General features: G+C 39.0%; 4 protein-coding genes across 5 annotated transcripts; all 4 read left to right on the top strand.

Moving 5' to 3' along the window:
• Window positions 1-25,281: 25,281 nt before the first annotated feature.
• Window positions 25,282-29,299, top strand: LOC142182071 (tryptophan synthase beta chain 1-like). Its single transcript, XM_075255983.1, has 5 exons — window positions 25,282-25,903; window positions 26,803-27,162; window positions 27,556-27,989; window positions 28,731-28,825; window positions 28,920-29,299. Exons 1-5 carry the CDS (start codon window positions 25,607-25,609, stop codon window positions 29,099-29,101), a joined length of 1,368 nt encoding a protein of 455 aa, XP_075112084.1. The 5' UTR covers window positions 25,282-25,606; the 3' UTR covers window positions 29,102-29,299.
• Window positions 29,300-33,233: 3,934 nt separating this feature from the next.
• LOC107824046 (tryptophan synthase beta chain 2, chloroplastic-like) lies at window positions 33,234-35,794 on the top strand. Its single transcript, XM_075222861.1, has 5 exons — window positions 33,234-33,593; window positions 34,178-34,323; window positions 34,560-34,691; window positions 35,417-35,511; window positions 35,600-35,794. Exons 1-5 carry the CDS (start codon window positions 33,234-33,236, stop codon window positions 35,779-35,781), a joined length of 915 nt encoding a protein of 304 aa, XP_075078962.1. The 3' UTR covers window positions 35,782-35,794.
• Window positions 35,795-39,178: 3,384 nt separating this feature from the next.
• LOC107824047 (tryptophan synthase beta chain 1) lies at window positions 39,179-43,339 on the top strand. The gene is made up of 5 exons (XM_075255985.1): window positions 39,179-39,925; window positions 40,825-41,184; window positions 41,578-42,011; window positions 42,753-42,847; window positions 42,942-43,339. Exons 1-5 carry the CDS (start codon window positions 39,629-39,631, stop codon window positions 43,121-43,123), a joined length of 1,368 nt encoding a protein of 455 aa, XP_075112086.1. The 5' UTR covers window positions 39,179-39,628; the 3' UTR covers window positions 43,124-43,339.
• Window positions 43,340-51,105: 7,766 nt separating this feature from the next.
• Window positions 51,106-55,171, top strand: LOC107817992 (tryptophan synthase beta chain 2, chloroplastic-like). Of its 2 annotated transcripts, XR_012710980.1 has the most exons (4): window positions 51,107-51,831; window positions 52,401-52,760; window positions 54,586-54,680; window positions 54,769-55,171. XR_012710980.1 is itself a non-coding variant. In XM_075255987.1 (3 exons), the coding sequence occupies exons 1-3, from the start codon at window positions 51,535-51,537 to the stop codon at window positions 53,498-53,500; spliced, it is 813 nt and encodes a 270-aa protein (XP_075112088.1). In that variant the 5' UTR covers window positions 51,106-51,534; the 3' UTR covers window positions 53,501-54,579. The 2 variants fall into 2 exon arrangements, 1 of the variants encoding a protein (XP_075112088.1); XM_075255987.1 differs by lacking the exons at window positions 54,586-54,680; window positions 54,769-55,171 and adding an exon at window positions 53,345-54,579 and having other exon boundaries at window positions 51,106-51,831.
• Window positions 55,172-71,932: the final 16,761 nt, after the last annotated feature.

Below are 71,932 nucleotides of genomic sequence, written 5' to 3' on the forward strand. Positions count from 1 at the left end.
TGGATAAGCTCAGTTTAGGGTTCAAAACCCTAATGCTGGCTGAATGGGAAAAGTTCAGTTTAGGGTTTAAAACCCTAATGCTAACTAACGGAAAAATTCAGTTTAGGGTTTAAAACCCTAATGCTGATTGCATGGAAAAGCTCAGTTTAGGTTTTAAAACCCTAATGCTGGCTGAATGGAAAAAAGTTCAGTTTAGGGTTTAAAACCCTAATGCTGACTAAAGGAAAAATTCAGTTTAGGGTTTAAAACCCTAATGCTGATTGCATGGAAAAGCTCAGTTTAGGGTTTAAAACCCTAATGCTGGCTGAATGGAAAAAAGTTCAGTTTAGGGTTTAAAACCCTAATACTGACTAAAGGAAAAATTCAGTTTAGGGTTTAAAACCCTAATGCTGATTGCATGGAAAAGCTCAGTTTAGGGTTTAAAACCCTAATGCTGGCTGAATGGAAAAAAGATCAGTTTAGGGTTTAAAACCCTAACGCTGATTAAAGGAAAATGGTCAGTTTAGGGTTTAAAACCCTAATGCTGATTGCATGAAAAAGCTCAATTTATGGTTTAAAACCCTAATGCTGACTGCATGGAAAAGCTCAGTTTAGGGTTTAAAACCTTAATGCTGGCTGAATGGAAAAAAGTTCAGTTTAGGATTTAAAACCCTAATGCTGATTGCATGGAAAAGCTCAGTTTATGGTTTAAAACCCTAATGCTGACTAAAGGAAAAATTCAGTTTAGGGTTTAAAACCCTAATGCTGATTGCATGGAAAAGCTCAGTTTAGGGTTTAAAACCCTAATGCTGGCTGAATGGAAAAAAGTTCAGTTTAAGGTTTAAAACCCTAATGCTGACTAAAGGAAAAATTCAGTTTAGGGTTAAAAACCCTAATGCTGATTGCATGGAAAAGCTCAGTTTAGGGTTTAAAACCCTAATGCTGGCTGAATGGAAAAAAGTTCAGTTTAGGGTTTAAAACCCAAATGCTGACTAAAGGAAAAATTCAGTTTAGGGTTTGAAACCCTAATGCTGATTGCATGGAAAAGCTCAGTTTAGGGTTTAAAACCCTAATGCTGGCTGAATGGAAAAAAGTTCAGTTTAGGGTTTAAAACCCTAATGCTGACTAAAGGAAAAATTCAGTTTAGGGTTTAAAACCCTAATGCTGATTGCATGGAAAAGCTCAGTTTAGGGTTTAAAACCATAATGCTGGCTGAATGGAAAAAATGTTCAGTTTAGGGTTTAAAACCCTAATGCTGACTAAAGGAAAAATTCAGTTTAGGGTTTAAAACCCTAATGTTGATTGCATGGAAAAGCTCAGTTTAGGGTTTAAAACCCTAATGCTGGCTGAATGGAAAAAAGTTCAGTTTAGGGTTTAAAACCCTAATGCTGATTAAAGGAAAAATTCAGTTTAAGGTTTAAAACCCTAATGTTGATTGCATGGAAAAGCTCAGTTTAGGGTTTAAAACCCTAATGCTGGCTGAAAGGAAAAAAGATCAGTTTAGGGTTTAAAACCCTAACGCTGATTAAAGGAAAAGGGTCAGTTTAGGGTTTAAAACCCTAATGCTGATTGCATGGAAAAGCTCAGTTTAGGGTTTAAAACTCTAATGCTGGCTGAAAGGAAAAAAGTTCAGTTTAGTGTTTAAAACCCTAATGCTGGCTGAATGAAAAAGTTCAGTTTAGGGTTTAAAACCCTAATGCTGACTAAATGGAAAAGTTCAGTTTAGGGTTTAAAACCCTAATACTGATTGCATGGAAAAGCTCAGTTTAGGGTTCAAAACCCTAATGCTGGCTGAATGGGAAAAGTTCAGTTTAGGGTTTAAAACCCTAATGCTGACTAAAGGAAAAATTCAGTTTAGGGTTTAAAACCCTAATACTGATTAAAAGGAAAATTCAGTTTAGGGTTTAAAACCCTAATGCTGATTGGCTGGGGACAAAGTTCGAGAATACTAAGCGACCTCTTTTTTTAAAATTTTCTTGTTTTAGTAGAAGATAAAAAGGGAGTTACGTGGAAACTTACCTTTCGAGTGAATTCCTTATTGCCAAAATATTTCTTGTACCCATGTACCTTCTTCTTTGGGCGACACCTGCTTCTTGCACGGTTGTCTTGGGTTACACCTGTTTCAACTTTTCAGACAAAGTACAATTGTTAGTTCGGAGATGACGGTCGGTTTGGTGACCTTGATCGTTCCGGTTGCTTTGTTGCGTCTTCATTTCTGTTGCGAAGTCCAGCCATTGATTTGATTCATATGCCGAAACCCTTTAGACCGCTCAGGCTTGTATTTCCAGATTTTGTGATGATTTGCCTCGTAAGGCTCTTTTTTTCTTTTCTCTTTTTTTTGTAGTGTCCCGTTTTTCTTAGAGGTTCTCAACGGGGATTTTATTGGAGGTATTCTATGGGGATTTGTACAAAGGAAACCCTAATGCTGGCTGAATGGGAAAAGTTCAGTTTAGGGTTTAAAACCCTAATGCTAACTAACGGAAAAATTCAGTTTAGGGTTTAAAACCCTAATGCTGATTGCATGGAAAAGCTCAGTTTAGGGTTTAAAACCCTAATGCTGGCTGAATGGAAAAAAGTTCAGTTTAGGGTTTAAAACCCTAATGCTGACTAAAGGAAAAATTCAGTTTAGGGTTTAAAACCCTAATGCTGATTGCATGGAAAAGCTCAGTTTAGGGTTTAAAACCCTAATGCTGGCTGAATGGAAAAAAGTTCAGTTTAGGGTTTAAAACCCTAATGCTGACTAAAGGAAAAATTCAGTTTAGATTTTAAAACCCTAATGCTGATTGCATGAAAAAGCTCAGTTTAGGGTTTAAAACCCTAATGCTGGCTGAAAGGAAAAAAGATCAGTTTAGGGTTTAAAACCCTAACGCTGATTAAAGGAAAAGGGTCAGTTTAGGGTTTAAAACCCTAATGCTGATTGCATGAAAAAGCTCAATTTAGGGTTTAAAACCCTAATGCTGACTGCATGGAAAAGCTCAGTTTAGGGTTTAAAACCTTAATGCTGGCTGAATGGAAAAAAGTTCAGTTTAGGATTTAAAACCCTAATGTTGATTGCATGGAAAAGCTCAGTTTATGGTTTAAAACCCTAATGCTGACTAAAGGAAAAATTCAGTTTAGGGTTTAAAACCCTAATGCTGATTACATGGAAAAGCTCAGTTTAGGGTTTAAAACCCTAATGCTGGCTGAATGGAAAAAAGTTCAGTTTAGGGTTTAAAACCCTAATGCTGACTAAAGGAAAAATTCAGTTTAGGGTTAAAAACCCTAATGCTGATTGCATGGAAAAGCTCAGTTTAGGGTTTAAAACCCTAATGCTGGCTGAATGGAAAAAAGTTCAGTTTAGGGTTTAAAACCCAAATGCTGACTAAAGGAAAAATTCAGTTTAGGGTTTGAAACCCTAATGCTGATTGCATGGAAAAGCTCAGTTTAGGGTTTAAAACCCTAATGCTGGCTGAATGGAAAAAAGTTCAGTTTAGGGTTTAAAACCCTAATGCTGACTAAAGGAAAAATTCAGTTTAGGGTTTAAAACCCTAATGCTGATTGCATGGAAAAGCTCAGTTTAGGGTTTAAAACCATAATGCTGGCTGAATGGAAAAAATGTTCAGTTTAGGGTTTAAAACCCTAATGCTGACTAAAGGAAAAATTCAGTTTAGGGTTTAAAACCCTAATGTTGATTGCATGGAAAAGCTCAGTTTAGGGTTTAAAACCCTAATGCTGGCTGAATGGAAAAAAAGTTCAGTTTAGGGTTTAAAACCCTAATGCTGATTAAAGGAAAAATTCAGTTTAAGGTTTAAAACCCTAATGTTGATTGCATGGAAAAGCTCAGTTTAGGGTTTAAAACCCTAATGCTGGCTGAAAGGAAAAAAGATCAGTTTAGGGTTTAAAACCCTAACGCTGATTAAAGGAAAAGGGTCAGTTTAGGGTTTAAAACCCTAATGCTGATTGCATGGAAAAGCTCAGTTTAGGGTTTAAAACTCTAATGCTGGCTGAAAGGAAAAAAGTTCAGTTTAGTGTTTAAAACCCTAATGCTGGCTGAATGAAAAAGTTCAGTTTAGGGTTTAAAACCCTAATGCTGACTAAATGGAAAAGTTCAGTTTAGGGTTTAAAACCCTAATACTGATTGCATGGAAAAGCTCAGTTTAGGGTTCAAAACCCTAATGCTGGCTGAATGGGAAAAGTTCAGTTTAGGGTTTAAAACCCTAATGCTGACTAAAGGAAAAATTCAGTTTAGGGTTTAAAACCCTAATACTGATTAAAAGGAAAATTCAGTTTAGGGTTTAAAACCCTAATGTTGATTGGCTGGGGACAAAGTTCGAGAATACTAAGCGACCTCTTTTTTTAAAATTTTCTTGTTTTAGTAGAAGATAAAAAGGGAGTTACGTGGAAACTTACCTTTCGAGTGAATTCCTTATTGCCAAAATATTTCTTGTACCCATGTACCTTCTTCTTTGGGCGACACCTGCTTCTTGCACGGTTGTCTTGGGTTACACCTGTTTCAACTTTTCAGACAAAGTACAATTGTTAGTTCGGAGATGACGGTCGGTTTGGTGACCTTGATCGTTCCGGTTGCTTTGTTGCGTCTTCATTTCTGTTGCGAAGTCCAGCCATTGATTTGATTCATATGCCGAAACCCTTTAGACCGCTCAGGCTTGTATTTCCAGATTTTGTGATGATTTGCCTCGTAAGGCTCTTTTTTTCTTTTCTCTTTTTTTTTGTAGTGTCCCGTTTTTCTTGGAGGTTCTCAACGGGGATTTTATTGGAGGTATTCTATGGGGATTTGTACAAAGGAAACCCTATGGGGGAATATTTACAAAGTGGATTCTTTGTGTGGATTTTTGTACAATGGGGCATGCTGGGGATTTGTTTCGAAGCGGGCTTTCTAGGCTTGGTTGGGGTAAGCTTGTTGGGGAATTTTTACAAAGGGACTCGCTGGGGATGTGCTGGGGAAATTCCAACGGGGATTTTTTTTTTTTTATATATATTGGGGAGACTTTGTGGGGGATTGTACAAAGGGAGACTCTGTGGGGATTCGTCCGAAGGCGGACTTGCTGAGGGAAATTTCTCTTTTTCCTCTTTACTTTGAACGCCATCAAACATCATGATTCATCAGGCTTGGACAAACGTACCAACGAAATGAGGCGTTTTCCTTCATGAAACGGAATTCCGTGCAACCAAACCCGCCACCTGTCCTTTCCGGTACATCTAGAACTTGGGCTTAAACATAAAAGAGATTCGAAGAAAAACAAAGAAAAGATAAAACGAATTTCAGAAAAGGAGTGCCCCCTTCGGGACGAGAAAGACTTATCTGAGGAAGATAATGCTGGCTTTAAATGACATGACATGCTCTTTGGACTGGACGCCTGACTTTCCATGAGCTTGCGTTTCCCTCAACCAGAACGGATCTGTGATTCCAAACCTGGTGGAACTTTGCCGAAACCTCCTTGGGTGGGGTCACTCTTTCGGCCAACAGTGCCCTTTGCGGGTTTTCGCCGGCTGACCTCTCTCATTTCTCTTCTTGTCATCGCTTGATAGCACTCTTTGTGAGATTTTACTAAACAAGCTCTCTCATTTTGGTTTCTCTACTCCCGTCGCCTCGTGGTGCCCGAAGGTTTTCACCGACGAGACTCTCTCATTTTATCTCTCTCAATTCAGAGTGTGTCGGTCTCCATTTGTGACGCTTATTAGTTTCCCACTATATTTGGTAATTGATCTGAGGGCTTGTGCTTGGTAAAAAGAGGTTGATGATACTAACTTCTAAACTGCTCGACGTGCCCCGGTTTCAATTTCAGGGCGAATGAGATTTTATTGTTGGTGTGACTGAACCTCAGGGAGAGGCTGCCTACGTATCCTTTCGGAATCAAGTCAAACGTAGTTCAAGCCTCAATCAATGTTTTGTTTTATTTTCTTTTTTTTTAGGCGGCCCAAAGGCTTGTAGAGAGAATTGGGTAGTGTTTGGGAGTAGTGGGGAATAAGACCTTCGTCATTTTCAAATGTGTCAGGACCACTGGAGTATAATTTAGACGTAGTATCTCTTGACTGCATCTGCATTTACTGCTGTTTCGGGGTCATTTCCTTCGATATCACCTAAATACAATGCTCCTCTTGGCAATATCTTCCTTATGATGTATGGGCCTTTCCAATTTGGAGCAAACATCCCTTTGGCTTCCTCATGATGCGGCAGAATACGCCTCAGTACCAGCTGACTTACTTCGAAATTCCTGGGCCGGACTTTCTTGTTGTAAGCACGGGCCATCCTTCGTTGGTACAACTGTCCGTGACAAACCACGGTCATTCGCTTTTCATCAATCAAAGTCAATTGCTCTAACCGAGTCTTGACCCACTCGCTGTCTTCAATTTTTGCTTCGACAATGGTTCGAAGCGAAGGAATTTCTACCTCTGCTGGTACTACCGCCTCGGTCCCATAAACCAAAAGATAAGGAGTCGCTCCTACTGACGTGCGTACCGTAGTACGATATCCCAACAACGCAAATGGTAACTGCTCATGCCACTGTCGGGAACCTTGGATTGTTTTTCTCAAAATCTTTTTGATGTTCTTGTTTGCCGCTTCTACAGCACCATTGGCCTTTGGCCGATAAGGAGTAGAGTTCCTATGCGTTATTTTGAATTGCTCGCATACATCTCCCATCAAGTGACTGTTCAAGTTTGTTGCGTTATCTGTAATGATAGTCGCAGGAATACCGAAACGACAGATAAGATTTGAGTGTACAAAATCCACTACAGCTTTTTTAGTGACCGACTTGAGGGTGACAGCCTCTACCCATTTTGTGAAGTAGTCTATGGCAACCAGTATAAACCTGTGTCCATTCGAAGCCTTTGGTTGGATTGGTCCAATGACGTCCATGCCCCAAGCGACAAATGGCCAAGGCGCAGACATGGGATGCAGTTCTGTGGGAGGTGCATGAATCAGATCACCGTGCACCTGACACTGATGACACTTCCGAACGAAGCTAAAGCAATCCTTTTCCATGTTTATCCAGTAATAACCTGCTCGAAGGATTTTCTTCGCTAAGACATAACCGTTCATGTGAGGTTCGCACACACCCGCGTGTATTTCGTGCATGATCGTCCTCGCTTCCTCGATATCGACACATTTTAGGAGATTGAGGTCCGGGGTCCTCTTATATAACAATTCACCGCTCAGAAAGAAACCACTTGCATGTCGCCTAATGGTCCTCTTTTGATCTCCAGTAGCGTGCTCGGGGTATTCTTGTGTCTTCAGGAACCTCTTGATGTCATGGTACCAAGGCTGCGTATTTGATCCCGCTTCGATTACATTGCAGTAACCGTGTCTTTCCTTGATTTGGATTTCCAAAGGATCGACGTGGGCGTTTCCCGGGTAGGGTAGCATTGAAGCCAAAGTAGCAAGTGCATCTGCCAGTTCATTGTGACACCTCGGGATATACCTGAACTCTATTGATGTAAAGCGCTTGCTGAGGTCCTCCACATGCTGTCGGTATGGGATAAGTTTGACATCCCGAGTTTCCCATTCACCTTGGACTTGTAGGATAATCAGGTCAGAATCTCCCATAATCAGTAAGTCTTCGACATCCTGATCGATTGCCATATACATGCCCATGATGCAGGCTTCGTACTCAGCTGTATTATTTGTGCAAAAGAAACACAGTCTAGCTGTGGCGGGATAATGCTGACCGGAAGGCGAGATCAAAATTGCCCCAATTCCTACACCTTTGGCATTCACGGCTCCATCAAAGAACATCTTCCAAACATGAGCGTCCTCTGATACCACCTCTACGGCGTTTACTTCTTCATCTGGAAAGTAGGTACTCAATGGCTGGTATTCCTCATCTACCGGATTTTCGGCCAAATGATCTGCTAGCGCCTGGGCTTTCATTGTCGTGCGAGTGACATAGACTATGTCGAATTCCGTAAGCAAGATTTGCCATTTAGCCAGTCTCCCAGTAGGCATTGGTTTCTGAAATATATACTTCAAAGGATCCAACCTGCTTATGAGGAACGTAGTGTGGGCTTGGAGATAATGTCTCAGCTTTTGAGCAACCCATGTGAGAGCGCAGCATGTCCTTTCCAGCAGAGTGTATTTGGCCTCGTAGCCGGTGAATTTCTTGCTCAAGTAGTAGATTGCTTGCTCCTTCTTTCTGGTTACGTCGTGTTGCCCGAGGACGCAACCGAAAGAGTTCTCCAAGACTGTCAGATACAAGAAAAGTGGCCTCCCCGGTTCTGGAGGGACCAAGACTGGGGGATTCGAAAGGTATTCTTTGACTTTATCAAAGGCTTCTTGACACTCAGTTGTCCATTTAATCGCCGCATCTTTCCTTAATAGCTTGAATATGGGCTCACGCGTGCTTGTCAGCTGGGCAATAAACCGACTGATGTAGTTCAACCTGCCCAACAGACTCATTACGTCTTTCTTTGTTCTCGGGGGAGGCAGATCTCTGATGGATTTTATCTTAGTTGGATCTAGCTCGATACCTCTCCTGCTTACGACGAAGCCTAAAAGTTTGCCTGACGGAACTCCGAAAGCACATTTGGCTGGGTTCAGCTTCAAGTCATACTTCCTTAATCTCTCGAAGAATTTCCTCAGGTCTTGGATGTGATTATCCTACGTCCTGGACTTGACTATCATGTCGTCCACGTACACCTCTATTTCCTGATGCATCATGTCATGAAAAATGGCAGTCATGGCCCTCATGTAAGTAGCCCCAGCATTCTTCAAACCAAATGGCATGACCCGATAACAGTAGGTGCCCCAAGGCGTGGTGAAGGCAGTTTTCTCGGCGTCCTCTTCATCCATCAATACCTGATGATACCCAGCGTAACAATCTACAAAAGACTGTATCTCGTGTTTGGCACAATTATCAACGAGGATGTGGATGTTGGGCAGCGGGAAATTATCTTTAGGACTTGCTCTGTTCAGATCTCGGTAATCTACACATACCCGAGTTTTCCCGTCCTTTTTTGGTACTGGAACCACATTTGCCAACCATGTTGTATATTGGACTACCCGAATCACTCCCGTTTTCAGTTGTTTGGTGATCTCCTCTTTAATCTTGTCACTGACCTCAGTTTTGAACTTTCGTTGCTTTTGTTGAACTGGAGGACAATCAGGATGAATCGGCAATTTATGAACCACTAGATCAACACCTAGTCCCGGCATGTCATCATATGACCAAGCAAACACGTCTTTAAATTCAAAAAGAAGTTGAATTATCGCCTCTCGCGTTTTCTTGTCCGTGTGAATGCTTATCTTGGTCTCCCGGATTTCTTCAGGAGTTCCTAAATTTACCGGTTCGGTGTCATTCAGATTTGGCTTAGGTTTATTCTCAAAATATTCCAACTCTCGGTTTATCTCCCTAAAAGCTTCTTCCGCATCATATTCTGGTTCTGGGTTCATTAATTCGCAGTTAAATAGCTCATTGTGATCTGGCGTGAAATCCGCAAGCATGTCATATTTAAAGCCGCATTATTATAACTGAAAAGAAAGATAAAAGGAAAAATAACAAAAATCAGAACAAAAGAAAGAATGGGAAAGCAACGATGATGATTTTTTTATTTTTCTTTGGGAAGTTGGAAGACAACACTGTTTACAACTTAGGAATTCGAAACAACAATTGAAAGGAAAAAAAACGTTCAAGTTATGTCCTGGAGATAACTTGCGACACAGGAAAGGTGGCAGGACAGGTCTACCCGGACTTCCGTCTAGTCGGGAATGGCATGGCCTCCCAGTTTCGAAGTTTGGCGTTCGGCCCCATGTACAGCATCTCAGCAGTGCTTGTGCCTTCACCTGGTTGAACTATGTGAGTCTCGTAGAGCATTTCTCTCATTGCTCCACATATCTCCTCAATTTCCTCAGCCATGAAGACCTCATCGTCCTCTTCTTCGGTGTATCTTGGCCTGATGAAAGTTTCATACAAATCCGGCAATGGTTGAGGTAACTTCCAACCCTCATTTCTCCTCTTCTTTGCCCACTCTTCATCTGCTGGAGTAGGTTTGAAGCCTAGTCCAAAAGGTTTCTTGGTGACTGGCAAGGTAATAGGTTCTGTTATTCCCTGAAGGGTTCGTCCAAACCCTTTCCCTGGCCTAAATCCGTGCCGGATCATCTCTTTGGCCACCATAACCGAGGCGTTAGACAAGAAAGGCTGGGGGCAGGGTATTCCCTCTTCGTGCTGCTCTGCCAGTACAATCTCAAAAGCTTGATAGACCGTATGTTCGCTCCCTTCTCTCGGTTCCAGATATGGGATGGATGGGTCCCGATAAATGGCATGCTCATCTTCCCCATGGACCACGATCTCTCGGTCTTCGTACTCGAACTTTACCATCTGGTGAAGAGTGGAAGGCACGGCTCCTGCCGCATGGATCCAAGGTCTGCCAAGGAGAAAATTGTAGGATGTATCCATGTCGAGCACCTGGAAGGTTACTTGAAATTCGACTGGTCCTATGACCAACAACAGGTCTATTTCTCCCATGGTATCTCTCTTGATGCCGTCGAAAGCCCTTACGCAGACATTGTTGGGTCGGATTCTTCCGGTCCCAATTTTCATTCTTTGTAGCATGGAGAGCGGGCAAATGTCAACTCCTGAGCCCCCATCCAACATTACCCGCTTGACATAATAGTCTTCGCATTTAACTGTTAGATGCAAAGCCTTGTTGTGTGCCGCTCCTTCCGGGGGTAGATCGTTCTTGCTGAAAGAGATTTGGTTGACGGCGAAGAATCTTTCTGTCATCCGCTCTAATTGCTCTACCGAGGTTTCAACTGGCACATATGCTTCATTCAGGGTCTTTAGTAAGATCTTTTGATGCTCGGTCGACCTCATTAACAATGACAGCATGGACACTTGCTATGGGTACTTGCGCAGTTGATCTATCACTTCGTAATCTGGCATTTTCATTTGTTGGAAGAACACTTCCGCTTCTTCAACACTTACGGGCTTCTTTGGCGGGAAACGCCTTTGTGTGGCGTCGTTCAGTTCTTGGGTATTTGAATACCTTCCAATGAAAGTATTTTCTGGAAGTTCTCCCATGACCTCTTTGCCTTTGTACATTACCAAAGTCTTTTGATAATTCCACGGCACTGTGGAGGGGTTGGTCATTGGCTTTTGTGGCACGCGTCCGATAACCACTGGCTCATTCAGCCGAGGTGGTTGAATCGTTCCCCGGACCACATAGGCCCCTTTCGGCACGTACATAGGTTTTGTCTTTTTGATTGCGAAGTTCTGCGTCTTCTCAGCTCGACCTCGTGGTATGTAAAGAACTCCATCCTCTACCGGTACCACTTTCTTCTCCACCTTCTTTTCAGGCTTTTACTTTATAGCCTTGGCCTCCTCCCCCTTTTCTGGTTTCTGGTCTGTTTCAGGCCTCTTCCCCGTGTCAACAATGGCAATTATGGCTTTCAGAGCAGGGTCGAACTCTTTGTCTTCACAAATCATTCTGATCAGCGGCCCATTATTGTGAGCAGGTAATGGATTGTTAGTTACATTCGGGATCTCCTCGTCCCTTAGCACTATTTTCCCTTGCTCTATCAAATTTTCGACCACTCTTTTCAACAACCAGCAGTCATTTGTATCATGTCCCTCGGCCCCTGAATGATAGGCGCATCTGACTCCAGCTTTGTAAGAAGGTGACGTCGGGTTTTGCCTTGTTTGAGGGATTGGTTGCAAGAAACCCAACTGGACTAGCTTCGGGAACAAAGTTGAGTATGGTTCACCGATGGGCGTGAAAGTCCGCTTTCGGGGTGTCTCTTGAGGGCGGAAGTTATTCTGCGGGGGTTGTGGGTTATAGTGGTTGCGGTAAGGAGGCTGATTTCTGGGAGGTGGAGCTGGGCCTCGGTTGGCTTGTTGTGGTGGATGGGCATAAGGCTGGGCATTCAAGACCATATAAGGTTGATGAGCATATGCCAAATTGGAGTGGGGGTAATAGTGTTGTGGGGTTCTTTCCGGGAAACGGGGCATGGGATGACGATACTCCCTTGCTTCCGAGGCTGCCATAGTCGTTTCTTCTTTCTTCTTCCCTCTTGTCATTCCTCCGGACCCGCTTTGGACGGCCTGGGAGGTTGCCCTTATGGCTGCTTGACTCAGAATCCTACCTGTTTTCAGACCATTTTCTACCATCTCTCCAATCTTGATCGCTTCCGCGAATGGCTTACCCATGGCTGACATCATGTTTTGGAAATAGTCAGACTCTTGAGCCTGGAGAAAAGTAGTGACCATTTCCACTTCATCCATGGGAGGCTTCACTCTTGACGCATGTTCGCGCCACTTAATAGCATATTCTCTGAAGCTTTCTGACGGTTTCTTCTTCGAATTCGACAGAGAATTTCGGTCTGGCGCAATGTCGATGTTATACTGGAATTGTTTCACAAAATCTCTGGCGAGATCATCCCATATATGCCATCGGGACATTTCCTGGTCCATATACCATTCCGAGGCTATCCCTACTAGACTTTCCCCAAAATATGCCATTAGCAGTTCTTCTTTTCCGCCGGCTCCCCGTAATTGGTTGCAGTATTTCTTAAGATGTGCAATGGGGTCACCGTGCCCATCGTATTTCTCGAACTTTGGGGTCTTGAAACCCGCTGGCAGGTGCACGTGAGGGAACATGCATAGGTCGGCGTAAGAGACGCTCTTCTGTCCGCTCAATCCTTGCATATTCTTCAAACTTTGTTCAAGGCTTCTCATTCTCTTGGCAATCTCATTTTGTTCTGCAATTCTGGGGTTCTGATCCTGCCCGGGTGCAAGCTCGCACTGAGGCGATAGAGGATTAGTGCTGGTAGCGAACCTAGTTGGTTCCATTGAAAACGATGGTGCTTGGAATGTAAAAGAGGATGAGTCAAAGCTTGGTTTGTACGTGGCAGGCTGTGCCGTAATCGGGCAAGGTGATGCAGTAAAGATGTTCATGCTTGCATCGGTGGCTGACATTCGGGGATGAGGCTCAAAAGGCAATCCAGCAGAGAAGGCTGAGGTGGCTGGGTACCCGAATGGGGTAGCAGGATAATTTATGGGGACATTAGAATCCCACTTGACCTGGAGAATAATTCAGGGAACCCGGGGACGACACTTGGCGGCTCTTTCCCATTATTCCAGTCGTCCAGCATTTCCAACATGCGGAGCCGTAGGATTCTATTTTCCTCCGCAGTTGCGGATTCAGGCGTGAGGACGGCTGAGATCGAGCTCTCCTCGGAAACAGGGATTGTTTGCAATGGAATTTCTGAAGACATTACCACACTTCCTTTTGATCTGGTGAAGTAAGTGTGAGTACTGTTTCTAGTCCTAACAACAGGTAGTTGAACACTTCTTCTTGACCTCGTGAAGTATAAGTGCGAGGCCAGACTTTCACCAAACCAACCGTCTTTTCAAAAACCCTGGAATTTCTCAACGACAAACGCACGGTTAATTTGCAGCAAATAACAGATGGTCGATCTCACGTTGGGCATGATGCACCTATACAGTTAAGTGGATCACTACATGTTTGCTACGAGAGCATGCGTCATTCCGGCATTTTCCTCTCATTTTTTTTATTATTTTTTTTATTATTTTGCAGTAAAAGAAATGCGACCGGATCCGATGAGGATTGCCTACGTATCACGATGCCTACGTGAATCAGATCATTACGTAGTTCGAAAAACACAAATGAGCGTAAAAGAAACAACCTCTTTATTGTTGAAATGGTCTATTACAAACTACATTTTGCAAAAGAAAGAGCAAACTTTGAAAATAAACCTGGACTCAGAATAGACTAAAAATCAGCCTGATGGGAAAAATAGGCAGAAGATGCTAAGATACAGACTTGACTTATGGGTGCATTATGGTTTTGAAAATTGGTGTCCGCGGGGCATCATTCAGCCTCGCCGCGGTTCTAGGCGTGAGATCCCTCTCAAGTTGTTCCATCTCATGCATAGTCTGCTTGACATAACTCATCATTGCCGAGAGGACGGTAACGCTGGTCATGTTCTCACATCGTAGACACCGTCTGGTGATGGCATGGGCAATGGCCCTGATCCTATCTCTGGTTTGCTTCTTCTCTATGAGTAGGCGTTTTATCTGATAGCTACATATCCTAAACACCTGAGCATCCTGTATATGCTGATGCTTCAGTCGCCGTACTTCCAACTTCACCTGGGCTAATGAGTCATACCAGTATCTGCTCTCAATTTGGAAATTCTTGGCCTGATCAGCTGCTTTGATCTCAAGTATAGCCATCTCTTTCTTCATTTTGGCAACAGTTTTCTCGTGGTCGCGTTTCGATTGGTTCAAATGTCGGCGATGCTTCTCTATTCTTATTCCCCACTGTGCCTTGAGCTTTGCCATAACCTTTCCCGATTCTTCTAAACCATCTCGCCACTCCGCGACTTCTCTTTTTAAACCCTTAATCAACTGCTGGTCTGATCGACTTTTGGACTGTTCATCAAGAGACAATCTCAATTTTTGGATTTGGGCCTTAAGTTCTTCATTCTCTTGGACCAATTTATTCTTTTCACTTTGATCCGCCGCGATTTGTATGCTGTTATTGAACTTCATACTGTCAATTTGTAGCTTCAAATCACCGATCTCTGCCCGATACTCCTTTTCTTTCGCTAACCAATTCCATTGCCCTTGGGATGATTCTACAAAGTCTTTGAGATGCGGTCTCTTAGCTGGTTTTTCGCAAGACAGGTCGCCTCTGAACCAAGCGTGATACCCTGGGGAAACTTCCCCTTTTGCTATATCTATCACACAGGTTCCTACCGTCAGATGTTGGCACTCACTCCAGATTTGGCGAACTTCTTCTTCGGGGAAACGCCCATCTGGACTGATCTCAATCACTTGGGTACTCAGATCTTCATCTTTCGGCACCACTTGATACCTCCCAAGTTGCCTCAGAACCCGATATGGGGCGTAGGGTTGGATGCTTTTAAGTCCCATCAACAGAAAGTGGGGCCTGGTTGCTGGCATGTATATGATTTCCTCAACAGGCGACCATCCGAGCGTCCATTGGATTTGGCTAGCAGTGAGAGTTCGGAAAAATGAGGTCCATGATGTGACGCCCTCAGGTAGATTGAAACCTTTGACTCTAGTGTAGAATTCTTCAATGCAAGTCTTCTCAGGCGAACCGTAACCCAAGAGCGGAGAGCGGCGGCATAAGTGATCGGTCATCCATATTTGCAACAGTAGGTTACATCCTTCGAAAAAGTCGCCCCTGGCTCGACAAGCAGTGAGAGCCCGAAAAATGTCAGCCATAATCATAGGCGCTAGAGTACTCTTATCTTGGGTGAGCAAAGTACTGACAACCCCATTTATTTTTAGATCGATGTTGTCGTCCTTCCTCGGGAACACTATAAGACCTAAGAAAGCCGTCATGAAAGCTAACTGCCTATGTTTGTCCCACTTTTGTCGGTTGCCTTTACTACATAGTTTGAAATCCGGCTTATTGAACCCGCCTTCATGACCGTATCTAGCATATATGAGATGGAGACTGTAGAAACCTTTGGCAAGATCTGGATGGTGAAATGTTCGGGGTATTTTCAGAAAATCCAAAAACCGGTGTACCGTGACGGCCCTAGGTGCAATCAAGTACTTGAACCTTAACGGAGCTTCATCACCCCCAATGTATCCCGCTATTTCTTCCAACGTCGGGGTGAGTTCGAAGTCCGAAAAATGGAATACATTGTGCGCCGAATCCCAGTAAGTGACTAATGATCTGATAATATCGCCCCGAGGCTGAATGTCTAGTAAATCCAGGAGATTTTTCAGATATTTCCTCACTTTGCCTTGCCCCTCCTTGCCTAAGTCGTTCCACCATAATCGCAACTCAAAAGGGATCTTGGTCATTATTGAAAATGGTTCGTTTTGTATCGTGCTCATCCTGCACATTTATTTAGGGTGATAAACTTTATTAGACTCAAAAATTAAAATTATCTAGATTTTTTTTTTTTTTGCAAAAACGGGAGGTTGGACCCGCCGAGGGTTGCCTACGTATCTCACCCCGTGCGAGAATCAAACCGGCGTAGTTCGGTCAGATCAAAATAAGGGAAACAAAAATAAAAATCCTTTAAAGAAAAGAAGAATAACCTTTTTTTTGAAATTTTGTTATATGTTTTGTTTTTCATTTTATTATTTATTTTTGAAAAGAGACCAATGAAATATTTACACATTTTAAACTTCCTCTTTTTTTGAAATTTTGAAAATCTTTTAAAGAAGTGCTACAAATGAAACATTTTATTTATATTTTTTTTGATTTTGAAAGTGATTAAAATGAATAGTCGAACTGAAAGGCAAGCTCTTTTTTTTATCAGCTTTTTTCATATTTTTTAGAAAATTCCGGTTTTGATATTACGCGGACATGGTTTTTTTTTTTTTAAAGAATAAGTGATTATCTCCCTACTCTGCTATTTTTTGAAATTTTCGGAAACCGGTCAACATGAAGATCTGAAACAAATAGATGCGCACAACAAACGGGATGCAGCAGGATGGTCTTTTCATTCCAGGTTGCCTGTCCTAGACGGACCCAACCCCTGTGTTGAGTCCCCTATGTCAAATGCAACATGATGCAGATAAGCGTTCCTACTAGGGATCCGGCATGAGGTTTCGTTATACTAGGTTTATAACCTGGGTAGATGTTCTAGACTGTGTACCCGAGCGGACAACTCGAGTCGAGGAGGGGCAACTTACCGGGAACCAAAAGGTCATCCGGCTTCGTAACTTATCCGTCCTCTTTCTTATTTCAGGTATCGACACTAATAGAATAGGGAGCCTCGACCAGCGAGCTTCTCCCCGGAGGTGAAGAGAGAAGGGTTTGGCACAGTTTATATACAGTTCAGATAATATCAAAGCAGTAAAAAAACAAACATTGCAGCACGTTATGTCAAAACATGTAATAAATATCAGATAATAAATCCAAATATAACAATTATTCTAAGCTCGAATTCTTGAACCCTGAACCAGAGGTTCTGGGTATTAGTCCCCAGCAGAGTCGCCAGAGCTGTCACACCTCCTTTTTGCGCGCCCGCCCCGAAGGATAAATGCGCGAGGGAGTTTTTCCAATTTAAGTGACAATATTCGAAATGGGATTATTTATTTAATTCAGAGTCGCCACTTGGGAAAGGTTTGGCTTTTGGTGTCCCAAGTCACCAGTTTATCTTGAATCCCAAATCGAGGAAATTTTCGACTTTTCCAAATGAAGTCTGCGAACCAGAAATTCTAAGTAAGGAATTCTGTTGAACCGAGGGAAGGTGTTAGGCACCCTCGAATCCCGTGGTTCTAGCACGGTCGCTTAAATTGTTATAATGGCTAAATATCTGATTTAAATACATGTCGTGACTTATGTGCTTTATTAAGTTTAAAACCGCTTTTATTATTATCATTTATTTTTATAGAATTGCAAAGTCGTGAAAATGTATTTCGAACTACGTCGCAATCAATGCACCCGTAATTGTTAAACACATCTCGACTCCGTTGAGATTTGGATTCGGGTCGCATCAATGCGCACCCAAGTTTAAGAATGTAATTTAATTTGAACCGCGCCTAAAGAGTTTAACGCATTATTATTTTTGGAGAAGGCCATGAAATTCACTAAACGGCCTATCCCGAGTTCTAGATATTTGTTATGGTTAATCATTGAGGGCCCCGCAATTTGCATTTTTATTTAGCGAGGCTCGTCTCATTATTTTAGAAGAGGATATCCTAAAGTGACTACATTTCTATTGTGTTTGTCTCTAATAAAATGAAAGAAAGAGGATTACATGCTGATTACATGCTTGACCAACTTCGGATCCTTATTTGACTATCTGATTTTATGAGGCGTGAATTATTTTGTGCTTTATTTCATGGATGAACATGTTATTAATTTGTTAGAGGGAATTAATATACAAGATCAATATAACTACTAAAGCTTATGATAAATGTTCTCCAGATCCGAGTTTGAAACTCGCTTATTTAAACCAAGTCAATAGAATTATCATATCGAAAACTATTGCTAATAGAGTTTGAACAGGATCATGTGAACTACCTACAAAGATTCGATAAAACTAAATATCATATCTGGCAAGCTTAAAGCATTCTTTCCTATACATGCAGAATATTAATTGAAAAGTCACCTAATTATCTGTGTGTTAAAACACTCATACATTCCTCATTAGACAACCCATTAAGCAAACGAAATCACAATTTAGGACGGACTGAGCTGCGATTAAGTACAAGGCTACCTAACGTGTTTCTCTATTGAATTACAAACTAAACAAATTACACAGATCTTAATAACATTCGTAAAAATAAAAACTGTAACTGCAGCAAACGGATGATTAAACTCCTGCATATCTTTGATTTCATGCTTTCATTGTTACATCAGATGCAAAGTCTTAGTATGTACCTGGATGTTGGATACCACAGAAGAAGCAAGGGGTCAGTAGGACAATAGAAGCAACACCAAACAGCAGCAGTAACAGCAGGTACAAATAGAACAGCTCCCAGTGCAAGATACAGTTAGGACCGATAAAAATGGTAGAAAGGCAGCAGCAGACAATGCAGTAGGAAACAGAAATCCAGACAATCCAATTCCAAGGGAATCAACCAAGGCAAACCAAACTAACACACTTTAGCTGATACTTGAAAGAAAGGAAAACTGGCTGAATAGGCTGAGCAGGCTAAGAATTGAACAAAAGCAGGAAGAAAAACCAGTTTCTGATTTCTGTATCTTTATTCCTCTTACTATCTATTTCTTTTCAAAATCCAATGTCCAATTTCAGTCTTTAAATCTATTTTTGGCTATCCAAAAGAATTCTTTTCCAGTTTTCTGTTTTTCAGAACTTAACTCTCCTAAAAATGTTCCCTCTCAATTCAACCTGTTATTATCAATGTCTGTCTGTGTGTGTGTATTCTTGCTCCCCCCTTTTACTGATGGAAGTCCTGCCCTTTTATAAGCCTTAACATCAGCCCTTTAACAGCCTGTTAAACCAAAAGAACACCCCTCACATGTGCTATCTTCTTTTCAGTTTCCACTTAGCTATTTAAGTATTAACCCCCCCCCCCCCCCATCACATTCCCTGGCAGACTTACTCTTTTAAATGAGGTTTAATACTTCTTAAACTAAAGCAGGGTAATGGGCAGCAGAATATATCTGACAGCATATGCTGTCAAACTATTTTTAAATCAAAAAGCCCTTTATGCAGGAACCAGGCTGTGCACAAATGCACATGTTGTGCACAAGTGCACATGCCCTCCAATTCAGAACTTAAACAAAACATTCCTTTTACATTTCTGATTCAAATTAACAACTATAAGTAAACAAACTCAGTTCCTAATTGATTCAAGCAAATGCTTAGCAGAAGTAAGTCGATTTGTTATTGTTCGGACAACTGAAACTAATTGACGACATATGTCGACTCGACTATACTAGTTATAACACATACAATCGAAACCAAAATCAGACATTTAACAGTATCGAACACATGATTCGAATTGTACTGACTAAGCAAAATTGTACTCGAGGAATCAGTTGGTCAGTTCAAATTTGAAAATCAGCTAATTGCACAACACGTACATACATACACATTATCAGAACAAGTAGAAAAAGGACTCAATCAAACGCAGAGGTTCATGCAAGGTGGACAGGACACAGTTGGTAAAATTCGAAACACAAATTTCACAAAACATGAACAGCCTTTTAAACAATCTCATGGACTAAAACAAATAAAGAAAAGAAAGCAAAACTCACCTTAAACCCCGAAAAATCAAAAACCCTAGCTTGGACTCGAACAGACCTTTCTTAAGGCTGAACGGACTTTAATCGATTAAGGTCCATTAGACCTTAATCTCTTGGTTTAAACGAGATACGGACCAGTGACGAGGAACCCTAAGGTTCCAAAAATTAGATCCGGGATTCATGCTTCCCTGGTCAGATTCGGACCAAACCAAGCATGGTTTGGTCACGAGGGGGGTCTGGGGAGTGTCTGGTGTGAAGTTGAGGCCGACTGGTGTAAATCAGGTTCCGACTCGAATCTTCAAATGAAGATTCGAGAAGGTGGGAGGGGATTCGAAGTGTGTGATTGGTGGATTTGGGTTCAGGATGGAGAGGAGCATCTACGGTGTTAAGGGTGGGGTCACCGGCGTCCATGCCGCCGGCTTTCATGGTGAAAGTATACAGGGGCGGCTAGGGTTTGAAGGGGAAGGGTCTGGTGAAGACGAAGGCTGGGGTATTGGATAGGGGGGCAGGGTATGGTTGTAGGTTTATATAGTTAGTGGATAGGTGGATCCTGGCCGTTGGATGAGACATGATGAAGGGCCAGGATCCTTCGACTAACAGGGAACGACGTCGTTTCAAGGGTAAAGGGTTGAGGTCGGTCCGGGTGAGACGGGTCGGGTCTGTTAGTGGGTTCGGGGTGAGAGATCTTGGCCGTTGATCTTTCAGAGATCAACAGCTCAGATCAGCCTGGATTAAAACGGCGTTGTTTGGACGTTCTTGAAGTAGGCTGGTCACGGACCGGGCAAGCATGGGTTTTGGGCTGAGTTTGTTTGGGCCAATTTGTTTAAAATTGGACCGGCCCAAGTCCGAGAATTTTTTTTCTTTTATTATTATTTTATTTTCTTCTTTATTTTAAAAACAAAACCTAAGTAAATCAAATTAAAATTAAATAAACACTTAATACAATTATTTGCACACACATATTAAAATATTTAAAGATGCCTATTTATGATTTTCTATTTAACGAACGGATCCCGGTTCAAATTACGCATGACACATACATTTTTTGTATTTTGCTTTAATAAAAATAAAATGGGCGAAAATTATAAATAATTAACAAAGTGCCATGTAAAATCCAAAAAATTGTACAATAGGACCATTTGTTATTATTTTTATTTCTTTTTGGAGCGATTGTCGCGTAAAACAAAAATCACGTGCTCACATCATTTTCAGCTCAAGTAAGGAATAAAAGAACATGTTTTTTTTTTGAGCCATCTGGTATATGTAATCAACTGACTCGGCTACTTTAGATCCGTGTTATATAGGGCAGTGGCGAAGCCATTCTTTGCCATAGGGTGTCAATTGATACCCCTTTGCTAGAAATTTACATTGCATAGATAGGTAAAAAAGTATTTTTATATATATATAATATATGTTGACTCCCTTTGCCTTTTTGCATGTTTACTTTTTATGTTTTGACTAAGCCGCTGGCATAGGAAAAGCACTCCCTATAAGGAATTTTTCTATTTAGAGGGAACCCAATACCTCTAGTTAAGGGTGGAGGAATCTCTTCCAATCCACCACATCGTGTAGTGACATGGAGCATATATGTGGATTGATAAACCAAGTTCAATTGATAAAAATATTTTTTTATTAATAAGATCACCTATAAAGTAATTATATGTAAATATCCTTAATGCGTTAATGGGTAACCTGATAAAATTGACAACTTATTTGCTATCACGGCTTAAACTATATCATTGATAGTATATTAAAAAAAATCTTTAACGTTAGCTATACATAATTTAAGTCTTATCCTTGCTATAAATGAGTATTCAATGTAACCTTCCAAATTTAATGCAATTAATATTGTTGAATATGCAGATTAGAGTACCCAGGTGTTAGCCCAGAGCTTAGCTTTCTAAAAGATATCGGGCACGCAGAATTTTCTACTGTCACAAATGAACAAGCCTTAGAAGGTAAATTAATTACCTTTTGTGGAAGATGGAATCATAACCATTCAAGTTTTCAATATTAATGAATGTTTGTTCAATTTTGTGGTTGCAGCATATAAACGGTTGTGCAGGCTAGAAGGGATATTCCCAGCCTTGGAAGCTTCTCACGCACTTGCATTTCTTGACAAACTTTGCCCTACTCTAGAGGATGGTGAGAAAGTGGTTGTTAATTTAAGCGGCCGCGGAGATAAGGATGTTACCATAGTCTTCAATCATACTACAAAGGATGAATGAATAAATGAATGAACCAACAACGAATTACTACATTAATGAATTGATGTGTATATTGTAATTTGTAAAAAGAGAAAGAGATATACATAAATGTCAACCTAGCAAGTAGGATCACAAATCAAATTAAGAGATATTCTAGTACCTAAGTAAGTCAGTGACAATATTTTCAAAGGTGTTTCACAAAATTGCTATATCCATAAAAAGATAGTAGTAGTTAATTTTATTTTTTTTGGTCGAATGAAAATTTTTATTCATCACCAGAACAAGTATAATGAGGAAATACAAAACGACTCTAGCACCCTGCTATATATAAATTCTCGTACTTACTCAGCTAAGCACAAGTAAATTTATTTGTATCCTATTTTGTACAAATAGTATTTATTTCTATCCCCTATCTAGCTATATACTTCTTCTATCCATCTTCTATCCTTGTCCGGCTTCCGTTTGTTGATTATCTCCATCACACGAACTTTGCATTCCTTTTTGATTTGATCACATAACCTGCTTGGTCTAGGCACTGAACTTTTTCATAAGGCTTCGTTTCTCCCCTTCCATATGTGGTAGTTCAATGCTGCCAATACAGCAAAGGAGAACTCCTTCCTTAGTTTACTTCCCATTTTTCTGCCTACTCGTTTCCATAAATGTTGTCCTTCATAGTTTGTAATTCTTATCTTTAACCACTCAAGAATTTTAGTAATACACAATTTAGAAAATTGGCACACATAGAACAAATGTTCAATTGATTCTCCACATAATACACATATGCCATCTGAATTGATCCCTCTATGAGCTAGCCTATTCTTTGTGAGCAGCTTTCTTTGCATAATCAGCCAACAAATGAAGCTATGTTTTGGAATATTTTGTTTATTCCAAACCCATCTTCCCAAATGGCATTTGACCAGATTTCCTTTCAACCATGAGTACCCTTTCATGATTGTATATCTACCTGTTTGTGATTGCCATCCTCCCTGATTATATACCCCTGCAAGCTTGTCTCTTATATGGCAAATTTTCTTCTAATACTAGCTACTATGTTGTGGTACACTGTATAGCCATCAATCAGTGTTCTTTAAGTATATATGGTTGATCCATTTGACCCACAAAGAATCAACCTTTGTCGTTATATCCCAAACATATTTCCCTATTGATGCCTCGTTCCATGCTATACAGTCCTTTATTCCTATTCCTCCCTCTTCCCTTGGCCTACAAACAAGATCCTAGGCCACTAATGGTCTTCTATTTGTTTCCACCTTGCCATCCCATAGATAGTTACAACATATTGTTGTTATTATTTTGAGCACTGCTTTGGAAAGCAGAAAATTCGATGCCTGGTACGTGTGAAGATGCATCAACATTGCATTAATCATTTGCACTCTCCCGGCATAAGATAGGTGTTTTGAACCCCAACTCCTTATTCTAGTTATTATTTTATCTATTAGTACTTGACAATCCATTTTTGATAGCTTATTCAATGATATTGGAACATCTAGGTACTTGAAGGGAAGACAGCCTCTACTATAGCTAGTTATTTCACATAAGCTCTCTATCTCCTGAGTCTCCATATTAACAGCATATATGTTGGAGTTTCCTGCATTAATTGTTAGTCCTTGTCACGACCCCGGTTCGCCCTCCGTGAACCATCGTGACGGCACCTAGTCTCTACGACTAGGTAAGCCTAAAACGCATAAGATAAACCAATTTGCGGAAGAATACAATTTAAAATAGAAATAATGTAATAAAACAGCGTTTTAAAAGTGCCGCTCGGCATACAAAATATAACTATCAAATCCAATATATATACTTCTCCCAAAATCCGGAAACCCATGAATCACAAGCTAAGAGATACATAAGAAGCTCTAACTCTAGAAATGTCTAACCAAAAGAGGAATACTGAAGGGATATACTATTACATAAAGATAGAAAGGGATAGTCAGTCCAACCTAGCCCTACGTGGGCCACTGATCCTCACGAACTAGCCTATCATATTTAAAAATTATTTTTGTATATTTAAAATTTAGGTTTTAACCTAAAATAAATATATATTTTTTTTACAAGTAAAAAAATTATACTTATTGGATAGAAAGTTTCTGCAAAATTTAATAGCTTTTGATATTTTTCCAATGGATTACTACAAAATACAAAAAAGGAGGACAATATTTCATCCATTAAAAGTCAATACTCAAAATAAACTATCCAAAAATATTTTTAAAGTGCTCATAACATATCCAATACCAACAAATCATCTTCATCAAGCACATTTGAATCCTTTTTATGAAACAAAAATGTCTCAACATCTTTATTTTTAACTAAATCTATAAATATACACAATTTTAATTAGTTAAACATTAAAAAATCACTAAATTTTAAGAACAAAAAATATGTTGAATTCACATTATATAATAGTGCCAATTGAGATTGGACTCTTCTTCTTTTTATTTTTAGTTCCCTATTTTTTTTAATTGAATATTTATTAAGCCCACGAGCCGGTCCAGCCCAGTCTCAATCAAGCCTCATGGGCCACGGGCTTACTTGGGCCGAGCTTAAAAAGCCTCATTTTTTGAATGGGCTCCAAAAATCTTGGCCAACCTATCAAATTACAGGCTGGGTTAGGCCGGCCCACCAGGGCAAGCCAATATTGACGGCTCTATAGAGACGAGTGCATTGAACAAGCCATAGATTTATCGAAATCCAATAACACATATTAAAATAATTTATTAAATAATATAAATAACAAATATTAGACTCAATAAATCTACTTGATTGTAGTAAATTAGAATCTTGAAACTATAATATTCAAATCCTCTATAAGACGGGGTCTGAATAAAAAGTATTCTCACTATAATCATCCAAACATTTATTCAAGTAATGAAATTATTATCAAGAAAATGTAATAGAGATATTAATACGGCCGATACAAAGTAGCAATAGTAAAACTATGTCCAAATAGAAAGTATTCTGATAGTAACTTAGTAATTTGAATATATGAGATAATATCTATTGGGTATGGTATTCGAACTTATTACTATTTGCATATGGATAATGGACTAAATATAAAGTATAAAAATAACGGATTCTCGGATATCCAAAAAACTGAAGTATCAAATCCAAAATCCAATCAAAAAATAATAAAAACTAAATCCATAATCCAATCCGTAATACGAAAATCCAAACCAAAAATCCAAAAATTTCTATTTGAATTTAGAGTTTAGCCCAAACTATGCCCAACTCTAGTTAATAGTCTTTAGTCCGAATGATAGCTGTTCGTTTAAAACGTTGATAAATTTTAAGTACTACTGTAGCCAAACACGTGTATGTAACTATATACACAAATTAATAGCCTTAGCCATCAAATGAATAGGTTAATCTTTAGACTGAGGCTATTTAACTAGAGCTGTAGTCGATGTACAATTTCAGGCAACCCTATGCTAATTCAACAACCCTATTCTTTCGCTTCTGTTTTTCTATCACTCTGTCACCTTATCATCTTATTTTGTCGATGTTACTACATGTTGTGCCTGCTTCTTTTACTTTTATCTTGAGTTGGGGGTCTACCGAAAATAGCTTCTCTATCTTTATAAGGCAGGGGTAAGGTCTGCATACACTCTACCCTCTCAGACCCCGCTTTGTAGAATTACACTGGGTTTGTTATTGTTATTGTTGTCTTGAAGTTCTCAATATATTAGCAGCCTTAAGTTCTAGTTCATTCTTGTTTTTTATACATCCCTAACAAAGACATTATGGTATGTAACATCGAAGTTAATTTTCGACAAGCAAAAATTGCTACATCTGGTGAACCAAGATTGTCATATAGCAGAAAATGGAAAGGAAAATTTGCTATATTTTCCGTAGCTACTGGCCCGAGCCGAGTTACAGAGTTACCAGGGAAGCTGGTTTACTATGAAAAAAAGAGATCAATATTGAACAATGAAAAGTTTGGGATTTTTGGTGGAAAGTTCGTACCTGAGACGCTTATATCTTCTTTAACAAAGCTTGATTACGAATTCAACTCTGCTTTGCATGATCCTCAGTTTCAGGTTTTTCTTAAATTCCCTTACTAGTACTAGTACATGTAACTATTTTTTTATACGATTTCACGTACTCCTACAAAGTTATGAGAGAGTTGTTTCCAATGTTATTCCAACAAAAAAACGAGTTGCCTGTGTATTATCGCTGAAATTGATGCACTATAACAGTAAAGTCATAAAACTACTTTTGCTCCCATTATAGTAACTAATCACCTATGTGCGAAATGCTCAGTAAATTTCGCCGCCCACGTCATTTGCCATATCAGCGCTTTACCCACTTTATTTGTAAACTTCATGTCAGATAATAAAAGAATTTGTTGGGTGTGCGAACAACCTGCGTATAAGACGTAGGGAGAATTTTTAACGATGTTAGAACTTTTGGAAAAAATCGTGCGGGCTTGTCCAAAGCGAATAATACACACCATATTATGAGTATCCTTGAGCTGGTTTAGACCAACAACTCGTATCAGAACCCAGGATCAGCGGGAGTATATGGCGATGGCAAAGTAATGATGCGAGGCTCGGTTTGGAGATGCAAACTCAAAAAGAAGCTAGTAGCAGGCTTCGATTGCCATAAATACTCTAAGAATTTGTATCGCACACAGTGAATCATAGAAATTGACCCGTGGATTGTGACACGTGAAACTTAGTTCAATTCGAGGGGGAGATTATTGGGCGTGTGAATAAAGTCTCACATTAGTAGCTGAAAAGATTGTGAGCCAACATGTGAGATTGGGTCGTTTGATGGTGTGAGACCTTTTAGAAAAAATCGTGCGAGTGTGACCTAAAGCAGATAATATCTGACTATGTGTTAAGAGTATCTTTGAGGTGGTTTAGCCTAACAGAATTACTAGAAACTCTTGACTAGCAATATTTTAAACTAACAACATATAAATTTTTTTATGCAGATGGAGCTCGAAGTGGCACTAAGGGACTACGTAGGCCGTGAAACTCCTTTATACTTCGCTGAGAGACTAACAGATCACTACAAGAGCAGAAATAGGGGAAAAGGGCCAGACATCTATCTAAAAAGAGAAGATTTGAACCATGTTGGAGCACACAAGATCAATAACGCTATTGCACAAACAATGTTGGCTAAGCGCATGGACTGTAAAAATATCATAGCAGCCACCGGTGCTGGCCAGCATGGCGTCGCGACGGCGGCTGCCTGTGCTAAACTCTCATTGGAGTGTACTGTATTCATGGGAAGCTTAGATATGGAGAGACAACCTTCTAATGTACTCTTGATGAAGCATCTTGGTGCAAAGGTACTTCTTCTTTCACAAAATCATTTATATTTTTTGTCATACTGACATCACTAACTTTATCTGCTACTTTCTCTGTCCTATATGTGACACTTTTTCATTTTCGAGATTTAAACTTCTTATTTTGACATTGTGTTTGGACGTAAAAATTTTAAGTTTTTCAAAATAAAAAAACTACGTAAAAAAATAGTATAAGTCACAATAATAAATAATTTGAAATATTCAAAAATTACGGTCAAAAAATAATTCGTTTGACTCTCGAAGTTCGAATATCGTCACGTAAATTGAGATGGTGAGAGTATAATAGTAAAGTCGCAAACCAATGTGTATCTCATTAAAGTAACTGAATTATTGTGTAAATTACTCAGATCCTAACATGTTTGAATATTGATGTAGGTGAAATCTGTTAAAGGGAGTTTTAAAGATGCAGTGTCAGAAGGCATTAGAAGTTGGGTTAACAACTTGGAGACAAGCTATTTCTTAGCAGGTGCAGCGATAGGACCACACCCATGTCCAACCATGGTTCGTGAATTCCAATCAGTGATTGGAAAAGAAACGAGGAAACAAGCCATGGACAAATGGGGTGGGAAACCAGATGTGTTAGTGGCTTGTGTAGGTAGTGGCTCTAATGCGTTGGGTCTATTTCATGAATTTATTGAAGATGAAGATGTGAGGCTAATAGGAGTTGAAGCTGGTGGGGTAGGTCTTGATACAGGAAAACACTCAGCAACTATGGCTAGAGGTCAAGTTGGGGTGTATCATGGTGCAATGAGCTATCTGTTACAAGATGAGGAAGGACAAATTATTGGACCTTACTCAATAGGTGTGGGGTAAGCTTTCACTTTAATTTCAAGCGTACGGATAATTTTAATCAAGACAGCTCAATTAAATACAATGTCATTTTCAGCTCAAGTAAACAATAAACGTGTTTTTTTTGGGGGGAGGGCGGGCAGGTTAAACCATATGGTATATGTACTCAACTGACTCGACTAATTTAGATTCGTGCTGTATAGAACAGTAGCAGAGTCATTTTTTGCCAACGTGTGTCAATTAATATCCCTTCGCCCTAAATTTACAGTGCATAGATAGGTATAGGTGTATATATATGTTGATTCCCTTTTGTCTTTTTGCATGTTTATTTTTCATATTTTGACTTCCCTTGGTGAGAATCCTGACTACGCTACTAGTATAGGGAAAACACTCCCTATACAAAATTTCTCCATTCCGAGGGAACCCAACACCTCTAGTTAAGAATGGAGGAATCTCAATCATTCCACCACATGATATGGTGGTAAGGAGCATATATGTAGATAAATGAAGACTTTATTGATAATTTTTTTTTTACCAATCAGGTCATCGATAAAATAGTTATATGTAAATCTTGTTAATGAGTTAATTGGCAACTTGATAAAGTTGACTACTTATTTGTTTGTTACAGGTTAAATTACATTATTGATAGTATAAAAGAATCTTAAACGTTATCGATACAAAATTGAAGTCTTATCCTTGCTATAAATGAGTATTTAATGTTACCCTCCAAATTTAATAATGCAATATTATTGAATATGCAGATTAGAGTACCCCGGTGTTAGCCCAGAGCTTAGCTTTCTAAAGGACATTGGGCGTGCAGAGTTTTCTAGTGTCAAAGATGAACAAGCCTTAGAAGGTAAAATTAATTATCTCTAACTTTTTGAAAGATGGAATCTTAACCATTCAAATTTTCAATAGTAATTGATGTTTATTCACTTTTATGGTTGCAGCATATAAACTGTTGTGCAGGCTAGAAGGGATATTCCCATCCTTAGAAGCTTCACATGCACTTGCATTTCTTGACAGACTTTCCCGTACTCTAGCGGACGGTGAGAAGGTAATTGTTAATTTGAGCGGTCGCGGAGATAAGGATGCTGCCACAGTCTTCAATCATACAACAAAAGATGAATGAATTACAACATTAATGAACTAATATGTATATTGTAAATTGTATACAAACAAAGAGATATACATAACTGTAAGTAGGATCGCAATTCAAATTGTACCTAAAGATATCTCGATAGGTTATAGTGAGTCAGTGACAATACTTTCAAAGGTGTTTCACATACATTGCTATATCCATAAAGATATACTAGTAGTTAATTTGATATATAGTTTAGTGTAAACATTGGACGAAAATAATATTTTTTCATGTATTCAAATACTACTGTGTACGGAGAACAATACAAATTAAAATAAATAATTAATATACACTATATAAAAAGGAAAAAAACAAGGAAGAGATGGGATCATTTTTCTATTCTAGTCTTGTCAAGAAAATATATTATGCTGTTACATAATTTTTCTTGTCGAGTGCAAAAAAAAAAAAAAAGATATTTTATCATAGTTGGCCGCTTGGTTCTACAATTTTGAAGCAATAAACTAATTACAATAGCTTGCTAGTGAAATATAAAAGCTCAATCAACGACATCTCAAACCCACACAAGATGGTTCAAATGACTTTTTGTCACGACCCAAAATCTAACCATATCGTGATGGCACCTATCGTGATAATAGGCCAGCCACTTATTTCCAAACATTCCATTTTTCAAATAAATACTTAAGGAAAATTATAATTTTAAAAGAAATTCAATAAGATAAAAGTATAAATCAAAATCCAGCGGAAAGAAACATAATCCCGACCTCGGGTGTCACTAAGTCATGAGTTAAAACTATTATATCTGTCCGAAACAACATGACCAACACAGTCTGAGAATATCCAAATAAATATACTAAAGGAAGATAGGGAGGGGAGAAGGCGAAAATGCGGTCGCCAAGAAGCTACCTCGTAATCTCCACAGAAGGTCCCCAACTGGTGTGATCAGCAACCGCTGCCGTGCTCCGAGATACCTGGATCTACACGCAGGGGTGCAGGGGGTAACGTGAGTACACCAACTCAGTAAGTAACAAGTTCAAATTATGGATTGACGGTAGTGACGAACCAAACCTCAATAGGTCGCAACAGTTAATTGTACGGAAGAGTAGACATGCTTACAGTTCATGTAGTATCTCAGCAATAATTAAACATATTATGAACGATACAGAGTATAAAGCTTAGGAAACTCTAAGTACCAATGCACAAATGACATGATCAATGTTACGTATAATACTTCCACTCACAGTGCTCAACAACTCGGTATTGTATACGGCCCACTCGGCCCAGGAAAGATCCATTCCGGAGTGTATACACATCATAGACTATAAGTCACCTAGTACCGAGGAAACAGGCTAATCCAGCCTCATGGAGAAGATCCATCTCCATACCAATACTTCGGACAAGATACATATCCAGGGAAGATCCATCCCTCAATATCATCAACTGCGCTCACTGGGGGTGTAAAGACTCCGGAGGGGATTCTCTGAGCTTAAGCGATATATCAATGCCAGCGAAGGCATGATCAGTATCTTGCTGCGGTGTGTAGCCCTATCCCATACTGTCAATCAATATCAGGCTCTCGGCCTTACTCAGTCAATGCTCTCCAGTCTCACACGCATGTGCTAAGATGTCATGATACAAGCCCGAATAATGATATGATATGTCAAATGGAATAATCGAGACTGAAGCATGATATAATATGCATGAACAGGACTGAGTATAGAATATAAATGAAGCTAATAACATGACAGCAAGAAAAGACCTCTCGGGTCTCAATAGTATTGGCGTAAAGACTTAACATGGTAATTAGCATGATTTTGCATCTCATTGACTTAATCACATAGATGCAACACAGATATCAGCAATAAAGAGTCACTAAGTGGAGCTCTGGAATGATCCAGGCTGCTTTTCTCACGGTGCACGCCCATACGTCCGTCACTTGGCATTTGCGTCACCTCAATAATAATAATAGAATACATAGTTCGGGGTTTCGAACCCTCGGAACCAAGTTTGGAAGCGTTACTTACCGCAAGTCAAGCCAAAATCTAGCCCCCAACGCCTTTTCCTCTCGACTCGACCTCCAAATGCCCGACTCTAACCAAAATCAAAACCATAACATCAATATATACTTAGGGAACAAAGTCCATGCGAAAATAATCAAATTACAACACAAATTTCAAAATTTGGTCAAACCCGAACCCTGAGCCCACTTCTCGGATTTCGATAAAATTTACAAAACTAGAATCCTTACACTCTCACGAGTTCATACACACCAAGAATACCAAAATCCGACCACAAATGACCCCTCAAATCCTTAGATTAAGGTCTCCAATTTCAAAGTCCTAAACCCCTAATTTTTGCTACTAATTTCAATAGATTTCAGGATTAATCAGTAAATTACCACCATAGAAACAAAACATCTTACATCCATGGAATCCCCTTGAAATCCCTCTTCAAAATGCTCCGTCAAGCTCAAGCCCGTATGAGAAAAATGATGAAATAACTAAAAATTCGCGAAGGAAACCTTATATACTTTTTGACCCAGGTATTTCGCACTTGCGGTCCATTTCCGCTTCTGCGCTACAACTTTTGCAGTCAAACGCACCGCTTCTGTGGGGTTCTCTTTGGTTCCAGGAACCGCACCTGCGCCTTCCCTTTTGCACCTGCGGTCTCGCAGGTGCGCTCCACCTTCCGCACTTGAGACTTCTGGACTTCTTGCTCTTGGCTGCATCTGCGGCTTCCCAAGCGCTTCTGCAGGTCCGCACCTGCGGTCCTCAAGCCGCAGGTGCGGTTATGACTGGAACTTCAGCAACCACAGCTGCAAATTTCCAACTCCAAACTTCCTGTCAACTACCTGAAATCATTCCAAGGCCCTAGGGACCTCAACCAAAAGGATGAACAAGCCATATACCACTATCCAAACTTATATCAATCTTCGAAACACCTAAAAACATCGAATCAACAAAATAACATCGGATTTAAGCCTAAGGTTCCAAAAACTTCTGAATTCCGCTTTTGATCAAAAAGTTTATCAAGACTCGTCCGAGTGACCTAAAATTTTGCACACACGTCCCATATGACACAACACGCCTACTGCAACTTCCAGAATTCTATTCCGACCCCTATATCTAAATCTCCCCTATCAACTGGAAAACACCAAATTTCAATTTCGCTAATTCAAGCCTAAATCTACTCCAGACCTCCAAAACACATTCTGATAATGCTCCTATGTCCCAAATCACCTCTTGAAGCTATCTGAATCATAAAAACCGGATTTCAAGATCGTTTACTCACAAGTCAACTTCTGGTTGATGTTTCCAACAAAAGGCCAACTTAAGAGACTAAGCATCTCATTTCTCTACCAAACCACTTCGAACTCAAATTAACCAATACGATACATATAATACAGCTGAACAAGGCATAAAGAAGCAGAAATGGGGGAAACATAGTGCTAACTCATGAAATAACTGGTCGGGTCGTTACATCTTCCCTTTCTTGAATGGTGCAATGGCTGTTAAAAAAAATAAAAAAAAAGAAAAAAAAGAGGCCAGTTGCACCTAAAGAAAAGTGGGGGTAGCCTATGAAACAAGTGTGGAAGAATGATTGGGTTGAACATGGAAATTGGAATAAAGGGAACGATTGTATTAAAAGTGCTTAGGGAGGTTAGTCACTATATCCAAATATATCCTACCCGTCCCTTAGCCTACATTATAACCAAATAAAGACCTCTTGATCTTGGACTGAACAACTCGATTAGTAGAGTATTACACTAAGGGCAAGCTTATGGTGTATCTGTGTGGCATGTGAATGTTCTTTGCTGAGAGTGAGTGGATTCGTTCTATCTATAGTTCCTTGTTGCTTGATTTTATGTGTGTGGAACTTCTCTCAGAAATGTGATGTGAGGGCATGTGACTCAGGAAGAAAAGGCAAGTTTTCACCTCTGTTTAGAGTAACTAGAGTAAGCACGAGTGTGGCATGGCATTAGAGTCTTCATCTGAGGTGTGACTGTTGCACTGCTTAGATTGTTCTTTCATAATGGCGGGTGTGACATAAACTGGGTAATGCATCGAACGATTAGGTCTAGAAGTGTGGTTCAACCTAACAGAATTACTAGAAACTCTTGACTAGCAATATTTTAAACTAACAACATATAAAAGTTTTTATGCAGATGGAGCTCGAAGTGGCACTAAGGGACTACGTAGGCCGTGAAACTCCTTTATACTTCGCTGAGAGACTAACAGATCACTACAAGAGCAGAAATAGGGGAAAAGGGCCAGACATCTATCTAAAAAGAGAAGATTTGAACCATGTTGGAGCACACAAGATCAATAACGCTATTGCACAAACAATGTTGGCTAAGCGCATGGACTGTAAAAATATCATAGCAGCCACCGGTGCTGGCCAGCATGGCGTCGCGACGGCGGCTGCCTGTGCTAAACTCTCATTGGAGTGTACTGTATTCATGGGAAGCTTAGATATGGAGAGACAACCTTCTAATGTACTCTTGATGAAGCATCTTGGTGCAAAGGTACTTCTTCTATCACAAAATTATCTCTGTATTTTGATCTTGTATTTGAACGTAAAGTCTTTAAGTTTTTAAAAATTATAAAACTTACACATTTGAAAACTGCGTAAAAATTTACTTTAAGTCACAACAATTAATAATTTAATGTTTTTTAAAAAGAAATAATTATATTTAAAGAATAATTGGTTATATAAATTGAAATAGAGAGAATGTAATAGTAAAGTCATAAATTTATTTTTATCTAATTAAAGTAACTAAATTATGTATAAATTACTTAGCGAATATAATTATGGAAAGTCAAATTTTCCTACACCACGTTGTGTTTGCCTTAGTTCTTTGTCACTCGGGAAGTTAAAAAGTAGCAAGGTGTTGTCATACCGTAACTCGACACCAAACGTTTCACCATCTGGTCTGATAAAGAAATAATTTTATGATTTTATTATTATAGTGAATAAAAGTTCAGTAATCAGATGTAAAATTATCCTATTAAAAGCTCCTAGTCAAAGAAGACCATTTATTGCTTGGGACTTGTCTATATATGGAGTACAAAGAGATGAAAATCCTTACATGTTTGAATATTGATGCAGGTGAAATCTGTTAAAGGAAGTTTTAAAGATGCAGTGTCAGAAGGGATTAGAAGTTGGGTTAACAACTTGGAGATAAGCTATTTGGACGTAGTATCTCTTAAGTTTTTTAAGATAAAAAATTACGTAAAAAATACTATAAGTCACAATAATTTATAATTTATAATTTAAAATATTCAAACACACAAAAATTATGGTCAAAGAATAATTCGTTTAACTCTCAAAATTTAAATACTGTCACATAAATTGGGACACAGAGAGTATAATCATAGGCGAAATTTTAGGTGATTCAGGTTCGGCCATGCAAATAGCGTGGGTTATAGTATACAGAATCTCGGAATTGAGTGGAATTCTAGTTTTATGCCCAAAAACACTAAAAACTGAGGAACGGTCATGACGATGCGATAATTATTTTATGGGCCGGTAAAATTTTAGGCGATAATTATCATGGTACAATGAGCTATCTGTTACAAGATGAGGAAGGACAAATTATTGGACCTTACTCAATAGGTGTGGGGTAAGTTTTCACTTTAATTTTAAGCGTACGGATAATTTTAATCAAGAGAGCTCAATTATATAGAATGTCATTTTCAGCTCAAGTAAGGAATAAAAGAACATGTTTTTTTTTGAGCCATCTGGTATATGTAATCAACTGACTCGGCTACTTTAGATCCGTGTTGTATAGGGCAGTGGCGAAGCCATTCTTTGCCATAGGGTGTCAATTGATACCCCTTTGCTACAAATTTACATTGCATAGATAGGTAAAAAAGTATTTTTATATATATATAATATATGTTGACTCCCTTTGCCTTTTTGCATGTTTACTTTTTATGTTTTGACTAAGCGGCATAGAAAAAGCACTCCCTATAAGGAATTTTTCTATTTAGAGGGAACTCAATACCTCTAGTTAAGGGTGGAGGAATCTCTTCAAATCCACCACATCCTGTAGTGACATGGAGCATATATGTGGATTGATAAACCAAGTTCTATTGATAAAAATATTTTTTTATTAATAAGGTCACCTATAAAGTAATTATATGTAAATATCCTTAATGCGTTAATTGGTAACCTGATAAAATTGACAACTTATTTGCTATCACGGCTTAAACTATATTATTGATAGTATATTAAAAAAAAAATCTTTAACGTTAGCTATACATAATTTAAGTCTTATCCTTGCTATAAATGAGTATTCAATGTAACCTTCCAAATTTAATGCAATTAATATTGTTGAATATGCAGATTAGAGTACCCAAGTGTTAGCCCAGAGCTTAGCTTTCTAAAAGATATCGGGCACGCAGAGTTTTATACTGTCACAGATAAACAAGCCTTAGAAGGTAAATTAATTACCTTTTGTGGAAGATAGAATCATAACCATTCAAGTTTTCAATATTAATGAATGTTTGTTCAATTTTGTGGTTGTAGCATATAAATGGTTGTGCAGGCTAGAAGGGATATTCCCAGCCTTGGAAGCTTCTCACGCACTTGCATTTCTTGACAAACTTTGCCCTACTCTAGCGGATGGTGAGAAAGTGGTTGTTAATTTAAGCGGCCGCGGAGATAAGGATGTTACCATAGTCTTCAATCATACTACAAAGGATGAATGAATAAATGAATGAACCAACAAGGAATTACTACATTAATGAATTGATGTGTATATTGTAATTTGTAAAAAGAGAAAGAGATATACATAACTGTCAACCTAGCAAGTAGGATCACAAATCAAATTAAGAGATATTCTAGTACCTAAGTAAGTCAGTGACAATATTTTCAAAGGTGTTTCACAAAATTGCTATATCCATAAAAAGATAGTAGTAGTTAATTTTATTTTTTTTGGTCGAATGAAAATTTTTATTCATCACCAGAACAAGTATAATGAGGAAATACAAAACGACTCTAGCACCCTGCTATATATAAATTCTCGTACTTACTCAGCTAAGCACAAGTAAATTTATTTGTATCCTATTTTGTACAAATAGTATTTATTTCTATCCCCTATATAGCTATATACTTCTTCTATCCATCTTCTATCCTTGTCCCGCTTCCGTTTGTTGATTATCTCCATCACACGAACTTTGCATTCCTTTTTGATTTGATCACATAACCTGCTTAGTCTAGGCACTGAACTTTTTCATAAGGCTTCGTTTCTCCCCTTCCATATGTGGTAGTTCAATGCTGCCAATACAGCAAAGGAGAACTCCTTCCTTAGTTTACTTCCCATTTTTCTGCCTACTCGTTTCCATAAATGTTGTCCTTCATAGTTTGTAATTCTTATCTTTAACCACTCAAGAATTTCAGTAATACACAATTTAGAAAATTGGCACACATAGAACAAGTGTTCAATTGATTCTCCACATAATACACATATGCCATCTGAATTGATCCATCTATAAGCTAGCCTATTCTTTGTGAGCAGCTTTCTTTGCATAATCAGCCAACAAATGAAGCTATGTTTTGGAATTTTTTGTTTATTCCAAACCCATCTTCCCAAATGGCATTTGACCAGATTTCCTTTCAACCATGAGTACCCTTTCATGATTGTATATCTACCTGTTTGTGATTTCCATCCTCCCTGATTATATACCCCTGCAAGCTTGTCTCTTATATGGCAAATTTTCTTCTAATACTAGCTACTATCTTGTGGTACACTGTATAGCCACCAATCAGTGTTCTTTAAGTATATATGGTTGATCCATTTGACCCACAAAGAATCAGCCTTTGTCGTTATATCCCAAACATATTTCCCTATTGATGCCTCGTTCCATGCTATGCAGTCCTTTATTCCTTTCCCCCTCTTGCCTTGGCCTACAAACAAGATCCTAGGCCACTAATGGTCTTCTATTTGTTTCCACCTTGCCATCCCATAGATAGTTACAACATATTGTTGTTATTATTTTGAGCACTGCTTTGGAAAGCAGAAAATTCGATGCCCGGTACGTGTGGAGATGCATCAACATTGCATTAATCATTTGCACTCTCCCGGCATAAGATAGGTGTTTTGAACCCCAACTCCTTATTCTAGTTATTATTTTATCTATTAGTACTTGACAATCCATTTTTGATAGCTTATTCAATGATATTGGAACATCTAGGTACTTGAAGGGAAGACTGCCTCTACTATAGCTAGTTATTTCACATAAGCTCTCTATCTCCTGAGTCTCCATATTAACAGCATATATGTTGGAGTTTCCTGCATTAATTGTTAGTCCTTGTCACGACCCCGGTTCGCCCTCCGTGAACCATCGTGACGGCACCTAGTCTCTATGACTAGGTAAGCCTAAAACGCATAAGATAAACCAATTTGCGGAAGAATACAATTTAAAATAGAAATAATGTAATAAAACAGCGTTTTAAAAGTGTCGCTCGGCATACAAAATATAACTATCAAATCCAATATATATACTTCTCCCAAAATCCGGAAACCCATGAATCACAAGCTAAGAGATACATAAGAAGCTCTAACTCTAGAAATGTCTAACCAAAAGAGGAATACTGAAGGGATATACTATTACATAAAGATAGAAAGGGATAGTCAGTCCAACCTAGCCCTACGTGGGCCACTGGTCCTCACGAACTAGCCTATCATATTTAAAAATTATTTTTGTATATTTAAAATTTAGGTTTTAACCTAAAATAAATATATATATTTTTTACTAGTCAAAAAATTATACTTATTGGATAGAAAGTTTCTGCAAAATTTAATAGCTTTTGATATTTTTCCAATGGATTAATACAAAATACAAAAAAGGAGGACAATATTTCATCCATTAAAAGTCAATACTCAAAATAAACTATCCAAAAATATTTTTAAAGTGCTCATAACATATCCAATACCAACAAATCATCTTCATCAAGCACATTTGAATCCTTTTTATGAAACAAAAATGTCTCAACATCTTTATTTTTAACTAAATCTATAAATATACACAATTTTAATTAGTTAAACATTAAAAAATCACTAAATTTTAAGAACAAAAAATATGTTGAATTCACATTATATAATAGTGCCAATTGAGATTGGACTCTTCTTCTTTTTATTTTTAGTTCCCTATTTTTTTTAATTGAATATTTATTAAGCCCACGAGCCGGTCCAGCCCAGTCTCAGTCAAGCCTCATGGGCCACGGGCTTACTTGGGCCGAGCTTAAAAAGCCTCATTTTTTGAATGGGCTCCAAAAATCTTGGCCAACCTATCAAATTACAGGCTGGGTTGGGCCGGCCCACCAGGCCAAGCCAATATTGACGGCTCTATAGAGACGAGTGCATTGAACAAGCCATAGATTTATCGAAATCCAATAACACATATTAAAATAATTTATTAAATAATATGAATAACAAATATTAGACTCAATAAATCTACTTGATGGTAGTAAATTAGAATCTCGAAACTATAATATTCAAATCCTCTATAAGACGGGATCTGAATAAAAAGTATTCTCACTATAATCATCCAAACATTTATTCAAGTAATGAAATTATTATCAAGAAAATGTAATAGAGATATTAATACGGCCGATACAAAGTAGCAATAGTAAAACTATGTCCAAATAGAAAGTATTCTGATAGTAATTTAGTAATTTGAATATATGAGATAATATCTATTGGGTATGGTATTCGAACTTATTACTATTTGCATATGGATAATGGACTAAATATAAAGTATAAAAATAACGGATTCTCGGATATCCAAAAAACTGAAGTATCAAATCCAAAATCCAATCAAAAAATAATAAAAACTAAATCCATAATCCAATCCGTAATACGAAAATCCAAACCAAAAATCCAAAAATTTCTATTTGAATTTAGAGTTTAGCCCAAACTATGCCCAACTCTAGTTAATAGTCTTTAGTCCGAATGATAGCTGTTCGTTTAAAACGTTGATAAATTTTAAGTACTACTGTAGCCAAACACGTGTATGTAACTATATACACAAATTAATAGCCTTAGCCATCAAATGAATAGGTTAATCTTTAGACTGAGGCTATTTAACTAGAGCTGTAGTCTATGTACAATTTCAGGCAACCCTATGCTAATTCAACAACCTTGATCCCCTTGCTATATATATCTGTTTGTGTTCAATGGGTCTCTTCCCTATAAACTGCTATAACAAGAATAACACACGTGAGATAACAATTTCAAATCTTTCTTGAAGTTCTTAGTATTCTTTGGCTTCTGTTATTCTATCACTCTGTCACCTTATCATCTTATTTTGTCGATGTTACTACATGTTGTGCCTGCTTCTTTTACTTTTATCTTGAGTTGGGGGTCTACCGAAAATAGCTTCTCTATCTTTATAAGACAGGGGTAAGGTCTGCTTACACTCTACCCTCTCAGACCCCGCTTTGTAGAATTACACTGGGTTTGTTATTGTTACTGTTGTCTTGAAGTTCTCAATATATTAGCAGCCTTAAGTTCTAGTTCATTCTTGTTTTTTATACATCCCTAACAAAGACATTATGGTATGTAACATCGAAGTTAATTTTCGACAAGCAAAAATTGCTACATCTGGTGAACCAAGATTGTCATATAGCAGAAAATGGAAAGGAAAATTTGCTATATTTTCCGTAGCTACTGGCCCGAGCCGAGTTACAGAGTTACCAGGGAAGCTGGTTTACTATGAAAAAAAGAGATCAATATTGAACAATGAAAAGTTTGGGATTTTTGGTGGAAAGTTCGTACCTGAGACGCTTATATCTTCTTTAACAAAGCTTGATTACGAATTCAACTCTGCTTTGCATGATCCTCAGTTTCAGGTTTTTCTTAAATTCCCTTACTAGTACTAGTACATGTAACTATTTTTTTATACGATTTCACGTACTCCTACAAAGTTATGAGAGAGTTGTTTCCAATGTTATTCCAACAAAAAAACGAGTTGCCTGTGTATTATCGCTGAAATTGATGCACTATAACAGTAAAGTCATAAAACTACTTTTGCTCCCATTATAGTAACTAATCACCTATGTGCGAAATGCTCAGTAAATTTCGCCGCCCACGTCATTTGCCATATCAGCGCTTTACCCACTTTATTTGTAAACTTCATGTCAGATAATAAAAGAATTTGTTGGGTGTGCGAACAACCTGCGTATAAGACGTAGGGAGAATTTTTAACGATGTTAGAACTTTTGGAAAAAATCGTGCGGGCTTGTCCAAAGCGAATAATACACACCATATTATGAGTATTCTTGGGCTGGTTTAGACCAACAACTCGTATCAGAACCCAGGATCAACGGGAGTATATGGCGATGGCAAAGTAATGATGCGAGGCTCGGTTTGGAGATGCAAACTCAAAAAGAAGCTAGTAGCAGGCTTCAATTGCCATAAATACTCTAAGAATTTGTATCGCACACAGTGAATCATAGAAATTGACCCGTGGATTGTGACACGTGAAACTTAGTTCAATTCGAGGGAGAGATTATTGGGCGTGCGAATAAAGTCTCACATTAGTAGCTGAAAAGATTGTGAGCCAACATGTGAGATTGGGTCGTTTGATGGTGTGAGACCTTTTAGAAAAAATCGTGCGAGTGTGACCTAAAGCAGATAATATCTGACTATGTGTTAAGAGTATCTTTGAGGTGGTTTAGCCTAACAGAATTACTAGAAACTCTTGACTAGCAATATTTTAAACTAACAACATATAAATTTTTTTATGCAGATGGAGCTCGAAGTGGCACTAAGGGACTACGTAGGCCGTGAAACTCCTTTATACTTCGCTGAGAGACTAACAGATCACTACAAGAGCAGAAATAGGGGAAAAGGGCCAGACATCTATCTAAAAAGAGAAGATTTGAACCATGTTGGAGCACACAAGATCAATAACGCTATTGCACAAACAATGTTGGCTAAGCGCATGGACTGTAAAAATATCATAGCAGCCACCGGTGCTGGCCAGCATGGCGTCGCGACGGCGGCTGCCTGTGCTAAACTCTCATTGGAGTGTACTGTATTCATGGGAAGCTTAGATATGGAGAGACAACCTTCTAATGTACTCTTGATGAAGCATCTTGGTGCAAAGGTACTTCTTCTATCACAAAATTATCTATATTTTTTGTCACACTGACATCACTAACTTTATCTGCTACTTTCTCTGTCCTATATGTGACACTTTTTCATTTTCGAGATTTAAACTTCTTATTTTGACATTGTGTTTGGACGTAAAAATTTTAAGTTTTTCAAAATAAAAAAACTACGTAAAAAAATAGTATAAGTCACAATAATAAATAATTTGAAATATTCAAAAATTACGGTCAAAAAATAATTCGTTTGACTCTCGAAGTTCGAATATCGTCACGTAAATTGAGATGGTGAGAGTATAATAGTAAAGTCGCAAACCAATGTGTATCTCATTAAAGTAACTGAATTATTGTGTAAATTACTCAGATCCTAACATGTTTGAATATTGATGTAGGTGAAATCTGTTAAAGGGAGTTTTAAAGATGCAGTGTCAGAAGGCATTAGAAGTTGGGTTAACAACTTGGAGACAAGCTATTTCTTAGCAGGTGCAGCGATAGGACCACACCCATGTCCAACCATGGTTCGTGAATTCCAATCAGTGATTGGAAAAGAAACGAGGAAACAAGCCATGGACAAATGGGGTGGGAAACCAGATGTGTTAGTGGCTTGTGTAGGTAGTGGCTCTAATGCGTTGGGTCTATTTCATGAATTTATTGAAGATGAAGATGTGAGGCTAATAGGAGTTGAAGCTGGTGGGGTAGGTCTTGATACAGGAAAACACTCAGCAACTATGGCTAGAGGTCAAGTTGGGGTGTATCATGGTGCAATGAGCTATCTGTTACAAGATGAGGAAGGACAAATTATTGGACCTTACTCAATAGGTGTGGGGTAAGCTTTCACTTTAATTTCAAGCGTACGGATAATTTTAATCAAGACAGCTCAATTAAATACAATGTCATTTTCAGCTCAAGTAAACAATAAACGTGTTTTTTTTGGGGGGAGGGCGGGCAGGTTAAACCATATGGTATCTGTACTCAATTGACTCGACTAATTCAGATTCGTGCTACAGAGAACAGTAGCAGAGTCATTCTTTGCCAACGTGTGTCAATTGATACCCCTTCGCCCTAAATTTACAGTGCATAGATAGGTATAGGTGTATATATATCTTGATTCCCTTTTGTCTTTTTGCATGTTTATTTTTCATATTTTGACTTCCCTTGGTGAGAATCCTGACTACGCTACTAGTATAGGGAAAACACTCCCTATACGAAATTTCTCCATTCCGAGGGAACCCAACACCTCTAGTTAAGAATGGAGGAATCTCAATCATCCCACCACATGATATGGTGGTAAGGAGCATATATGTAGATAAATGAAGACTTTATTGATAATTTTTTTTTTTTACCAATCAGGTCATCGATAAAATAGTTATATGTAAATCTTGTTAATGAGTTAATTGGCAACTTGATAAAGTTGACTACTTATTTGTTTGTTACAGGTTAAATTACATTATTGATAGTATAAAAGAATCTTAAACGTTATCGATACAAAATTGAAGTCTTATCCTTGCTATAAATGAGTATTTAATGTTACCCTCCAAATTTAATAATGCAATATTGTTGGATGCAGATTAGAGTACCCCGGTGTTAGCCCAGAGCTTAGCTTTCTAAAGGACATTGGGCGTGCAGAGTTTTCTAGTGTCAAAGATGAACAAGCCTTGGAAGGTAAAATTAATTATCTCTAACTTTTTGAAAGATGGAATCTTAACCATTCAAATTTTCAATAGTAATTGATGTTTATTCACTTTTATGGTTGCAGCATATAAACTGTTGTGCAGGCTAGAAGGGATATTCCCAGCCTTAGAAGCTTCACATGCACTTGCATTTCTTGACAGACTTTGCCCTACTCTAGCGGACGATGAGAAGGTAGTTGTTAATTTGAGCGGTCGCGGAGATAAGGATACTGCCACAGTCTTCAATCATACAACAAAAGATGAATGAATTACAACATTAATGAACTAATATGTATATTGTAAATTGTATACAAACAAAGAGATATACATAACTGTAAGTAGGATCGCAATTCAAATTGTACCTAAAGATATCTCGATAGGTTATAGTGAGTCAGTGACAATACTTTCAAAGGTGTTTCACATACATTGCTATATCCATAAAGATATACTAGTAGTTAATTTGATATATAGTTTAGTGTAAACATTGGACGAAAATAATATTTTTTCATGTATTCAAATACTACTGTGTACGGAGAACAATACAAATTAAAATAAATAATTAATATACACTATATAAAAAGGAAAAAAACAAGGGAGAGATGGGATCATTTTTCTATTCTAGTCTTGTCAAGAAAATATATTATGCTGTTACATAATTTTTCTTGTCGAGTGCAAAAAAAAAAAAAAAGATATTTTATCATAGTTGGCCGCTTGGTTCTACAATTTTGAAGCAATAAACTAATTACAATAGCTTGCTAGTGAAATATAAAATCTCAATCAACGGCATCTCAAACCCACATAAGATGGTTCAAATGACTTTTTGTCACGACCCAAAATCTAACCATATCGTGATGGCGCCTATCGTGATAATAGGCCAGCCACTTATTTCCAAACATTCCATTTTTCAAATAAATACTTAAGGAAAATTATAATTTTAAAAGAAATTCAATAAGATAAAAGTATAAATCAAAATCCAGCGGAAAGAAACATAATTGACAGCGGAAGGACAAGTTGATGCATCCAATCTACTATGCTAGTAGAAGGCTGAGTGGAGCCCAGCTGAACTATACTGTGACTGAGAAGGAGATGTTGGCTGTGGTGTTTGCTTTTGACAAGTTTAGATCATATCTGATTGGTTCTAAGGTAATTGTATACACTGATCATGCAGCTCTCAGGTACTTGATTGAGAAGAAGGAGTCTAAGCCATGCCTGATTCGTTGGGTGTTGCTGCTGTAAGAATTCGACCTTGAAATTCGTGACCGTAAGGGCACAGAGAACCAAGTCGCTGATCATCTATCACGACTTGAGGGAGCTAAAAATGCAGTTGAGGTTGAAGATATTCTGGAAACCTTTCCAGACGAGCAGCTGCTCGCTACTAATCTTGAGGAAGCGCCATGGTATGCAGACTTTGCAAATTACCTGGCCTGCGGTATAGTTCCCTATGACCTTTCATCTGTACAAAAGAAAAAGTTTTATCGTGACTGCCGCATGTATTATTGGGATGAGCCTTACCTGTTTAGAATTTGTGTTGACAATATGATCCAGAGGTGTGTCCCCGAGATAGAACAATCTTCTGTTTTGCAGGCTTGTCACGCATCGGCTTATGGAGGACATTTTGGAGGGGTCAGGACAGCTGCGAAAGTGCTTAAGGCCGGATTCTTTTGGCCAACAGTGTTTAAAGATGCGCACCAATGGGTGAAGGGCTGCAATGAATGTCAGCAGACCGAGAACATTTCCCGTCGCCATGAGATGCTCATGAACCCAATTGAAGAGGTGGAAGTGTTTGATGTCTGGGGAATTGACTTCATGGGTCCCTTCGTCAGCTCTTATAGCAATAAGTGCATACTTGTTGCTGTGGATTACGTGTCCAAATGGGTAGAAGCTGCAGCGTTGCCCACTAATGATGCAAGAGTGGTGGTGGGGTTTTTGAAGAAGAACATATTCACCAGATTTGGGACACCAAGAGCGATTATCAGTGACGGAGGCACTCACTTCTGTAATAGAGCTTTCGAGAAGTTGCTTGCAAAGTATGATGTACGCCACAAGGTGGCTACCCCTTATCACCCGCAAACTAGTGGGCAGGTTGAAGTGTCCAACAGAGAGATAAAGAGTGTGCTAACCAAGACTGTGAACGCCACAAGAACTGATTGGGCGAAAAAGTTAGATGATGCACTCTGGGCCTATAGAACTGCTTTTAAAACACTGATTGGTATGTCACCATATAAGTTGGTGTTCGGGAAGGCCTACTATTTGCCAGTGGAACTTGAACATAGAGCGTGGTGGGCACTGAAACAGCTGAATCTAGACATCAAGGCTGCGGGCACAACGAGAATTACAGAATTGCATGAGCTCGACGAGTTCAGACATCTTGCTTTTGAGAGCACAAGGTTGTACAAGGAAAGAATGAAGAGGTTGCACGACAAGAACATTGTGGAGCGAAATTTCTCTCCTGGAGATATGGTGTTGCTTTATAACTCACGATTAAGGTTATTTCCGAGTAAACTCAGGTCACGATGGTCTGGACCATTTAGAGTGGTCGAAGTTTTCCCTTCAGGTGCTATCGAGATTGCCACAGAGAAAGACTCTCTTACATTTAGAGTCAATGGGCAGAGATTGAAACGATATGTGGGCATGAGAGAACCAAAGGAAGTGTCTGAGCTACACCTGACTGAACCACAGAGGTCGAGCGAGCCTTAAATGCGCTCATCTGCGTCGTGTCGCGACGTTAAATCAGGCGCTGCGTGGGAGGAAACCCACGAATGTGTTGTAAGTGTAAAGTAGCAGGAACACGCCCAGACTGTGGTCCCAGTGTAACCGCGGTAGGACCGCGGTCAAATACCCCCTCTGAAAGAGGTCTACCGCGGTCCCAGCATAACCGCGGTAGACCAGCGCGGGCCAGGTAAGTGCAGAATTTTTTTGGGAAGGGCTTGTCATGTGGATCCCAGCACCGTCTCCGACTCCGAGTGATGCTCAGGGAAGTCTTCTTACCCTTCTGTACTTTATTTGTGTTATGACATGGGGACATGCCATATTCTTTTTGTGTGGGGTGAGAGACTTGCTTTAGTGGTGTATTGTTAGTGTACATATACATTGAGTATGTTGTAGTTCTGTATCTTTATTGTTGTGTATAATTGGTTGTACTCACCTTAGAAGTAACTAACTTGGCCCAACGACGGACACTTGTCGACGGGTCTCTTGAGGGTCAAAGTCGGGTTTAAAAAAAACAAGTAGTGTAGTCCATTTAGATTTTATTTTATTTTTCATTTTAGGTAGTGTAGTAATTCCTCCTTGGTTTTCTTTTGACCACGGTTCTTTTTCAAGGGCTTTTCTTGAACCGGGTTAGGTAGATTTTTCTTTAATATTTTTTAGGACCCTTAGGACTCTATTGGACTAAGATAGGTGAGGGCAAGAATGCAACCCGTAATGTACACACCTGCAAATAACTAAAACGAACTTAAGGGTGCGACGTCTAGGCTCGTTTGTAGACTCGTAATTTTATGTCTTAATTTTGCACACCTTGTCTTTCTTGAACGCTCACATGAGTGTGTTGACAAACTAATTCGGAATGAGTTACATGCCAAGTGTGTGTGAGATAATACTTGTATTCTGTGCTTGCATGCGATACCTAGAACTTGCCCTGTGTGTTTACAAAGCGAAATAGAAGTTGTTTGGCCTTAGAGATGATTGAGGCATTTCCTTGTGTAGCCTGTACAATTATGAATCCACCTGTACATATTGCCATAGTTAACCCCTTCGAGCCTGAAGCCTGTTCTTTGATAACCTTACAATAACATACATCCCTGTGTTTGAATAGTTTGACTGTTTGAACCTGTACCTCCTAGAAGTACTTGAATCGTTAAAGAGCATATAAAAGTCAAAGTGTGGGTTAGTAATGGAGTGGGAAAAGAAAAATCAGGAAAATACTTGAATGGTGCAATGGCTGTTAAAAAAAAGAAAAAAAAAAGAGGCCAGTTGCACCTAAAGAAAAGTGGGGGTAGCCTATGAAACAAGTGTGGAAGAATGATTGGGTTGAACATGGAAATTGGAATAAAGGGAACGATTGTATTAAAAGTGCTTAGGGAGGTTAGTCACTATATCCAAATATATCCTACTCGTCCCTTAGCCTACATTATAACCAAATAAAGACCTCTTGATCTTGGACTGAACAACTCGATTAGTAGAGTATTACACTAAGGGCAAGCTTATGGTGTATCTGTGTGGCATGTGAATGTTCTTTGCTGAGAGTGAGTGGATTCGTTCTATCTATAGTTCCTTGTTGCTTGATTTTATGTGTGTGGAACTTCTCTTAGAAATGTGATGTGAGAGCATGTAACAAATCTACACGAGTCTCAAGACCCCCAATCACAACTATACATGAACGATAAACACGATCTACCATAATAGAATCACCCACTAGTGTAGACACATACAGGAGCACTCAAGGAATCACTAGGCATGACCAAATACGGTGCAAAATAAGATGATACATAGGAGTATGTAGATCCTGGATCAAATAGAACTGAAGCATCTCTACTACAGACCAGAATGGTACCTGTGATAACTGCATCGGAAGCCTTAGCCGTAGGCCTGGCTGGAAGAGCATAACATCGGGACTGGGCCCCACCACCCCGAACTACATCTTTGGGACGGCCTATTGTTGGCTGGACTCCACCTCTAGTTGCCTAACCTCCACCTCTAATACCTCTTCCTCCACTTCTAGCCCCTTTACCTCCACCCTTTGCTGGCTGAGTGGGTTGTGGAACACTCGGTGCCTGAACCATAGCACGGGAACCTTGATGACGATAGCTGCTCAATGCTCGAGGAGAAAACCTAGTAATATGACCCATATCACCACAAGTATAACAAGCCCTCGGCTGCTGAGACTGTTGACCCTGATGACCTGAATGACCACCCCAAAAACACTAGAGCGGCGGTGCACTGATAGGAGCTAGTGGAGCACTGTAGGTTTGCTGATCAGAATATTGCATATTAGAACCATGACCACCTGAAGCACTAGAGAAACCTGAAGTGCTGACTGAAAAGGCCTAGGAGGATGGCCTCTACCATACGAATCTCTACCTCCAGACGAGGTACCACTGAATCTACCTGAATGACGAGGCCTTTTGTCAGTCCCCTGACCACCTTAGAAATCATCACTTAAGGTATGAACACTACAAACGAAGTCACATTAGTCATAGAATAAGACTCACGGGCATATTTGACACCAACGTATAGATACTCGTCACCATGCCTATACGTCGTACTCAACAATAAAACATAGCAAATAGGACTCAACTCCTAATTCTTCAAGCTAAGGTTAGACCAAACACTTACCTCCTAATCCTTCAAGCTAAGGTTAGACCAAACACTTACCTCGATGCCACGAACACAATTCAAGTCTCAACTATCGCTTTACCTCTTGATTCCACCACCAATTCGCTCGTATCTAGCCACAAGATACTTAACTATATCAATAAATGCTAAATGAATAAATTCCAATGCATGAAAATAAGTTTTCTAAAGTTTTTCCCAAAAAGTCAAAAATCGCCTCCGGGCCCACATGGTCAAAACCCAAGGTTCGAACCAAAACCCGATTACCCATTCCCCCAAGAAACCAAATATATAATTTATTTTGAAATCGAACCTCAAATCGAGGTCCAAATCCCCAAAATTTGAAAAACCTAGGTTCTACCCAAAACACCCAACTTTTCCCATGAAAACCTTTGATTTTGAGTTGAAATCATGAGAAAAGATGTTAAAGATTGATGAAAACAAGTTAGAAATGACTTACAATTGATTTGGAAGAGTACTTGTCTTTGAAAAATCGCCCAAGAGTGTTTTGGTTTTGAAAGGGTTTGAAAAATGAAAGATTTTCGGCTAAGTTATGAATTTGCAGGTCGCAGATGTCGCAATTGCGAACCCTTAAGGAACCTGCTACCTTCGCATTTGCGATCATATGTTCGCAATTGAGAACTCGCATTTGCGGAGAGGGTGTCGCATTTGCGACCACTGGCACCTACTGAAGGCATCGCATTTGCGAAGTGTACCTCGCATTTGCGAGGTAATGCTGGCCCTGGGCGTTTTCGCATTTGTGACATAATTCTCGCATTTCCAAGCTCGAAAATGCGAAGCCTGCAGTCCTGCAACATACCGGTTAAAAATCTGCAACATCCTAAGTTACATTCCACTCTATGGCCTATCCAAAACTCACCCGAGCCCTCGGGTCTCCAAACTAAACATGCACACCAACCTAAAAATATCATACGGACTTGCTCGTGCAATCAAATCATGAAAATAACATGTAAAACCTCAATTAAACCTCAAAACTCATCATTTTTCTCAAGAACACTTAAAGTTCATAACTCTTCAACCGGAAGTCCAAATCACGTCAAATAAACTCCATATTTCACCAAATTTCACTGTTATCCTTTAAATACTATAACAAGTTTGTACCATGCTCTAGAACCAAAATACGGGCCCGATCCGCAGCAGAAGGCTGTTGCGGATTCTGAGAGGCTAGTTGGTCGCGGTCCTGGCGTAACCGCAGTAGGACCGCGATAGGAAGCGAAAAATTGAGGGACTGAAGTGTAAAAACACAGGATTTTTAGCCCAAAACCCTATATTAAACAATAGAACTCGCCCAAGGGAGACATGTAATGTTTTAGAGAGTACTTTGGCAAGAAAATCAAGTGTGCGAGATCACCCAAAACATCATATTTTCTTCTTCTCTTTATTTTTCTGGCAATTTTGATCATGAATATTTTCATAGTTTATTTACTCATTGTCATGAGTAGCTAAATCCTTTGTCTAGGGTTTTGATGGAACCTATTGAAGAATGAACTTCTTGATTATGTTAATATAGTTTGCCAGTTTAATCTCTATTTGTTCAACTACGTGTTTGTTGTAGTTAATTGACAGGATCCTCAATTAGCTGTGCCTATTTGGTATGCATAACTCGGGAGAGAGTGCATATTTAGGTAATTGTTGAACAACATCACTCCCAAAGTATAAGAGGGATCTATAACTGTGGGTTTAAAGGCGGGATTAGGGATAACGAAGTCTTGGGTGCAATCTAAAGTGAACTGTAATAAACAAAGTCAGGTAGCGTATCTCGGGAGAGTGCGTCTAGTAAATTATCGTGATTACTCGGGAGAGATTCACGGTAAAAATAGTGTTCATGGTTGATAGAGATGTGTTGGTAAATCTATATGAAACATAAACAGAAGGGATTCCATCAATAGGGGAAATCACTACCTTAGAACCTTCTCATTATTGTTCACAACTTAAGCATATTTAGTTTACAACTATTTATTGACTTTCAATCTTAGTTATTAAATATACCTGTTATTCACAACATTTGGGGAAGTTGATTCTAAAGAATTTAGTAAGTCCAACGAAAGTAATTGATAGGTTAATTCTCTGTGGATTCGACTCTCGGCATAAATATTTAGATTATATTTGCAACGTCTGCATTGTCCTTTTATAAGGTATAGTTGGGCGTGATCACTAATACTTACATTATTTTTTCTAATACTTGCCAAATGACCCCAACAAATTTTCAGTCTAAATGGCCGGCTAGTCGTAATAGTTTGACGTATTTTAAACGTGCGAAAGGGGCTTCTTGACTTTATCATTTTATGGTTTCAGCCGGTAGATGGGGACAACCTACAAATTATGTGGCCAAGGGGACAACCCAAATGTGAAAAACTAATTATTATTTCGTTCATTTCAATTTATGTGTCTTATTTTATTCAATTTTTTTTTATCTTTTTAAATAGTAGTAAATTTTTAATACCAATGTTTGTATTTTACTCTTAATGACACCCGTTATAAGGAATCATATGGCAATATATATATATATATATTGACTTGAAGAGTACTTTTTATAGCTTATACACACCTTTAATTTAAGGTAAACAATATTAAAATTCATTTTACATTTTAGTCCATTTAAGCTATACCCACCTTTCATTTAAGGTAATATTAAAATTCTTTTTACATTTTAGTCCAGTTAATCTAGAACATATCAGATGAAACTGATCAGAGAGTAACGATTTAAATTTTCTCTGAAGCAGCTTCAGTCATATGAGGCGCAATATCAAATTTCTCCTTTTTGGCTAACGAAATAAAAATAAATGCGTTAGAAGTCTCTGGTCCGAATAGTAGTTGTTCGTTTAAAACGTTTATAAATTTAAAGTTCTACTGTAGCCGAACACGTTTGTGTATAACTATATATATAGACAAAATTAATAGTCAGCCACCAAATCAGTAGGTTAATCTTCTAAAATGAGGCTATTTAACTAAAGCTATAGTCTATGTACAATTTCAGGCAACCCTATGCTACTTCAACAACCTTGGTCCCCTTGAAGATCTCAATATCCCACCTTATCACCTTATCTTGTTGATGCTACAACGTATTGTATTTGATTCTTTTACTTTTATCCTGAGTAGTGGATTTATCGGAAACAGTCTCTCTACCATCACAAGGTAGGAGTAAGGTGTGTGTACACTCTACCACTCCCAAACCCCACTTTGTGGGATTACATTGTCTTTGTTATTGTTGTTGTTGTCGTCGGCGGCGGCGGCTTGAAGTTCTCATTATATTAGCAGCCTTAAGTTCTTTTTCATTCTTGTTTCTTATACTGCCATAACAAATTTTCCTTTTTGAGAAAAGACATTATGGCATGTAACATCGAAGTTATTTTTGGTCAAGCAAAATTTGCTACATCTGGTGAGCCAAGATTGTCATATAGCAGAAAATGGAGTGGAAAATTTGCTATATTTTCTGTAGCTACTGGCCCGAGCCAAGTTACTGAGTTACAAGGGAAGCTTGCTTACCATGAAAAAAAGAGAGCAATATTTAGCAATGAAAAGTTTGGGATTTTTGGTGGAAAGTTCGTACCTGAGACGCTTATATCTTCTTTAACAAAGCTTGATTACGAATTCAACTCTGCTTTGCATGACCCTCAGTTCCAGGTTTTTCTTAAATTCCCTTACTTGTACATGTAACTATTTTTTTATACGTTTTCACGTACTCCTACACAGTTCTAGAGAGTTGTTTCCCATGAGTATCCTTGGGCTAATTTAGCTGAACAATTATTATCAGAGCCCAGAATCAGTAGGAGCATGACGATTACAAAGTGATGATGCGAGGCTCGGTTTGGAGACGTACACTCAAAAAGAAGCTAGTAGCAGGCTTCGATTGCCATAAATACTCTAAAAATGTGCATGGCACACAATGAATCACGTAAATTGACCCATGGATTGTGATAGTAGCCACGTGTAACTTAGTTCGAGGGGGAGATTGTTGGACATGCGAATAAAGTTCCACATTAGTAGCTAAAAAGATTGTGAGCCTTATATATAAGTGTAGGGATCTCTTGATGGTGTGAGGGTTTTTGGAAAAAACCGTGCAGGTTTAACCTAAAGCAGACAATGTCTCACTATGTTAAGAGTATCTTTGAGGTGGTTTAACCTAACAGAATTACTAGAAACTCTTGACTAGCAATATTTTAAACTAACAACATATAAAAGTTTTTATGCAGATGGAGCTCGAAGTTGCACTAAGGGACTACGTAGGCCGTGAAACTCCTTTATACTTCGCTGAGAGACTAACAGATCACTACAAGAGCAGAAATAGGGGAAAAGGGCCAGACATCTGTCTAAAAAGAGAAGATTTGAACCATGTTGGAGCACACAAGATCAATAACGCTATTGCACAAACAATGTTGGCTAAGCGCATGGACTGTAAAAATATCATAGCAGCCACCGGTGCTGGCCAGCATGGCGTCGCGACGGCGGCTGCCTGTGCTAAACTCTCATTGGAGTGTACTGTATTCATGGGAAGCTTAGATATGGAGAGACAACCTTCTAATGTACTCTTGATGAAGCATCTTGGTGCAAAGGTACTTCTTCTATCACAAAATTATCTCTGTATTTTGATCTTGTATTTGAACGTAAAGTCTTTAAGTTTTTAAAAATTATAAAACTTACACATTTGAAAACTGCGTAAAAATTTACTTTAAGTCACAACAATTAATAATTTAATGTTTTTTAAAAAGAAATAATTATATTTAAAGAATAATTGGTTATATAAATTGAAATAGAGAGAATGTAATAGTAAAGTCATAAATTTATTTTTATCTAATTAAAGTAACTAAATTATGTATAAATTACTTAGCGAATATAATTATGGAAAGTCAAATTTTCCTACACCACGTTGTGTTTGCCTTAGTTCTTTGTCACTCGGGAAGTTAAAAAGTAGCAAGGTGTTGTCATACCGTAACTCGACACCAAACGTTTCACCATCTGGTCTGATAAAGAAATAATTTTATGATTTTATTATTATAGTGAATAAAAGTTCAGTAATCAGATGTAAAATTATCCTATTAAAAGCTCCTAGTCAAAGAAGACCATTTATTGCTTGGGACTTGTCTATATATGGAGTACAAAGAGATGAAAATCCTTACATGTTTGAATATTGATGCAGGTGAAATCTTTTAAAGGAAGTTTTAAAGATGCAGTGTCAGAAGGGATTAGAAGTTGGGTTAACAACTTGGAGATAAGCTATTTGGACGTAGTATCTCTTAAGTTTTTTAAGATAAAAAATTACGTAAAAAATACTATAAGTCACAATAATTTATAATTTATAATTTAAAATATTCAAACACACAAAAATTATGGTCAAAGAATAATTTGTTTAACTCTCAAAATTTAAATACCGTCACATAAATTGGGACACAGAGAGTATAATCGTAGGCGAAATTTTAGGTGATTCAGGTTCGGCCATGCAAATAGCGTGGGTTATAGTATACAAAATCTGAGAATTGAGTGGAATTCTAGTTTTATGGCCCAAAAACACTAAAAACTGAGGAACGGTCATGACGATGCGATAATTATTTTATGGGCCGGTAAAATTTTAGGCGATAATTATCATGGTGCAATGAGCTATCTGTTACAAGATGAGGAAGGACAAATTATTGGACCTTACTCAATAGGTGTGGGGTAAGTTTTCACTTTAATTTTAAGCGTAGGGATAATTTTAATCAAGAGAGCTCAATTATATAGAATGTCATTTTCAGCTCAAGTAAGGAATAAAAGAACATTTTTTTTTTGAGCCATCTGGTATATGTAATCAACTGACTCGGCTACTTTAGATCCGTGTTGTATAGGGCAGTGGCGAAGCCATTCTTTGCCATAGGGTGTCAATTGATACCCCTTTGCTAGAAATTTACATTGCATAGATAGGTAAAAAAATATGTTTATATATATATAATATATGTTGACTCCCTTTGCCTTTTTGCATGTTTACTTTTTATGTTTTGACTAAGCCGCTGGCATAGGAAAAGCACTCCCTATAAGGAATTTTTCTATTTAGAGGGAACTCAATACCTCTAGTTAAGGGTGGAGGAATCTCTTCCAATCCACCACATCCTGTAGTGACATGGAGCATATATGTGGATTGATAAACCAAGTTCAATTGATAAAAATATTTTTTTATTAATAAGATCACCTATAAAGTAATTATATGTAAATATCCTTAATGCGTTAATGGGTAACCTGATAAAATTGACAACTTATTTGCTATCACGGCTTAAACTATATCATTGATAGTATATTAAAAAAAATCTTTAACGTTAGCTATACATAATTTAAGTTTTATCCTTGCTATAAATGAGTATTCAATGTAACCTTCCAAATTTAATGCAATTAATATTGTTGAATATGCAGATTAGAGTACCCAGGTGTTAGCCCAGAGCTTAGCTTTCTAAAAGATATCGGGCACGCAGAGTTTTATACTGTCACAGATGAACAAGCCTTAGAAGGTAAATTGATTACCTTTTGTGGAAGATGGAATCATAACCATTCAAGTTTTCAACATCAATGAATGTTTGTTCACTTTTGTGGTTGCAGCATATAAACGGTTGTGCAGGCTAGAAGGGATATTCCTAGCCTTGGAAGCTTCTCACGCACTTGCATTTCTTGACAAACTTTGCCCTACTCTAGAGGATGGTGAGAAAGTGGTTGTTAATTTAAGCGGCCGCGGAGATAAGGATGTTACCATAGTCTTCAATCATACTACAAAGGATGAATGAATAAATGAATGAACCAACAACGAATTACTACATTAATGAATTGATGTGTATATTGTAATTTGTAAAAAGAGAAAGAGATATACATAACTGTCAACTTAGCAAGTAGGATCACAAATCAAATTAAGAGATATTCTAGTACCTAAGTAAGTCAGTGACAATATTTTCAAAGGTGTTTCACAACATTGCTATATCCATAAAAAGATAGTAGTAGTTAATTTTAATTTTTTTGGTCGAATGAAAATTTTTATTCATCACCAGAACAAGTATAATGAGGAAATACAAAACGACTCTAGCACCCTGCTATATATAAATTCTCGTACTTACTCAGCTAAGCACAAGTAAATTTATTTGTATCCTATTCTGTACAAGTAGTATTTATTTCTATCCCCTATCTAGTTATATACTTCTTCTATCCATCTTTTATCCTTGTCCCGCTTCCGTTTGTTGATTATCTCCATCACACGAACTTTGCATTCCTTTTTGATTTGATCACATAACCTGCTTGGTCTAGGCACTGAACTTTTCCATAAGGCTTCGTTTCTCCCCTTCCATATGTGGTAGTTCAATGCTGCCAATACAACAAAGGAGAACTCCCTCCTTAGTTTACTTCTCATTTTCCTGCCTACTCTTTTCCATAGATGCTGCCCTTCATAGTTTGTGATTCTTATCTTTAACCACTGAAGAATTTCAGTAATATACAATTTAGAAAATTGGCACACATAGAACAAGTGTTCAATTGATTCTCCACATAATACACATATGCCATCTGAACTGATCCCTCTGTGAGCTAGCCTATTCTTTGTGAGCAGCTTTCTTTGCATAATCAGCCAACAAATGAAGCTATGTTTTGGAATATTTTGCTTATTCCAAACCCATCTTCCCAAATGGCATTTGACCAGATTTTCTTTCAACCATGAGTACCCTTTCATGATTGTATATCTACCTATTTGTGATTGTCATCCTCCCTGATTATATACCCCTTCAAGCTTGTCTCTTATATGGCAAATTTTCTTCCAATACTAGCTACTATCTTGTGGTATACTGTATAGCCACCAATCAGTGTTCTTTAAGTATATATGGTTGATCCATTTGACCCACAAAGAATCAGCCTTTGTCGTTATATCCCAAACATATTTCCCTATTGATGCCTCGTTCCATGCTATGCAGTCCTTTATTCCTTTCCCTACCTCTTGCCTTGGCCTACAAACAATATCCCATGCCACTAATGGTCTTCTATTTGTTTCCACCTTGTCATCCCATAGATAGTTACAACATATTGTTGTTATTCTTTTGAGCACTGCTTTGGGAAGCAGAAAATTCGATGCCCGGTACGTGTGGAGATGCATCAACATTGCATTAATCATTTGCACTCTCCCGGCATAAGATAGGTGCTTTGAACCCCAACTCCTTATTCTAGTTATTATTTTATCTATTAGTACTTGACAATCCATTTTTGATAGCTTATTCAATGATATTGGAACATCTAGGTACTTGAAGGGAAGACTGCCTCTACTATAGCCAGTTATTTCACATAAGCTCTCTATCTCCTGAGTCTTCATATTAACAGCATATATGTTGGAGTTTCCTGCATTAATTGTTAGTCCTTATCACGACCCCGGTTCGCCCTCCATGAACCATCGTGACGGCACCTAGTCTCTACGACTAGGTAAGCTTAAAACGCATAAGATAAACCAATTTGCGGAAGAATACAATTTAAAATAGAAATAATGTAATAAAACAGCGTTTTAAAAGTGCCGCTCGGCATACAAAATATAACTCTCAAATCCAATATATATACCTCTCTCAAAACCCGGAAACCCATGAATCACAAGCTAAGAGATACATAAGAAGCTCTAACTCTAGAAACGTCTAACCAAAAGAGGAATACTGAAGGGATATACTATTACAGAAAGATAGAAAGGGACTCCACGATCTGCGAACGCGACAGATATACATCGAAGTCTCTACAGAAGCGCATCGCCTCAAGGATGATAAGACAGAGTGAAAGTACCTGGATCTTCACATGAAAAACATGCGCAGAAGGGGCATGAGTACACCACAGCGGTACTCAATAAGTGCCAAGCCTAACCTCGGTCTGGTAGTGATGAGGAAGGTCAGGGCCCTACTGAGGTTAAATAAAATACAAAGTATAACAGTGTAGAACAAGACAGTATAATTAAGTGCAACAATAAGAAATAACATAGAATAGAAAGAGTAACAACAACTAGAACAGAGGCAAAGTCATCACCGAGGGAACACAGCTCAACACAGAGATAGCAATCGGGGATCTACCAGGATACCGTCCTGTAGCCCCCAAATGTAAATGTCCAGTGGATCTCCCGGGTGTCGTCCCGTAGTCCAACTTATAGTGCGCCGGTGATCTACCGGAATCCCGTTTCGTAGCCCCCAAATGTAAATACCCAATACTGGGGGAATCTACCAGGTGCAGTCTCTTAGTTCCATATAACTGTGCAGATGGATCTACCGGAATCCCACATCCATAGTCCCAAGTAAACAGGCAAGGGGGAGGGGATCTACCGGAATCCCACATTCGTAGTCCCAATGTAAATACACAGCAGCAACAGCAAAATATTCAGAAATGGCAATGTCATATTAAGGCGAACAAGTAATTCTAGTCTAGCATGCTGCACAAAATTCAGGTAAGGCAGTTTGAGCAAGTAAAGCAATTAAGTCACTTAGACATGCTTTCCTAAGCTACCAACAGGCTTAATAGTGCAAGTAATAAAAACAGGAAAGGAAACATACCAGTAATTACTTAAAGAAAATCAAATTTCCAATAATTAGCACAAGTACACACTCATCACCTCACGTACAAGGCATTTCAATTACCAAATATACCAATTCCTAAGGGGAAGGTCCCCCACAAAAGGTTAGACAAGCCACTTACCTCGAACCGGCTCAAAAATCAATCTGATACCACGCTCTTGCCACGAATACTCGTCTCGAAATGGCCCAAATCTATTCAATTCAATTGTATAATGTAAATAACACTTCAGGTAACTGATTCTACAAAGAAATTCTAAGCTAATACGCGAATTTAGGTAAAATGACCGAAATGCCCCTCGGTCCCACATCTCGAAATCGGGTAAAATTTATATTTCCAGAACTCTCGCACTCTCATGAGTTCAGTCATATCAAAAGTACCAAAATCGGACCTCATTTTGTCCCTCAAATCATCACTCAAAGGTCTCCAATTAGACAAGCCCCAGCCCCCCAATTACCACTAATTTTCCTTAATTTTTCATGCTTAAATTGATAAAAGTCATTCCAATAACGAGTTTAGGGACCAAAGACCTTACCCCAATGAACTCCTCTGAAAATCCCTCTTGAAAAGTGTTCCCCAAGCTTCTTCCCGTTTTGAAAAAGATGAAAAATGGCTAAATTTCGCGAAAACAAGAATTTATATGTTCTGCCCAGCGATTTCCGCATCTGCGGTTCCGCTTTTGCGGATCAAAGGTCGCACCTGCGACTTTTCACTTAATGGCCAGGTTCCGCATATGCGACTTCCAATACGCAGATGTGGTACCGCTTCTGCAGAATTACAATCGCTTATGCGGTTCCTGAAGAAATTCCCAAATTCCGCTTCTGCGGTCACTGAGCCGCTTCTGCGGCACCGCACCTGCGAAACCCAAACCGTAGGTACGGTTATGACAGAACCAGCAGCTGAAGCGGCAACTTAACTCCAAAAATCTTTCCGGCAACCATCCGAATTCATCCCGAGGCCCCCGGGACCTCAACCAAACATGCCAACCAATCTTAAAACATCATTCAAACTTGTTCCAACCTTCGGAACGCTCAAAACAACATCAAAACACCTATTTTTCATCGGATTCAAGCCTAAGAATTTCAAAAACTCTAAAAATACGCTTTCGATCAAAAAGTCTATCAAACCTCGTCCGAATGACCTGAAATGTTGCACACACATCATATTCAACACTACGGAGCTACTCCAACTTCCGGAATTCCATTCCGACCCTCGGATCAAAATCTCACTATCGGACCGAAAACTTCAAAAATTCAACTTTCGGTATTTCAAGCATAAATTAGCTACGGACCTCCAAAACACAATCGGAACACGCTCCTAAACCCGAAATCACCCAACGAAGCTAACAGAACCATCGGATTTCCATTCCGAGGCCGTCTTCACATTGTTCCGACTACAATCAACTTTAAGCTCTCATTTAGGGACTAAGTGTCCCAAAACTCTCTGACACTCGAAATCAAACATCCCGGCAAATCAAAATAGCAGAAATAAACTCGGGGAAAGCAGTTAATAGGGGATCGAGGTGTAAATTATTAAGACGACCGGTCGGGTCGTCACATCCTCCTACACTTAAACATTTGTTCGTCCTCGAACGAACATAAAGACATACCTGAACTAGTGAAAAGATGAGGGTAACAGCTGCACATATCCTGCTCGGTCTCCCAAGTCACCTCCTCGACCGGCTTACCCGCCACTGAACCTTTATTGCAGCAATGTTCTTTGACCTCAGCTTTCTAACATGCCTGTCCAATATTGATACTGGCTCCTGAACATAAGATAGATCCTTGTCCAACTGGACTAAATTGAAATCCAACACGTGCGACAGATCACCGTAATACCTCCGGAGTATCGAAACATGAAATATCGGATGAACTCCTGCCAAGTTGGGAGGTAAGGCAAGCTCATAAGCAACCTCCCCAATATGCCTCAATATCTCAAAAGGGCCAACAAAACTCAGACTCAACTTCCCTTTCTTCCCAAATCTCATAACACCCTTCATAGGCGAAACCCGAAGCAGAACCCATTCTCCAACCATATAGGAAACATCACGAACCTTCCGCGTAACTCTTCTGTCTGGACTGGGCTGTACGGAGTCTATCCTGAATCACCTTAACCTTCTCCAAAGCATCCTGAACTAAGTCTGTACCCAATAATCTAGCCTCACCCGGCTCAAACCAGCCTACAGGGGATCTACACCGCCTATCATATAAAGCCTCATACGGTGCCATCTGAATGATGGACTAATAGTTGTTGTTGTAAGCAAACTCCACCAAAGGCAAAAACTGATCCCAAGACCCTCCAAACTCAATCACACACGCACGGAGCATATCCTCAAGAATCTGAATAGTGCGCTCGAACTGTCCGTCCGTCTGAGGGTGAAATGTTGTACTCAACTCCACCCGAGTACCCAACTCATGCTGAACGGCCCTCTAGAATCGTGATGTGAACTGAGTACCCCTATCTGAGATGATAAACACTGGAATACCATGTAGACGAACAATCTCCCGGATATAAATCTCCGCCATCCTCTCCAAAGAATAAGTAGTACACACAGAAATGAAATGAGCAGACTTGGTCAGCCGATCCATAATCACCCAAAAAGCATCGAACTTTCTCAAAGTCCGTGGGAGCCTAACTACAAAGTCCATGGTGATCCACTCCCACTTCCACTCCGGAATCTCTATCTGTTGAAGCAACCTACCCAGTCTCTGGTGCTCATACTTCACTTGCTGACAGTTGAGGCACCGAGCTACAAATCCAACTATATCCTTCTTCATCCGCCTCCACCAGTAGTGTTGCCTCAAATCCTGGTACATCTTCGCGGCACCCGGATGAATGGAATACCTCGAGCTATGGGCCTCCTATAGAATCAACTCTCGAAGCCCATCAACATTGGGTACACAAATCCGACCCTGCATCCTCAATACCCCATCATCACCAATAGTCACATCTCTGACATCATCGTGCTGAACCTTATCCTTGAGGACAAGCAAATGAGGGTCATCATATCGTCGCTCCCTGATACGATGAAATAAGGAAGACCGAGAAACCACGCAAGCTAGAACCCGACTGGGCTCCGAAAGATTCAATCTCACAAACTGGCTGGCTAAGGCCTGAACATCCATCGCCATAGGCCTCTCCGATGCTGGTAAATAAGCCAAACTCCCCAAACTCTTTGCCCGGCGACTCAAAGCATCGGCCACCACATTGGCCTTGCCCGGGTGATACAAAATAGTGATATCATAGTCCTTTAGCAACTCTAACCACCCCACTCTAGCGCAAATTTAGATCCTTTTGCTTGAACAGGTGCTCTCACAAGGCACATCGTAGAAGTAATAGAGCCAAATCTTCAGGGCGTTAACTCAAGGTCGTGAACAGGGTAGTTCTTCTCATATATCTTCAACTGTCTGGACGCGTAGGCAATCAACTTACCATCCTGCATCAACACTGCTCTGAGGCCAATCCTCGAGGCATCACAATAAACCGTATAAGACCCTGAACCTGTAGGCAATATCAAAACTAGGGTTGTAGTCAAAGCTATCTTGAGCTTCTGAAAGTTCGCCTCATACTCCTCTGTCCACTGGAACGGAGCACCCTTATAAGTCAGTCTGGCCATAGGGGCTGCAATCGATGAAAATCCCTCAACAAAACGACGGTAGTAGCCCGCCAAGCCAAGAAAACTGCAGATCTCCGTAGCTGAGGATGGTCTGGGTCAACTCTGCACGGCCTCTATTTTCTTCGGATCCACCTGAATACGCTCACTCGATACCACGTGGCCTAAGGATGCCACTGAATCCAACCAAAACTCACATTTTGAGAACTTAGCATATAAATTCTTCTCTCTTAGAGACTGAAGCTCAGTCCTCAGGTGCTGCTCATGATCTTCCACACTCCAGGAATACACCAGAATATCATCAATAAAGACAATGACGAACGAGTCGAGGTACGGTCGGAACACACTGTGCATCAAATGCATAAAGGCTTCTGGGGCATTGGTCAGCCCAAATGACATAACAAGGAACTCGTAATGACCATACCGAGTCCTGAAAGCAGTCTTCGGGATATCTGGCTCCCGAATCTTCAACTGATGGTAACCTGAGCGCAAATCAATCTTAGAAAACACCCGTGCGCCCTAAAGCTGGTCAAACAGATCATCAATACGAGGCAAAGGATAACGGTTCTTCACTGTAACCTTGTTTAACTGGCAATAATCAACACACATATGCATATAATCATCCTTTTTCTTCACAAACAAGACAGGAGCACCCCAAAGTGATACACTTGGCCGAATAAAACCCTTGTCAAGCAATTCCTGTAACTGATCTTTCAACTTAGGAGGAGGCATACGATACGGAGGAATAAAAATGGGCTGAGTGCCCGGCAACAGATCAATGCCAAAATCAATATCTCTATCAGGAGGCATGCCTAGAAGGTCAGCTGGAAACACATCGGGAAAATCCCGTACTACTAGAACTGAATCAACTAAAGGGGTGTCAATACTGACATCTCTCGCATAAGCTAAATACGCATCATACCCCTTCTTAACCATATGCTGAGCTTTAAGAAAAGAAAAAACTCTACTGGGAGTGTGATCTAAAGTACCCCTCCACTCAACACGCGGTACACCTGGCATAGCCAGCGTCACGGTTTTGGTGTGACAATCAAGAATAGCATAATGGGGCGACAACCAGTCCATGCCCAAGATAATATCGAAGTCAACCATCACTACTAGAAATCCGAAAAAAAAGCAACCAAAATTTGGCGACCAAAATTGGTCTATCAAGAAAAACGACCAACGTTGGTCGCTAAATTGGAGAAAATAATTAAATAATTATTTTAAATACATTAGCGACCAAGGTTGGTCGCTTTTTGGTTGATAATTTGGTCAAAATGTTGACCGGACTAGTCAGACTTGCTTGGTCAAGGAAATACTGAAATTAGCGACCAACTTTGGTCACTAAAGTAGGACCCACTTATAAAATTTTAATAATTATATTATTATTTAAAAAAATTATAAAATATAAATAAATATAATTTAAAATTAGCGACCAAAGTTGGTCGCTAACGAAAGGGGAAGCAGATAGAGACCAACTTTGGTCGCTAATCTGGGACCCAGTTATAAAATTTTATTAATTATATTATTATTTAAAAAATTTATAAAATATAAATAAATATAATTCAAAGTTAGCGGCCAAAGTTGGTCGCTTACTAAAGGGAAGCAGATAGAGACCAACTTTGGTCGCTAATCTGGGACCCAGTTCTAACGTTTAAAAAATATATTATTATTTTAAATATTATATAAAATATAAATAAATCTGATTTAAATTTAGCGACCAACGTTGGTCGCTATTTTAATTTTCTGGATATAGTAAATATAATTTCTGGAAAAGTAGTGGCCAAAGTTGGTCTCTTTTCAGGTCAACATTGGTCAAATTAAAAATCACTTTTGTATTTACTATCTAAATAATATAAATGTAATCCGTTAACACTTTTGTAATACAAGGGATGAATACACTAAAATATACTCTAACATACTATATATGTAGTTAAAGTAGTACAGCGAAGCGTGTAATATAAATATATATTGAATCATCGACTTATAACCTACTTAGATGCATCGTTGAATATTAAAAACAAAACGTCTCGACTTGTGTATGAATTGAAATTTTGTGGATATGAGTTGAACCTTTAGGATATGAATTGAACCTTTAGGATATGAATTGGACTTTTAGTTTATGTATTGGAATTTTAGTTTATAAATTGAAATTTTAGGAATGAATTGAACTTTTGTGGATATAAGTTGACCTTTAGGATATGAATTGAAATTTTTGTGTATGAATTGATCTTTTAGGATATGAATTGAGCCTTTAGGATATGAATTGGACTTTTAGTTTATGTATTGGAATTTTAGTTTATAAATTGAAATTTTAGGATATGAATTGGACTTTTAATTTATGTATTGAAATTTTAGTTTATAAATAGAAATTTTAGGATATGAATTGAACTTTTGTGGATATGAGTTGAACCTTTAGGATATGAATTGAACCTTTAGGATATGAATTGAGCCTTTAGGATATGAATTGGACTTTTAGTTTATGTATTGGAATTTTAGTTTATAAATTGAAATTTTAGGATATGAATTGAACTTTTGTGGATATAAGTTGAACCTTTAGGATATGAATTGAAATTTTTGTGTATGAATTGAACTTTTAGGATATGAATTGAGCCTTTAGGATATGAATTGGACTTTTAGTTTATGTATTGGAATTTTAGTTTATAAATTGAAATTTTAGGATATGAATTGAACTTTTGTGGATATGAGTTGAACCTTTAGGATGTGAATTGAACCTTTAGGATATGAATTGGACTTTTAATTTATGTATTGGAATTTTAGTTTATAAATTGAAATTTTTGTGTATGAATTGAACTTTTAGGATATGAATTGAACATTTAGGATATGAATTGAAATTTTTGTGTATGAATTGAACTTTTAGGATATGAATTGAGCCTTTAGGATAAGAATTGAAATTTTGTGGATATGAATTGAAATTTAGGATTGCGGGAGGATTTTGTAGAAGGGGTTGGTGACTTTATTAGACATGCAATGGAACTTCCACCAAGAATAACTTAGATACAGTACCTGGCAGAGTGGGTCTTTAATTGTTATTCTCATTAGCTATTCAATGAGACTCGTATTGTAAAGAAGAAGAAAGAGACTGATCCAGAAAGGTGGGTCGAGGGCCGAGCCTCGACTATACATGTAAGTTTTCTTACTTTTCATTAAGTATTTTGATATACTTTTGTATAAATTTTGAAATACTAATTCAATGTAATTTTTCTTATAGATTCGCTTCATAGCTGACGTGGAGGAATTCATACGCAGCAGCCACCTAATGAGTTGGGCGAGGCAATCTAACTTTCGGATAAGAATGCTGAAAGAACACTCCTTGAGTACTTTATATACTTTGAACTAGATAATAGAACCAGTTTTCGAATGGGCTTGTAATAAGCGTTAACTTAGTTTTGTTAGCTTAATGTGTTAGTTGTATTGAACTTTATACTTTGTTAGTTTTAATGTTATTATTGTTGTTGTTGTTGTTGTTGTGTTGTTGTTGTTGTTGTTGGTATTGTTGTTGTTGTTGCTTGTAATAGGGAATTTGGTATGCTGGTAGGTGGTGTAGCTGCCAAAACAGGCAGTTTCTGCCAAAATTATACCCAGAAAAGCGACAACTTTGGTCGCTTGTTGGTCGTTTTTTTTATTAAAAAAAATATTTTCTGGGCAATAGCGACCAAGGTTGGTCCCTAATTAACCCAGATTTCTTAAAAAGCGACCAACTTTGGTTGCTATTCTATTAAAAAAATAATTTTTGGAAATATGTTTAAAAAATAATTAAATTTCTTGCAATTAGCGACCAATTTTGGTCGCTTATGTTTAAAAAAAATTAAAAAAATTAAAAAGCGACCAACTTTGGTCGCTATTTTTCAGATTTTAAAATATAATATTTGGTTTACAGACCAAAGTTGGTCGCTGTATTTTGATTAATAATAAATAAATAAATAACGTAATTTAAATATAGAGACTAACTTTGGTTGCTAAATTTATATTATTAAAATAATAAAGCGACCAAAGTTGGTCTCTATATTTAAAACCCGAAATATTTGGACTCTAAGGTAAAGCGACCAGCAAAATAGCGACCAAACTAGTTTGGTCGCTTTTTGACCTGTAAGCGACCAATTTTGGTCGCTTTTTTTCGGATTTCTAGTAGTGCATGCTGAGTAACAATAAATCGGCTCTGGTCTCAAAATCACTAAGAGCAACCAAACACGATCGATAAATGCGGTCCACAATAAGAGAATCTCCCACAATAGTAGAAACATAAACAGGGGAACTCAAAGAATCCCGAGATACACCCAAATATGGAGCAAAATAAGAAGATACATAAGAGTAAGTGGAGCCTGGATCGAATAGAACCGATGCATCTCTGTGACAAACCAGTATAATACCGGTGATGACAGAATCGGAGGCAACAACCCCGGTACGGGCAGGAAGGTCATAGTATCTGGCCTGGCCTCCCCCTCTAGGGCGACCTCTACCTCCCCGACCTCCACCTCTAGCTGACTGAGCAGGTGGGGTAGCAACTGGTGCTGTAACCATAACCTGAGAACTCTGCGGGGCACGCTGTGGCTAAGAAGTCTGTGAAGGTGCACCCATCCCAAGTCTTGGGCAATCCCTCACCATATGACGTGTGTCACCACACTCAAAACAAGCTCTGGGAGGACGTGGTGGCTATGACTGGCTCGGTCCAGGTCTGCTGGACTGACCTCCGAAAGCACCCCGCGTAAGAGGCGTACTAGATACTGGAGGTGCATAATAAGGCCCATGGGGCCTAGGAGGAGCTGGAACACCACTGGCTGCTAGAAGAGCTGAATGAACGCGATGACTCATATAACCCCTACCATGACGACCGGCTTCTGGGGCACGGGCACTAGAGAAATGGCCCGACTCTTGAGACCTCTTGGCCTCCCTCTCCTCTCTCTCCCTATCATGCATACCCTCAATCCTCCTAGCAATGCTCTCCACCTGCTGATAAGAAATATCCATCTCCAACTCACGAGCCATGCTAGACTTGATGCTGGAAATAAGGCCCTTAATAAACTAGCGAACCCTCTCGCGAACAGTAGAAACCAGGGCTGGTGCATGACTAGCCAAACTGGTGTAACAGACAACATACTCTGAGACAGTCATAGCACCCTGGCGCAAATGCTCAAACTCTGCATGCCATGCATCCCTGAGGCTCTGAGGAACATACTCTCTTAGGAAGAGATCTGAAAACTGAGTCCAAGACAGTGAAGTAGCCTCATCCGGACTGTCTAACTCATTGGTGCACCACCACTCATAGGCGGCTCCTCGAAGCTGGAAGTTAGTGAAGGAAACCCCACTCGATTCGGATATACCCATGGTACGGAGAATGCGGTAACTATCATCTAGAAATCTCAGAGCATCCTCCGATGATAGACCACTGAATATAAGAGGCTTGTACCTCTTGAACCTCTCAAGCCTCAGCTACTCCTCCTCGAAAGTCATTGCCCTGTCCTCGGACTGAACTGGCACTGCAGGCGGTACAGGAATAATCTCAAGGACCAGCTCAACATGCACTCGCTGCTCAGGAGTGCGGGCGAAGGGAGTATGTACTCCTCCCCCTGCCTGAGATATAGCTGCAGCAAGGAAAAGCGACCCTGCCTGAGCTAGAGTGGTGTACATGATCATGAACCGTGCCAGAGCCTCCTGAAGAGCTGGAGTAATAGTGGCAGTAGGCGTGTTAGGTGCCTAGACTGGGACTGCTGGTGGTACGTCGGTGGTAGCTCGCGCAGATGCTCTGGCTGCACCACGTACGCGTCCTCGGCCTCTGACGGCTGCAGTAGGGGGCGCAAGTGTCTCATCATCTCGGGTAGCATGTGTCCTCACCATCTATAAGAGAATAGAAGACAGAAGTTTAGAATTGTGATGTCAAAAATATCTCATGAAAAGGAAATCAAATGAAGTGAAATTTTCCTAACAGTTACATAGCCTCTTGTAGATAAGTATAAATATCTCTGTACCAATCAGCGAGACTCTAACAAACCAGCTTGTGATCCATGATTCCTATGAACCTAGTTGATACCAACTTGTCACGACCCCGGTTCGCCCTCCGTGAGCCATCATGACGGCACCTAGTCTCTATGACTAGGTAAGCCTAAAACGTGGAAGATAAACCAATTTGCGGAAGAATACAATTTAAAACAGAAATAAAGTAATAAAATAGCATTTTAAAAGTGCCGCTCGGCATACAAAATATAACTCTCAAATCCAATATATATACCTCTCCCAAAACCCGAAAACCCATGAATCACAAGCTAAGAGATACATAAGAATCTCTAACTCTAGAAATGTCTAGCCAAAAGGGAAATACTGAAGGGCTATACTATTACAGAAAGATAGAAAAGGACTCCTCGGTCTGCGGACGCGGCAGATATACCACAAAGTCTCTACAGAAGCGCCTCATCTCAAGGATGATAAGACAGAGTGAAAGTACCTGGATCTGCACATGAAAAACATGCGCAGAAGGGGCATGAGCACACCATAGGGGTACTCAGTAAGTGCCAAGCCTAACCTCGGTCGAGTAGTGACGAGAAAGGCCAGGGCCCTACTGAGGTTAAATAAAATACAAAGTATAATAGTGTAGAACAAGACAGTATAATTAAGTGCAACAGTAAGAAATAACATAGAATAGAAAGAGCAACAACAACTAGAACAGAGGCAAAATAATCACCGAGGGAATGCGATTTAGCACCAAAATAGCAACCGGGGATCTCCCAGGATACCGTCCTGTAGTCCCATATGTACATATCCAATGGATCTCCCGGGATCCCGTCCCGTAGTCCAACTCATAGTGCGCGGGGATCTACCGGAATCCCGTTCCGTAGTCCCAAATATAAATACCCAGTACTGGGGAATCTACCGGGTGCAGTCCTATAGTTCCATATAACTGCACAGGGGGATCTACTGGAATCCCACATCCGTAGTCCCAAATAAATAGACAAGGGAGATCTTCCGGAATCCCACATTCGTAGTCCCAAATAAACAGGCAGGGGGGGATCTACCGGAATCCCACATCTGTAGTCCCAATGTAAATACACAGCAGCAACAGGAAAAATATTCAGAAATGGCAATTTCATATTAAGGCGAACAAGTAATTCTAGCTTAGCATGCTGCACAAAATTCAGGTAAGGCAGTTTGAGCAAGTAAAGCAATTAAATCACTTAGACATGCTTTCCTAAGCTAACAACAGGCTTAATAGTACAAGTAATAAAAACATGAAAGGAAACATACTAGTAATTACTTAAAGAAAATCGGATTTCCAACAATTAGCACAAGTACGCACTCGTCACCTCACGTACTTGGCATTTCAATTACTAAATATACCAAATCCTAAGGGGAAGGTCCCCCACACAAGGTTAGACAAGTCACTTACCTCGAACCGGCTCAAAAATCAATCTGATACCACGCTCTTGCCACGAGTACTCGACTCTAAATGGCCCAAATCTATTCAATTCAATTGCATAAGGTAAATAACACTTCAGGTAACTGATTCTACAAAGAAATTCTAAGCTAATACGCGAATTTATGTAAAATGACCAAAACGCCTCTCGGGCCCATGTCTCGAAATCAGGTAAAATTTATATTTCCAGAACCCTTGCACTCTTACGAGTTCAGTCATATTAAAAGTACTAAAATCGGACCTCAATTTGTCCCTCAAAGGTCTCCAATTAGACAAGCCCTAACCCCCCAATTACCACTAATTTTCCTTAATTTTTCATACTTAAATTGATAAAAGTCATTCCAATAACGAGTTTAGGTACCAAAGACCTTACCCCAATGAACTCCTCTGAAAATTCCTCTTGAAAAGTGCTGCCCAAGCTTCTTCCCGTTTTGAAAAAGATGAAAAATGGCTAAATTTCGCGATGGCAAGAATTTATATGTTCTGCCCAGTGATTTCCGCATCTGCAGTCCCACTTTTGCGGACCAAAGTTCGCACCTGCGATTTTTCACTTAATGGCCAGGTTCCGCATCTGCGACTTCCAATCCGCAGATGTGGCACCGCTTTTGTAGTTCCTAAAGAAATTCTCAAATTTTGCTTCTGCAGCCACTGAGTCGCTTCTGCGGTGCCACACTTGCAGGACCCAAACCGCAGGTGCGGTTATGACAGAACAAGCAGCTGAAGCTGCAACTCTAACTCCAAAATCTTTTCGGCAACCATCTGAATTCATCCTGAGCCCCCCAGAACCTCAACCAAACATGCCAACCAATCCTAAAACATCATTTAAACTTGTTCCAACCTTCTGAACGCTCAAAACAACATCAAAACACCTATTTTTCATCGGATTCAAGCCTAAGAATTCCAAAAACTCTAAAACACGCTTTCGATCAAAAAGTCTATCAAAACTCATCCGAATGACCTAAAATTTTGCACACACGTCACATTCAACACTACGGAGCTACTCCAACTTTCGGAATTTCATTCCGACCCTCAGATCAAAATCTCACTATCGGACCGGAAACTTCAAAAATTCAACTTTCGGCATTTCAAGCCTAAATTAGCTACGGACCTCCAAAACACAATCTGAGCATGCTCCTAAATCCGAAATCACCCAACGGAGCTAATGGAACCATCAGATTTCCATTACGAGGCCGTCTTCACATTTTTCCGACTACGGTTAACTTTCCAACACTTAAACTCTCATTTAGGGACTAAGTGGCCCAAAACTCTCCAAACTCGAAACCAAACATTCTGGCAAATAAAAAATAGCAGAAATAAACTTGGAAAAAGCAGCTAATAGGGGATCGGAGCGTTAATTCTTAAGACGACCGGCCAGGTTGTCACAGTCCTGAAGAGTTGGAGAAGGTTTGAATCCCTCTTAGCATCAGCATAACATAATTGAATTCTCCTTTGCAAAACAGTAAAACATCATCTACAAAGCATAAATGGTTGAGTTGCAAGCTTCTGCACTTAGTATAGTAGCCAAAACTTTCCTGCTGAGCCACTAACTTCATAATGCTTGTGAAGTATTCTATGCATATAACAAACAGTGAAGGGGAGATGAGGTCCCCTTGTCTCAAGCCTATCTTCCCTCTTATGCTCCCATATAGCCATCTATTAATAGCCACAGTATATTGAGTAATTGATATACATTCCATGATCCACCTTATGAAGTTCATAGGGAAATTCATAGTAGTTAATTTGATACTATATAGTTTAGTGTAAACATTGGACAAAAACAATATTCTTTCATGTACTCAAATACTACTGTGTAAGGAGTACAACACAAAATAAATAATCTAAACTTTATAAAAAGGAAATAAGGAAGAGTTGGAATCATTTTTCTATTCTAGTCTTGTCAAGAAAATATATTATGTTGTTATATTATTTTTCTTGTCAACTGAAAAAAAAAAAGAGATAGCTATCTAGTGAAATATAAAAGCTCCCTCAGCCGCATCACAAACCCACACAAGATAGTTCAAATGATTTTTCATCCTAAAAATCTCACTTTTAGCAATAAAAAAGCGATAAAAAATATATTGTCAATCCCAAAACAGCGTGAAATACAATACTTTAATTTCTATCCAAATCATAAAAGTTTTCAACTATAAAAAATACAGCAATGTCCAATAGAATTTTAAAATCTGATGAATTCAAAAAATAAAATACTTTTCAGAAGAAAAAAACACACTTAAAAAATCCGTTTACGAAAGAAAAAGAAAAAAAAGATAGCGAGATTACAATTTACGTGTGTAAGAGAGATATGCATTTCATGCACACTATTATATATTAAAAATGTGCCTTGAAAGAAAACAAGAATGAAATGGAAAAAAGTTTCTCTACCTTGCATTGATAATGTAAATCCCTATATATACATAATTATCCTAGTGTAAGTAACAAATAAAGAATATTCCTATACACTTGTACTACTCCTATTGTCCACTGTATAATAGAAAAACTGTAACATATTCTTTCCCATGTGCTCATGTGAGAAGCACGTGAGTTTGGCTTCTTGGAAGCTTCCTTATGTACAACTATTTAAATGTTGATCAGACGGTTGAAAAGAAAATATCATGAGCCTCCATGATTCCTCTACATGTAAGACTGAGGCAAAATTGATAAAACACTTAGGGACTTCAACTTAGAGAAGTCCAAAAAAGCTAAATGTGGCTAAGTGTTTGTCTTAAATTTTTCTTCTTATTCCTTCTCTTTTCTGTGTGAAAATAGCTTCTCTTCATTATCCCCCCTCAAACTGGAGGGGAGAGATTAAATCCCCAGCTTGCTCATGATGTTGGTGTGAGAAACCCCAGACAAGGGTTTGGTAAATAGATCTGCGAGTTGGGATTTTGAAGGAACGAAGGAAAGGGATATCAATCCAGCGAGAAATTGCTATCGAACGAAATGGCAATCCAACTCTACATGTTTAGTTCGTTCGTGGAAGATGGGATTGCGGGCGATATGAATCGCCGCCAGACTGCCAGAGTGTAAAGGAACCGGCAAAGTTGGAGGAGTAGATAAATCAGCAAGGAGGTCGAACAAGCCAAGTGATCTCACCAGTCACCCGTCTCATGGATCGATACTCAGATTCATCGGATGACAAGGAGATGGAGATCTGCTTC

The sequence above is a fragment of the Nicotiana tabacum genome, chromosome 1 (assembly GCF_000715075.1).
Source record: "Nicotiana tabacum cultivar K326 chromosome 1, ASM71507v2, whole genome shotgun sequence".
In the NCBI taxonomy this organism is placed as follows: Eukaryota; Viridiplantae; Streptophyta; class Magnoliopsida; order Solanales; family Solanaceae; genus Nicotiana; species Nicotiana tabacum.

What these genes read in the sequence shown, in the direction of transcription:
- LOC142182071 (XM_075255983.1), top strand. Translation starts at nt 25,607, where the DNA reads ATGGTATGTAACATCGAAGTTAATTTTCGACAAGCAAAAATTGCTACA. An exon ending in TGAAGCATCTTGGTGCAAAG is followed by an intron (nt 27,163 to 27,555) that starts GTACTTCTTCTT and finishes ATATTGATGTAG; the next exon opens with GTGAAATCTGTTAAAGGGAG. An exon ending in AGATGAACAAGCCTTAGAAG is followed by an intron (nt 28,826 to 28,919) that starts GTAAAATTAATT and finishes TTATGGTTGCAG; the next exon opens with CATATAAACTGTTGTGCAGG.
- LOC107824046 (XM_075222861.1), top strand. Translation starts at nt 33,234, where the DNA reads ATGGAGCTCGAAGTGGCACTAAGGGACTACGTAGGCCGTGAAACTCCT. An exon ending in AAAAATACTATAAGTCACAA is followed by an intron (nt 34,324 to 34,559) that starts TAATTTATAATT and finishes CTAAAAACTGAG; the next exon opens with GAACGGTCATGACGATGCGA. An exon ending in CCTTACTCAATAGGTGTGGG is followed by an intron (nt 34,692 to 35,416) that starts GTAAGTTTTCAC and finishes TTGAATATGCAG; the next exon opens with ATTAGAGTACCCAAGTGTTA.
- LOC107824047 (XM_075255985.1), top strand. Translation starts at nt 39,629, where the DNA reads ATGGTATGTAACATCGAAGTTAATTTTCGACAAGCAAAAATTGCTACA. An exon ending in CCTTACTCAATAGGTGTGGG is followed by an intron (nt 42,012 to 42,752) that starts GTAAGCTTTCAC and finishes TGTTGGATGCAG; the next exon opens with ATTAGAGTACCCCGGTGTTA. An exon ending in AGATGAACAAGCCTTGGAAG is followed by an intron (nt 42,848 to 42,941) that starts GTAAAATTAATT and finishes TTATGGTTGCAG; the next exon opens with CATATAAACTGTTGTGCAGG.
- LOC107817992 (XM_075255987.1), top strand. Translation starts at nt 51,535, where the DNA reads ATGGCATGTAACATCGAAGTTATTTTTGGTCAAGCAAAATTTGCTACA. An exon ending in TGCATGACCCTCAGTTCCAG is followed by an intron (nt 51,832 to 52,400) that starts GTTTTTCTTAAA and finishes GTTTTTATGCAG; the next exon opens with ATGGAGCTCGAAGTTGCACT. An exon ending in TGAAGCATCTTGGTGCAAAG is followed by an intron (nt 52,761 to 53,344) that starts GTACTTCTTCTA and finishes ATATTGATGCAG; the next exon opens with GTGAAATCTTTTAAAGGAAG.